General features: G+C 41.3%; 2 protein-coding genes across 3 annotated transcripts; one reads left to right on the top strand and one right to left on the bottom strand.

Moving 5' to 3' along the window:
- The first annotated feature begins 314 nt into the window (after positions 1–314).
- NUDT4 (nudix hydrolase 4) lies at positions 315–16621 on the top strand. Of its 2 annotated transcripts, none has more exons than XM_060112468.1 (5): positions 315–819; positions 10654–10764; positions 11554–11598; positions 13413–13497; positions 13790–16621. In XM_060112468.1, exons 1-5 carry the CDS (start codon positions 721–723, stop codon positions 13990–13992), a joined length of 543 nt encoding a protein of 180 aa, XP_059968451.1. In that variant the 5' UTR covers positions 315–720; the 3' UTR covers positions 13993–16621. The 2 variants fall into 2 exon arrangements, with proteins under 2 accessions (XP_059968451.1, XP_059968450.1); XM_060112467.1 differs by having other exon boundaries at positions 13410–13497.
- Positions 16622–23901: 7280 nt separating this feature from the next.
- On the bottom strand, positions 23902–59928 carry UBE2N (ubiquitin conjugating enzyme E2 N). Its single transcript, XM_060113359.1, has 4 exons — positions 59645–59928; positions 26055–26301; positions 25721–25861; positions 23902–24640 (listed from the first exon to the last, which is right to left on the bottom strand). Exons 1-4 carry the CDS (start codon positions 59672–59674, stop codon positions 24600–24602), a joined length of 459 nt encoding a protein of 152 aa, XP_059969342.1. The 5' UTR covers positions 59675–59928; the 3' UTR covers positions 23902–24599.
- Positions 59929–72089: the final 12161 nt, after the last annotated feature.

Here is a 72089-nt window from a genome sequence, read left to right as displayed (position 1 = left end):
GAGGCTATTTAAGACCCTCACGGGGCAAATAACGGGATTTATACATAGGGAGGTAAGGGTCTTTGCTTCTGTCTGTCCCTTCGCTGGCATTTTGGAGCCCGGTCCTCCCACGCCGAGCTGGAGCTCTAACCATCCGGCGCCGCCGAAATCCAGCAGCCTGAAGGCCGAAGCCCCGACCCCGCCGCCCCTCCCCCGCCGCAGCCGTCTCGGCACGCAGGCGCGGAGGCGCGCGCAGGGCGGTGCGCCTGGGGGCGGGGCGTGCGCGGTCCCCTTAAATACGGCGGAGGGGGCGGTGCGAAGCTGCCGCGGCGCTGCTGCCCAGTCGGCGCCAGTTCTTGCCGCTGTTTCCTCGTGGCGCGGTCCTCGAGCCTCGCTCTTTCTCCGGCGGCGGCGGCGGCGGCGGCGGCGGTGGCGGCGGCTGCAGCAGCAGGAGAGAGCGGAGGGGAGCGGGCGGCGGGCTCCATGGAGAGCGGCGGACGCCCGGGAAGAGGCGGCGCTTCCTCCCCGGCACCCGGGCTCCAGTGACCGGCGCTCGCGCCCTGCACCGCATCGGAACGGCCGCCGGCTCCGGGACTGACCCGGCCTCGCTGCCCTTCCCCGCGCCGCCGCCTCGCCTTCTTGCTCCCCGACTCGCCCTCGCCCCCACTCCCCGGCTGGGTGGCGGCGGCCAGGCCCCCGCGGCGGCGGCCGGAGCAGCAGCGGCAGCAAGAGCCCGCCTCTATGATGAAGTTCAAGCCCAACCAGACGCGGACCTATGACCGCGAGGGCTTCAAGAAGCGGGCTGCGTGCCTGTGCTTCCGGAGCGAGCAGGAGGACGAGGTGAGGGCGGTCGGCGCGCTCGGTGCCCTCCTCGGGGGCGCCGGGGCGGGGTTGGGGTGGGTGTTCGTGCTGGCCGGAGTAGGAGGGTCCTTGCCCTTGCCCTTCCCTTTCTGCATCCCCTTCCCAGCCGACCCTCCGTCTGGCCCCAGGACTGGAAGGGATTAGCCCACTCCTTCCTTCTCTCCCGCCCTCCCTCCCTCCTTCCTTCCTTTCTCTGGGTTGATTGTGGAAACAAAGGGGCTCGCCCAGCCCTATGCTCTCCCACTGGGTCGTGGTTAGGACCGGAGGCCGAGACACCTCCTGGCCCCCGGAAAGGTCCCGGGCCGTCTAGGTCCCGCCTAGGGGGAGTTACCACTTAAACCTGCGAACTGAGCGTGAAGCGAGATAAAACCTTGAGTTGTAACAGGGAGGGTAGCAATGGCGTGAGTGTTGCAGCCCAAGCCCTTCTGCCTCTGTTACATTTTCCTCCCGTTACAGCAGTTTGCGGTTTCAGATAAATGTAGGCATGATTATGGAATATCCAGTCCCCGTGCTTTAAAATAAAAACTCGTTCGATCTAGTTCTGTCATTTCCACTTTCAAGTGGATCCTTTAACTGACAAGCACTTGGCATATTTATACTTGATTTTTTTTTTAAACAAGGCCTACTCTTGGAAAGTTTTCTGGCTATAGAATGATGGGTAGTGAAAAATGTGGAGTCACAGCAGAAGGGAGAAGATGGACTAGAGTTGGGCAAAGTTGCCATTTTCAGACGGTAATCTCTAGCACTCTGCATATTTATCAGAGCTTCTTTGCTATGTTTGGCTTGACGTCTGGAGACAGGCAGTCTTGTTCTAAGAGGAAGCAGCAGTCAGTCTTCTGTAATTCACCCATCAGCATTGGGTTGATAGTGAGGCCGTTGAGGTTTTCCTGGAGAACAGTTTTTATTTATTTGTTACATTTATTTAATTTAAAAATGGTTCACTGCTTTAAATTTCCATAGAGCAATAATAGTCGATTGGTAGCCGATGAAAATCTTTTAGCATTGCCACTTCTAAAATGGTTAGACGGGGAAAGCATTAACATTCTGAGTTCTACTTCCATAACCAATTATGTCCAATAAAATTACAGGGTAAAGCTGGAGACTGGAATTTAATGGCTTCCTTATTGCCAGTCCCTGTAGTTAGGGTGAGTATGACATAGCGTACTCTCAGTGGCTTAGTTGTTCTTACTATGCTAACAAAGATCAAAGTGCCTCAGAATGGTGCTCTTCAAACTCTTGTCCTGCCTTTATTTTTTGAAAAGAAACCAGGCCCTTTAGTGCTGATCCGGTGCTCAGTTGGGGGTCTCTAAGTGGTTAAACTTAAATTCCAAAGGAGTTTTCAAGGGAAATTGGTGTCTTTGAACTGGGCCTATTTAGGAGAGCCAGAAAGTAGAGAGGGAAAGGTTTTTAGCATTTACAAAGTCAACAAGCTTTAAGTGCATTCTGTTGAAAAAGATTAGAAGGTCCTTGAGGGAAGGACCATGTTAGGACAAAGCAAACTTTGAATATAAAATAGTACAGTAGCCAGAAGTGATCAAGATAGGTCAAGAGTCTTACCTGATTGGCTCCGTATTGTGTAATTATTTTCTTAGTTGGGTGCTTACTAGGTGCTGGGCACTGCCTGAAGACCTTTAAGTTTGTTACATTTAATCCTCTTAGTGCAGGTTTCTAGGTGAGGAGATAGTTGCAGAGCATAAGCACTTTGCCCAAAATGACGTAATTAGGAAGTGGTCGAGTCGGAATTCAGCATCGGGTCCCACTCCTGATGCTGGGCTCTTAGCACAGGGCTCAGCCCCTAGCGACTGGGCACACGAGATTTGCTTGAATGAGTGAGATTTTGTGAGACTGAGCTTGGAAGACTGCGAAAGTAGTGACTTTGAAGTCTTGCCATAACGTGAACTTGGAATTCAGGCTTTGTAAAAACAAAAGTTCCCAGGGGAAGATATGGGAAATGGGAGGAAATTGAAATGATCTGTATTGTGTGAATGGTAAAGCACAGTCTGCGGAGAGCTTCAGAAGTTAACCTTAGCAAATAAATGAGTTGTTTTTGTGCTTTGAAATTGTTTCTACTGTAATAAATGCTAAATTCCTAGCCTCTGGTCAACTCGAGAGACCAGTGCCATTATAAAATGAAGTAAAGAGCAAGATTTGGAGAATTTAGTAGATAAGTTCATTGCATAAAACTTTGACAACCTGGAGGTTGTGAAACCAAGTGAATCGGTTTGTTAGAGAATATGCTCTGAGGGAAGACTCTGGAATTCTCTAAATAATGCACAGCCAACTTTAATGTCTGGTTTAGATCTTCAAGATCTTCATTTCTGTAGTTGTGTTTATAGAATGTAAGTTGAAATAAAATAGTAATTGCCGTTTGACCCTCAAAAGCTATGCAGTGTTCTAGTCTGGCTCTCAGTACTGAAGGGGTTCTCAGTAGACCTTACTTTTTTAAAATTTTTCTTTCTTTCTTTCTTTCTTTCTTTCTTTCTTTCTTTCTTTCTTTTCTTTCTTTCTTTCGCTCGCGGTACGCGGGCCTCTCACTGTTGTGGCCTCTCCCGTTGCGGAGCACAGGCTCCGGACGCGCAGGCTCAGCGGCCATGGCTCACGGGCCCAGCCCGCTCCGCAGCATGTGGGATCTTCCCGGACCGGGGCCCGAATCCGTGTCCCCTGCATCGGCAGGCGGACTCTCAACCACTGATAGACCTTACTTTAGAATAGGTTATTGTAGGAAGGAAAGATGTTCTAACAGCAGGGGTGTTTATTCTTTTGGGTGTGGTTTTATGTATTTTCCCATTGTATCTCTTTCTGCCCTGTGAGCTAAATAATAAGTATTAGCATTTGTATAGGAAGAAATTAGGCAGCAGAAGTAACTTGTCTCGAGGTCACAGAAGCTGGCAGATCATTTTGAGCCCCTTTTTTTCTAAATCTCATGTTCACTTGATCCTCTCTCCAGCTAGTTATTTCTCTAGGGAACCACCCTTACTTTTGACAGTTGGGCTTCCAGTCAAGGCAACAAGTAAGTGTTCCATAGAGTAGCTGGGATACTCTGCTTGTGCAGTGAAAGTGAACAATCCATTCACAAAAGGTAACCCGAAATGGATTCCATTGAACATATTTGATGCAAAGATGAAAAGTGTCCTCTCGTAAGGAACGTGCTCTACAGCAGGAGGTTAGACAAATAACTGATAAAAAGGAAATAAAATAAGGTTAAAAGTACCATCAGGTACTCCAGGGTTAAGATTCAACGTGAGTCATTTGGAGTTGGATTTCAGTGAGTGGGAAAGGAAGAACCAAGCGTCACAAACAGAGCAAGACTTGGGGCTGTGGTCTAGTTAAGCTGCAGCTTAGGATAGCATAGAACAAATAATGGCTGAAAAACAAAGAGCACCTTAAATGTAAGGTTAAGGAGTTGCTAGACAAGAAAGGAACTCTTACTTTTGGACAAGGAATATTTTGATTTTAGATGTATTCAAGTTTGAGGATGATCTGGCAGCAAAATAGGCTAGAATTCTAAAGAGAGAAATAGAAATGACTTGATCCTGGGTGGAATCCAGGCACAGTTGCAAGTGGGAAACATAGACAAAGAGTCTTAAGAACTTCCATTTGGACTTTTTGTTCCAATTAACTTTTTTTTTTTTTTTTTTTTTTTTTTGCAGTATGCGGGCCTCTCACTGTAGTGGCCTCTCCCGTTGCGGAGCACAGGCTCCGGAAGCGCAGGCTCAGCGGCCATGGCTCACGGGCCCAGCCGCTCCGCAGCATGTGGGATCTTCCTGGACCAGGGCACGAACCCGTGTCTCCTGCATCGGCAGGCAGACTTTCAACCACTGCTCCACCAGGGAAGCCCCCAGTTAACTTTTAAGCTCCCTGAGCCAGGGGCTGCATTCTACAAAATCATGCACTAAAACTAAGACTTGCTGGGAAGAGTAGAGTCTCAAGACCTACGGAACTCTAAAACCAGAGTTCTCAAAAACAAAAACTAATATTAATACTTCTCTCTACTAGCATTTTAACCCCTAGGATCAACAGTCCTTTTCAGACATATATTCTGGGACTCTTACTTCCTCAGAGATTTAAGTCCTTGAAGATACTTCAAATGGAAACCACTTTCATCAGAATTAACTATCCAAAGGTAGCCTTTTCTAAATCCAGGGAAATGTCACCAGCCCTCTTCATCTGTGCCTGCAACTCTCCCAGACCTAGAGAAGCGCTACTTCGCCTACTCAGCCAGCCACTTCCTTCAAGTGGAGGCACTTCTGTACGATTCGCATCTGGTTTTATTCTTGTGATTTTGGTTTATCGCCAAGGCTTTCTCTAATTTTGTAAAAGTTTACCTCATCACTTCAAAACATTAACATGCTAGGAGAAAAAGTCATGGTCAACCCAACTTACCATTATCTACCAATCCATAGAATCTAATTTGGGTTAAACACATTTTCAACACAATGTGCTGTTATTTCTGATCTTCTTATAGCACTCTGCCTCTATAGTCCAAAAAAGTAGTACTAGTTTGCTTAGTAATAGCAGTTGGTAGTGGTTAGTGGATATAATAACTATCGTTGTAACTTACTATCTTTTAAAACGTGTATGTGTGTAGTAGGTGTTCCTAATATGCTGTGGGCCTAATTTTGGCTAACTGCCTATGAAACAGTTAAGTACGGCAGAGCTAGTTTTAACCATTCATGCGATCCTTATTCATGCTAATGTGGGAAGAAAGAACAACAACCCCAAAACAGCTTCTAAATAGCTACAATTCACAAAATAAACTTCTTCATCCTTAGATTTGGGCATCACTTGAGGGGTTCTCTGGATAGCTCTGTTTTTTCCAGGAAAGCAGCAGTAGTTTGTAGTGACTAGTTGTTCGTGGCAACAGGCCACGACCCAGAGCGGTCCTGAGGGTAAAAGCTGAAACACGAAGGGCAATTTGGGGCCCCTTGATGTAGGGAGCTAACAACCCCATGTACCTCCAGCCTCTGAGGGCATGACTGCATTATATAGACGTTGAACAGCCTTTTCTAGTTTACACACTTTTACACATCCCCAGTGAGGAGGACTTGGGCAATATAGGGTATAGAATCTATATTATACGTTATTCCAATTCACAGACAAAGCTTTGTCCAGCAAGACTCAGGATTGGTTCCAAGTGGACCACTATCACTATACTGTTGCTACTAAAAGTGAGGAATACTTCTGTTCCAAATCTTAAAACATTAGGTATCTAAGAAAAAGACAAATGTGAGAAATGACTACTCAACAATGCCAGGGGAATAGTGTTTTATTCTGATAATTGCCCAGTACATGAAGAGGGATAAGGTCTGATAGTATAGTAGGAGGAATGCTGATATGAAGGTGGTCAGGTTGAATCAGGGGAAGAAGTGTCTTCACTTTTCACCACTCTAATGCCATTGGCTTTGGGGTTTGAGTGTGATTCAAGTCCAACACGGCAACTTGGTGGGCGGACTAGCCTCCTTTTTATAAATCTTTCCTTTGGTCTCAGCTCTGGCTTATCTGGAAGGTTAAAATGTCTACTTTCATCTTTGTCATCTTGTCACTAATGTGGTGACAGACTGTCAACTTGTTGGATGCATAAAATCTTATATGCCTAGAAAAGTAGTTGAAAGGGAATTTAAAACCTGTGAATGACCATGTGTGGATCTGTCAGCTGTTGATGTATCCTCTTACTGAATAAGCTTTTGTAACCTATCTTTTGTTACTTCAGTAATGCCGTTCTTTTTTTTCTTTTTAAGCATTGGTCATTTCCTTAATAAATAACGGTATATAAGTATAAATATATTCATATCCATATATATGTTTAGTGGCAAATATCAGTAGACTTACTTCATAGCAACTGCTCTGTACGCTCATTCCTTTTGTCTTTTACACTTTATCCCCACTCCCTTCACTCTTTCTCACTTCCTTACAGTGTAGATTGTTTTAACCTCCAGCAAATTTCACCACTTTCTCGCAGATTTTGCATCACAGACGTCTAAGAGTCAACCTAGGATTTCGGAGCCTGTAAAATTATGGATTCTTTTTGGTAGTCTGAGGGAAGAAAGGAGAAGTTTGTAAAGGTTAATGCAACCATAGAATTTAAAAATTTTGATAAGCATTATTTTGAGACAAAGTGTAGATGAAAGTGGGTAGTCTGAGAACCCTTTTCTCTAGAAGTTTTTGTTTGTTTTTAGTAACACCATTCTTAGAGCATTAGTTAGCATGCTAAAGCTACATTATAGATCTAGTACATTGGGGATGTTATAGAATGTTTAGATGGCTTTGCAGGGGGTGAGAGGGAGGTATTGAATAATAATGCTTTGTGATATGGTTCTATAGGTTTCGATTCTTCCAGTGTGTAGAAGGGGTTTTAATTGTCCTTGTTTCTGCTACCCTGGCAGACCTCTGCCATAATTCTGTTTATTCTTGTCTATGGAGTATATCCCTCAGTTCTTGCCTCTTTCTTAATCACCATCTTCCTTCCCCCCCCCACCCCCCATGTAGCCTTGACCTCATTTGAACTCCAAATAAAGTACTCAGGACCAGTAGGCAAGTACTTAATAACATACTGGTTTCCAAATCTGTACCATCACCAAAGGCTCGTTATCAGATCTCTTAAGTTAGTTGTTTAGATGCTGAGCATCTAAACATTTAGATGGTATACCTTAGGTATTACTCATTTTAAATTGACCATTTTTTGAAAAGATACATTTGAAGTTAATGGTTTAATCAAATTTCATCACTTTGGAATGTCAAGAGACTCTTGCAGCATCATAAGTTCTTGATTTCAGCTAAATCATTTGGAAGAGAAGCTTAGTCACATGATAGTGATATCCTGTAGGTAGATAAAGATTTGGTTTTAAATCGGAAGCTTAAGTGTTAGTTCAAAAACAGGCACAGACTGTACTAATTGTTTTTCAACATTATTAACCTTATGTAATTTAGTTCTTAAAGACTGTCTTGGTCAAATAGGAACATAATGGTCATTGACCTAGATATATGACACTGAATTTCATTTTTTCAGAACTCAAACATTATAAATATTGATGGTTTTGAAACTCCCTATTTACTAAATGAAGATGTACTTTTCTGGTGGCTAGCCACCTGCATTGTCCTGTTCCATTATGAAGGTAATCAAGGGGGTTGCTTAGAGAGCATAGCATTGTGTAGTAAGAATTTTGTTCGGATAATAGAAACCAGATTATCCCTAACTCACACCTAGTAACCAGGAAAAGAGGCTTCCAACTCTGTGGTCAGGACTGATGGTTACCATTTACTTTTCCCTTGATGTAAGATATAACACTTCGGTACCTTAAACATTTTTGTTTTAACTTAAAAACTTACATTCATTTGCCAGTCTTGATAATAGAGTCAAAGTCTTTGAATGCCATAGATTCTTGGCAAGTCTCGTTTTTGAATAAAATACAAAGGTGAAATCTGATTTGCAGTCCACTTTGTACAGAGTAGAATTTTAACTTTCTGGATTTTAAAATTTTCCTTCTTTTAGTCTTTTTTTAGTATCTCATCCATACTTAATTTGATAGCAATTTTAAAATTTTATTTATTTTTATTATTTATTTTTGGCTGTGTTGGGTCTTCGTTGCTGCATGCGGGCTTTCTCTAGTTTCAGCAAGCGAGGGCTACTCTGCGTGCTGTGTGCGGGCTTCTCGTTGCGGTAGCTTCTCTTGCGGAGCATGGGCTCTAGGTGTGCAGGCTTCAGTAGTTGTAGCACGCGGGCTCAGTGGTTGTGGCTTGTGGGCTCAATAGTTGTGGCTCGCAGGCTTCAGTAGTTGTGGCACGCGGGCTCAGTAGTTGTCGCTCACAGACTTACTTGCTCCACGGCATGTGGGATCTTCCCGGACCAGGGCTCGAACCCATGTCCCCTGCACTGGCAGGCAGATTCTTAACCACTGCATCACCAGGGAAGTCCTTGATAACAATTTTTAATAACACATTTTTAATGAATCTTTGCAGACCCTTTTTTGATAATTCCTTCTTGCTGTCATTTGTCATTAACTCTCAGTAATTATAAAAACAAGTACAACTGGCAAAATTTGGGGAGCAAGCTTATCTTTTTTTTTTAATTAATTTATTTTTTGCTGGGTTGGGTCTTTGTGGCGCTCAGGCTTTCTCTAGTTGTGGAGGGCAGGAGTTACTCTTTGTTGCTGTGTGCTGGCTTCTCATTGCGGTGGCTTCTCTTGTTGCAGAGCACGGGCTCTAGGCGCACGGGCTTCAGTAGCTGTGGTGTGCAGGCCCAGTAGTTATGGCTCGCGGCCTCTAGAGCGCAGGCTCAGTATCTGTGGCACACGGGCTTAGTTGCTCCGCGGTATGTGGGATCTTCCCGGACTGGGATCGAACCCGTGTCCCTTGCATTGGCAAGTGGATTCTTAACCACTGCGCCACCAGGGACGTCCCAACAAGCTTGTCTTGATAGGCTAATTCAACTCAGTTGGTGGGAAAGCAGAAGAGCTAGTAATGGCCAACAGTGCGTATTTAGTCTAGGATCTAAGGTATTTAATACTAACACTCAACAGTCTTGAAAGGATAGTTACTTCTTTTTACAGAGGACGACACTGGTACCCATCACCATGTGCATCAAGGAATGAAACACATCTGGTTTATGATTAGTAGAGTTATAAACATCTTCCAGTTGAAACCTGTGCTTTCTAGTTCTTGCTAGATTTGTTTACTCTGGCTCTTTAGTTTCTAATTTTGATACATAAGCCCTATTTGCTAATACTTAAGAAAGCTCAAATTTAAGGCTGTCTTACATTTTACTTTACCAAAATTGCTGTATTTGGACTTGGTGGTTCCCTCAGTGTCAGCCATTAGTACTTTAGCTAAGGCTATATCAACTGTTGTGTTAATTTACGGTGCTTTCTCTGGACTTGGCACTGTTCTGCCAGTTATATACTTGGAGGAGTGATGCTGGTAGGAGCAGTAGAGTCCTATCCAGATCAAGAATGAGAGAAATGGAGCTCAGATCACTGGAGCATTAGTTGATCCACTGCTCTGTGGTGATGGTGTGTCCGTAGGCAAAGGTGTGCTGCTTTTTTTTCAAGTTGAGGGGGGTTGTGCACCTGAACAGGTGTTCCCTCATCTTCCAACCCTGTTTTAGAGGTTTGGGGGAAAGGTGGGACTTGCTAAACTGCTGCTGTCAGCCGGGAACTTTCCATTTGGGGAAGGTTGAGTTCTGGCAACTTACTCAAGTAGGTGAATTCTGGGCTGGCTGTGAACTCCTGAGGGCTGTCCGTTCCTCTGGCGGTAGGGAGGAAGCCGGGCAGACAGCTGGCACAGTGTCAGAAAACCAGAACTCACATCGGGGATCAAGCTTTGCTCTCAGTTGATTAATTTCTGGTGAGAATTCTTTGCATTTACTTGAAGGCAATATACTAAGGTCATTTTGCAGACATTTTTGTTCAAGTTGGTCAAGATGTGACCTTCATGAACATTATTTGGTTATTTATCATAGCCTTTCCCCACCCCACCCCCAACTTCGGTGAACTCCAACCCAACCTAGCACACAAATTTTCACTTATAGGATGAATATATATTTCCTGTTTCAGATACCATTAAAAAGTGAACTAATAGGATACTACTCTGTGATAATAGAGTGTTTGTTTTTGTTTGTTTGTGCACGTTTCAATCTTAATGCTGTTCTTGACCCAGATTTGCCGAGTTTCTTGTAAAGGCCAAACAGTGTTTTAGGCTTTGTGGGTCATACAGTTTCTGTTGAAATTGCCCACCTCTGCTGTTGTCGCATGGGAAAATGAATGTGAATGTCCATAGTGCTTCTGGGGCTGGAGTTTACAATTATGGTCGATCTTGCAGGTGCTGTTGGTGAGCAGCAGTCGGTACCCAGATCAATGGATTGTCCCAGGAGGAGGAATGGAGCCCGAGGAGGAGCCTGGCGGTGCTGCCGTGAGGGAGGTTTATGAAGAGGTAAGATGAAGAGTAGCACGTTCTGGGTGAGATTCACAAACAAGGCACTTTGCTGTGTACACCGGGGAGAAGGCAAGAAGACAGGCAGATCCCACAGGTGCTGTTTGGTTGTCTAATTCAACATTTTAAAGCATGTAACTACAGCTAGTGCTTTGCTAAGCAGATTTTTTTTTCTACCTGGTAAAAATAGATAGTAAGTCTGATTGGTGATCAACATATAACATGATGGCCTTGCCCCAGGGCAAGATTTGTATTAACTGAGCAAAAATGCACAGAGACATTCCTCATATGCTACAATTCCTTTTCAAATAAATAAAAAAGCCAGTTGCTTTTATTTTACTGGCTTTTTCTTAAAGTTCAGTAAAATAAGGGGGCACACGTGCACAGAAGCACACTTGGCCTGCCTGTCTTCTCACACCTGATGAGAGATAGAACTTGCTTTACTCAGGGGCAAAACAGCATAGATCAAGTGCCATAAAAACTGGAACAGCATTTAGGGCATAAATGAGAAGTGAATGGTAAGGCTCTCATTGGGTGTTGATGCATAATTGGAAAGGTTTCCTAGAGACGGGTCTTAAGGGATGAGCGTCCTCTAGGAGACAGCATGTGCCAGTTTGTTACTTTGCAGTATGGGTTTGAATGGGGCACACAGTGAAGTTCCAGTGTCACAGTACTAGGTAAAAGGAACAGGACTGTGCAGTGGAAGTGTAACACATAGAAAGAAAATAACTTGCATATAAATTTTGTTATGTAGAGGTAAAAATTTTACATTTCATCTTTTTTTAATAGGCTGGAGTCAAAGGAAAATTGGGCAGACTCCTGGGCATATTTGAGGTGAGTTACAAAAGTAATCCTCATCTTGCTGATGATAGGATTAATGACTTCTTCCTTCCTAACAGGCCAGCAGCCTGAACTAGACATTCATCTAAAACTATCAGTAGGCAAGCAAATCATAAGGATTAGGAGGGAGGGAAGTAAAAGCTGCTTAACTTTCATATACCATTAATTTTATACAGCATTATTACAGTGGTAATTTGTCTTATGTGACAGTACAGTGGGGCTGATATGACAGACTTACCTCTTGGTTCACTGTATACAGTTTAGGTATAGACTTTTTAGGAGGTGATATCCTCAATATCACCTAAGGGCTTAGGTCTCTCATGGATACTGTCTTGAAATGTACCCTTTGCCTTCAGCATGTAACGTTGGGTGATATACATAATGACTTTATCCTGAAAGGACACCATGAGGATGCATAACTCAGATACACAAGACTAGATACTGGAAACGTAGAATTTTCTTGTATAATTTGTTATGACTGAAGTCAGAATGGAATTTGTGGAGAGGAAATTTGGAAGTGACAGGTACTCTATGGAAGGTGGGGAGAAATGAGACCCAAGCTGTTCTCAGATATATTTTCATCCAAAATTCAGACCTAGGTACATGGTATATCAGACACATTGTGACTTTTTTTTCCCCCAAGATACTATTTAAGTGTTAGCTTAGTCCTGCTGGTAGGACTATGTAAATACAGTCCCTACAGATTTTAATTTTAAGCCTTTTACAGGGATTGAGAAAAAATTCTGATTGTACAGCACTTGATAGAATTGATGACTTCCAGAATACAGTAATTGTTAAGAATAAAGTTCTTAAGGTACTATTCAAAATTTTGCAGAATTCAGCACTTGCTTTACCCAGTTAAATAGCACCATCTCCTGGTTAAACTGGAAAACATATTGCGGGTTTTCTTTCATTCTCAAAGACATAAGACACTGAATGAGTGGATTACTCAGGTGATTTGTGGTAGGAAAAAAATAAGTCAATTATCTAAAGTCTTAGACTATAGCAAACAAGGCTAACTTTAATCAAGATGAAGATGAGCCCCTTCATCTTAAGGCCAACTTGGGTTTAATTTTGAACCTAGAGACAAGGCTAGGCAGCAGTTTTAATATGGTTAAAAATTGAGTTTGGGCATATAGGATTAAAATATCAATATAACATTCCAGAAATGGACTATCCTATTATTCTATACTATCCTATTATTCTCAACCTTTGCTATGCATAGTTCACCTGGAAGCTTTTAAATACTTAGGCCTCCTCTCAGACTCACTGAATCAGTGTCTCTGAAAAAAAATTTTCATCCTGGGTGATGAAGTAGATGGTCAAGGTTGAGAGGCCCTGGTCTAGGTTAATAGGGCTGTGCTCTGTATGCATCTTGTGACCCTCTGAGAGGCATGTTCTAAAGGAGCTGGGGCTATTTGCTCTTCTACAGAGGTCCTAAAGGAAGCAGTTTCCATTGTCACAAAAGACTGTTGGGATTAGCCCACAGGAATAGGACCTAGGATAAAGATGACAGGAATGCAGTTCTTTTAATATAGATTCCATTCCAATCTTAAGATTTTCTTTATGAAAATTGTCTAATGGACAGAAACCAAAGTGCTAAAAGTTTAGTATTGGGAGCTAATTTCACCATTTTAAATGTTTTGTCTCATATAAACTCACTTTTATGCTGGGTTATATGACTGAGTATACTTGCCTATGTTGGCAAATAGACTATGCTAATGTATGCCACACTGAATTTTTCACTCGAAAATGTGTATATGGCTAGCTCTTGTAGATTAACATGCTTTTCTTTTATATTCAAGCAGAACCAGGACCGAAAGCACAGAACATATGTTTATGTTCTTACTGTCACTGAAATATTAGAAGACTGGGAAGATTCTGTTAATATAGGTAAATTCCCTTTCCTTTTGCTATCTGAATTCTCTTAATTCAAATACTACATATGTGTATTCAGTTTTCACCCTAAATTATTTGGGGTTACTTTTTAGAGAAGATCAATATACATCTCCAAATTTGAATTATCTTAAAATTGTTCCCCAATATGTTGTTGTCTAAGCCATTCCCCAAAACATAGTCATTATTTGTGGAGACAGTTGAGGGGGCATTGTTAATAGCGTATAGCTTTTTTAAATTGACCTCATTATTTTTTATTTTTAGTAACCAATTTCATACTGTTTTTTAGGAAGAAAGAGAGAGTGGTTCAAAGTAGAAGATGCCATCAAAGTTCTCCAGTGTCATAAGCCTGTACATGCCGAGTACCTGGAAAAACTAAAGCTGGGTTGTTCTCCAACCAATGGAAATTCCACAGTCCCTTCCCTTCCAGATAGTAACACCCTGTTTGTAACTGCTGCACAGACCTCTGGGCTGCCGTCTAGTGTAAGATAGAGAGAATTGGAAGGACCTCTTCCACCATGTGCAGTCTCGTGGGCAGAGGCTTTATTATCCTTGGCAAACATCTGAATGACGCTTTCAAACTGTCTGAATTTGCCATGCAGGATTTTCAAACAATCTGCATGTTTTTCAGATGCTTTCAAATCTTCTTTTAAAAAAAAATAGTGTAAAATATTTTAATAAGCCAAAGCCATGTGGAATTTTTTTTAGATGCCTTAACTGTGCCCCCACTCACCCACCTTATTATTTTGGTTGGCATTTTCACAGCATTTTTTTTTTCAGTTTTTTGTCCATTTGATGTCAGTCTGTGGTTTTTGTCATTTCAGCTTATTCGTGGGTATATTTTTCCCTTAAATTGTTTCTCATTCACAATATTAACATATTCAACAAATCCTTCTGTTGTGGGAATTTACGACAGTAATTCTTGATATTAAAGCAGTCCATCAACCCAAAAACTTGTTTCATAGGATCACAATTTTGATTCATAGATTCCAGATTTGGACTATTTCTATATGGCCCTGTTTTCAGGAATTTGTCAACTCGTTTGTCTCAGTTTTCACAACCGGTATTATGTCCCTAACTACCTGATATGGCCAATTCCCCTAAAACTCAATAGTCCTTTAATACAAAGTTTAACTCTGTAGAGCTGGTGATTGTTAGGCGGGTACAGTAAGCAAAATACATGTAGTACATAACATCACAAAAACTGTATTCATGGAATTTGAGTTAGCGTGCTCCATTGCCAATTCCTTTCATCCATAATCTCTCTTTACACAGAATACATGAGAACCATATTTCCCTCAATGTAAATTGCTTTTTAAAAACATATTTCCAGTTTTTTAATTTAGTGACATCTCTTCAGTTAAACTTGCTGGTTACCACCTTAAATGCCAGTCAGTGCTGACTGCATCACAATTGAGTAAATGGCCTTCTTGTTCAGCTGTTACAGACCTAGATTGTTAAGGCACCTTAGAACATCTCATCTTTTACAGCTGGTTAGTAGGTACTATTTATCATATAACTAAATATTGGGGCACTGGAACATACCTGAATTAAGAATTACTTTGTCTTACACTTGTCTTTATATTCACTTAAATCCAAGAATCCCATCTAAAACACATAAATACCTTGTCTGAAACACCTGTACTTCCCTGACCAAGTCAGAAATGAGGTGGGGCAAGTGAAAGATGATTCCATATGTAGACATTTGTTAGCTTCTTGTAAATAATTGTAACTGGTGGAACATAAAGTAGAAAATAAGCATAGTTATACATTTGTTCTATAAATTGTTAACCTTTAAAAATATAATTGCTGCTAAAAATAGAGTGCTGTTACACTTAAGGGAAATTGGTGCCACTGTTTTGAAAATGAGATCTTGTGCCATAAATGCAGCTGAACTATATAAATATTAGTTCACAAATTAATGCTGTCAAAGGAATGAGTGAAGTAGAAAAACTTTTAACCAATGATATTTCATTCTAAATTATGTAGTGTGATCAAACATGATCATCCAGAATTTTTATATTTTTCTTTGTACAGAGTTTATGTATTCTGGGTGTTTTTTTAAAAGGAAACATTTTAAATCCCACAGATTGACACTTTGTATCAATCTTCAATGGACTAAGAGTTTTTTCCTCAGTGATCTCTGAAGTTTCTTTAAATTATATACTTAACACAGCAGAGAAACTGGATTGTTTTTGTATATAAGACTGTGTCCACCTGAAATGTTGTCAGAAGTACTGGGGGTTGGGGGGAGGGCTGGGTATCTTGTATATGATATTATTAGAAGTAATAATGCATGAACTTATTTTATAAACCCTTGGACTATGTATTTGACATGTAAAATATGTACAGTATTAATGTCAGCCATTTCTTAAAAGTGAGCCTATAAATATTGTTGTATAATTTTCTTTGGTCAGAAACATTTGGACTAAGTAGTGCCACTGGGTTAGGTTTTCTTCAGTGCCATTTAGCAAACCACCTGTCTTTACTATGCAACTAGCAAAAATTTGTATAATGCATCAGAATATTTCAGTCGTCACACTTTAAATTTCACATGAAGGGTTCTTCGCTATTCTTTTGGAACCCAGCCTAGCAAAATTAGAGGAAAGGCCCTAAGGAGATTTATTTCTGTTAAGAGAAAAAAGCCTACATTTGCAGACTCAACAGTTGAATCTACTATAGATAACAAATAGTGTCTACTATCTCAACTCTTCAAAGTTTACAGTGTTGGGACTGTCGTTTGTGCTTTCTGTGGGGTAGTTGGATAAAATTGGGCAGCTAAAATTTTCAGTTCCGTGTGGCTCCTAAATTTTAAAAACTTTGTAAATTGATTCACAGACACAAAGTAGCAACTATCTTGCATGTTTGTTGTTGGGTTTTTGTTCGTTCATTTGTTTGTTTTTTTGTAAACCGGTGAAATTTTCCAACCAGGCACATGCCATTCAATTTTCTGTTGATCACACAGTTGTATAAAGCAGCAAAACTGAAGGGGGAATGATTGTTGTATACACTTTAAATTGCTTTGCATGGTCTCATTTGAGATAATTGGTGTAAGAATCTTGACTTTTTTTATATTTGGAAACATCAAATAAAAAATGGGAATGAATTTTTTTTTAACATATCTTAACACTGTCCAAGTGAAAACTTGTCTGGCATTCCACAGTAACAACTTTACTGTTTTCCCATGGGTGGCCATATAATTATCTCTTAGTAGTTCATTTATACACTTCCCTTTTATGATCCTTACTAGTGGAACTGAGTTAAAAGGAACAGCTCACCAGTAAGGTGTTGCCATTACTCTCCTAATGTATGTTTTCCATCTTATTGGACACCGGTCATGCCACTGTGGTTGTCTTATTTATTGCTAGTCCCCTTTCCTAATGGGGTTTGTGTTATAATTATTTTAACAATTTTAAAGGGCTCTTGGCTTATTCTGTATTTTGCTGTAATATGTTGCAGACACTTTCTACACTACCATCACATTATTTTTTTTTTAATATTTATCTTGGTTGCGCTGGGTCTTAGTTGCGGTACTCAGTATCTTTGTTGCCACCTACAGGATCTTCAGTTCCTGGACGCGGGCTCTAGTTCCCTGATCAGGCATCAAACCCGGGCCCCCTGCATTGGGAGCGTGGAGTCTTAACCACTGGACCACCTGGGAAGTCCCCATATTAATTATTACAGCTCTGTTTTAAAAGGGTGACTGGTGAGGCCATTATATTTACCCAAAATATTATTTACCTAAGATGAGCTTTAGAATCCTCACATAAAAGTTCTACTCAAATCTCATTTGGTTTTTTATTAGGATTGTTAAATTGGAGGAAAAGAGAAAACTTGGCATTTTCTAATGTCTTCACGTTGGAATACAAGAATTCTCTACATGTCTCTTACACAGACTAAACACTAGTTGAGTTCATTAAAGTATAATTTGTAATGGATTTGTGACAGCTGGAACGTTGCTGTGTAGCTGATTGTCTCGAAGTTTCCATCCAGTACCTTGTTTCATAAATTCTTAATGTAACTGTTTACCATTAGCTGCACAGTAGTCAGCATCTGCTTTATGCCTAGCATTAGAGCTACAGAACAGAACAAGTTTGTACCCTCAAGGATCTTATATTCTAGTGAAGTAGAGATGAGTGGTAATTATTTAAGTTATTTATACATCAGAAAATTCCTTTCAAGGTGTTAGATCTATTTTTTTAAGACAGGTACCATCTTCAAAAGCAAAATTTTATATAAAAATGTGATCCCCATCAAATACTTTTATACATACATTTTATATGGAATTGTAGAACAAAGGTTGAAAAGTGATCTCATCCCTGGTGCTACTTTCCTTATTTTTAATACCTTCCTGACTAGTGCCATTGGCTAAATCCTAGCAGTAAGATGAGAAGGTTCCCAAGGGCCATCTTGGCATTGCATTATGTCAAAAGACCCTAATTTACTCTGAAACTAGCTTTTTTTTTTTTAATAAATTTATTTATTTTTGGTTGCGTTGGGTCTTTGTTGCCGTGCACGGGCTTTCTCTAGTTGCGGCAGGCAGAAGCTACTCTTCATTGCAGTGCACGGGCTTCTCACTGCGGTGGCTTCTCTTGTGAGCCAGGCTCTAGGCGCGTGGGCTTAGTTGCTGCGCTGCATGTGGGATCTTCCTGGACCAGGGGTCGAACCTGTGTCCCCTGAGTTGGCAGGCGTATTCTTAACCACTGCGCCACCAGGGAAGTCCCCAGAAGCTAGTCTTAAATTCCTCTACTTTGATGCGATTTCAACTAATTATGATCCCCAAAGTTACTCTTCCCAATATGTGGAATACTACCCTCTGGACATCCCATTTCCTGGTTCTATTAAACACCAGTGCCAGACATTATAATAGCATCATTATTCTTAACAGCTGTTCTCAATTTTTAGTCAAATTCATTCCTTAGTCAAATAATTAGTGAAATAAAAAATACTTGGCCATTACTGTGTATCAAGAAATAAAATACATTTTAGTCAAGTTACTACACTAGGAATCTAATCTCCAGGAACGTGGACACAGATGTACCTACCAAGATTAGGCAACCAAAGTGGCGAGACATGGAAATAAAATGCCCAGGCCCAAAGGGGTAATGGTTAACTAATAATATATCCATATAATGGAATATTGTACAGACATAAAAATGGCATTCAGGTTAAGGATGCAGAGTAAACTGGTATGGCCTTTTTGAGAGCAACAGTAGTAGTAACTGTCAAAATTTTAAATGCATATAACGCTTTCACCAATTCCACTTCTGGGAATCTAGTCAACAAAAATACTTCAACAAGTTGCAAAATCAAAATATGGTCAAAGATGTGTATTGCATTATTTATAAAACTGACATCAATTTAAATGCACAAACTGGGGGGTTAAATTATGGTCATCTACTTGATAAACACTACACAGCTACCAAAGAAATGTGCTGCCACAGATGGAGGTCCTTTCAATAGTGCTAATTGAAAAACAATACAGCATTACCTGTTAAGGTCACATTTTTTAAAGAGCCTGTACAGATTTCATGTTTTCTTTAAAAATCCTGTATAGGGACTTCCCTAGCAGTCCAGTGGCTAAGATTCTGCACTTCCACTTCAGGGGGCACGGGTTCGATCCCTGGTTGGGGAACTAAGATCCTGCATGCCAAGAGGCGCAGCCAAAAAAACAAAATCCTGTATAGTTTTTAAGTGAACGTTCTGAGAAATTTTCAAGGTGAAAATGTTCAATAATCTCAAATGAAAAAACTGGGTTTTATAAGTGCCCAATCTGTATATAACTTATCAAAATATATTACTATCAAAGCAGAAAAAGGACATCTGCATCACAAATCTTTTCCGTTATTGGAGTAACAGTAACGTATCACTTTTTTTAAGGGCTTCAAATGCTTGGCTATTATTTTTTATTTATCTATCTATCTATCTCTTTATTTATGGCTGTGTTGGGTCTTCATTTCTGTGCGAGGGCTTTCTCTAGTTGTGGCAAGCGGGGGCGACTCATTATCGTGGCCTTTCTTGTTGCGGAGCACAGACTCCAGATGCGCAGCCTCAGCAGTTGTGGCTCACGGGCCCAGCTGCTCCACGGCATGTGGGATCTTCCCAGACCAGGGCTCGAACCCGTGTCCCCTGCATTAGCAGGTAGATTCTCAACCACTGCACCACCAAGGAAGCCCCGTATCACTTTTTAAAAGGGGGAGGAGAGACACATCTCCCTCGGTTCTAACACAAGAGCAGTGGAATAATCAATCACTGCCAAGGAGGTAGGGGTTAACTCAACCTACAGAACAAATGGAGTCCCCAGCCTGTTTTTTGTATAATTCACAAACTTGGAATGTTTTTTACACTTCTCATGGTTGGAAAAAAAAATACCTTGTGACATGTGAAAATTAAAGTTTTGTTAGAGAAGAGCACAGCATGCCCATTTGTTTAAAATTGTCTATGGATGCTTTCTCACCACACTGACAAAGTTCAGTAATCAAGACAGACTCATGGCCTGCAGAGCCCAAAATATTTACCGTTTCAAAATGAAAAAACACGGATTACAAGAATTTGGCCCTACTTCTTTGGTTACTCACAGTCCTAATGCTTCCTGCCAAAACATAAGGAAAACAGCACCAAGTTCAAATTTAGTGTAACCAACATATCGTGTCTGACCTGCTTTTGACAGGTCTGAGTAAGTCTTCTTGAGTAGTCTACTGTTGAACCTAAGCCAGAATACTCTGTAAACTTGCTAGGTTATAATGAAACAAGAGTTATTGGGATTTACTAATCTAGATCATGAACTATTTCAAAAGGAGTCACATGGTGGCTGAATATGGATCAGGAATATGTAAAATGGAAATGTGCTAGTTGTTCCACATGACAGGAACCTGAGTTATCAAATCTTTCATAATTTCTTAAACTTCTTTTGTCCCATAGGTAAAAATGCTTAGCAGAGCAATGTTAAAGCTCCTTAATGAGCACCATAAAATGTACTTCTACGAGATCATGGGATTTCAGTTGTTGCTCTGCTACGAGACAAGGAAGGTCTAAATATTCAGACAATTACCATATGCTTCTCCAACCAACCAGAAACAACTACATCAAGTCCACAGCGGCTCAGCTTGGTTAGCAAGTCTGCATACGCTTTCGAAATGCTATGCCAACTGGCACATATGAAATGAGATCAGCTAAAGGGTAGCAAAGGTGAAATTGCAGGGAGAAGGGAGGACCCAGACTCTTCATGTTGAGTTCCATACTTAACAGGAAAAACTTTAGTCCAATTCCCAGTTTTGCAGCCAATGGGAACTTGTCCAATTTGTAACATAAAGCTGTAGCAAAGCCAACTCTTGGAACAAATCCTCCCAATTTCCAACCTCAATGATAAAAATGGAAATTAACTCAGGGGGTGGGGGATTTGGTTAAGGAAACAAAGTATCACCAGTCTGGATGGTGGAGTACAGATTTTTATTCTTAATATTTCAAGTTATTACAGTCAACATATTTTGCTTTTGTGATCATTTAAAAATAAACCCCTGATATTTCTTAAACTAAGCAGCATGCTAAATAGCTAAATGAAATGTTGCCCCCAGCCCCAAAATACATTATTCCAATGAAATATTACATTTGTTTAAAACAGACTGTTGAATTAGCTGCCCTATAATCATGGCATTTTTTTTCCCCACGTTTTGTAGGTAAGGCTGTATTTTTAAACCTTTGCTACTGCAACTAACAAAAAGTTGATGTGGCTAGAGTAAATAGCCAAAACATTCCTGAACCATCAAATAGAAAAATAAAGCCGATTCCTATCATTCCCATGATACCATTTAGTTCCATTTAGCTAAAACTGTGTTTATGTCTTAAAGGATACCAGATTTCCCCGCCACACTCTCCTTTAATAGTGCTAAACCATAGCACCTATGGCTTTTGTGTATTGATCTATTTTTAAATGCTCTGAAACTGTATTAAAAGTGTGTTCTTGGTGTAGAACAGGGTTTAAGTTCTACATAATTTGAAATCTGAGATCTCATTAGACAGCCTCTGAGAGGACCAAGACTAACTAGTCTTGGAAGCAAATCACAGCAAAGGAGACAACAAAATTTAAAAATCACATGAAAAACAAAGCTCCTATTAATACCTCAGGATTTCAGAAAAGCTTCTGAATGGGCAGAGTTGACTTTCAAGAAGCACTTATCAATATATTCAGATTCTTTTCCTCTCCCAGGGCTTTGCACATGCTGTTCCCCAGCCTGGAGGTGTTGAATCCAGAAGAGCGGCCCCTCCCAAGTGCTTACTTCCCTTCTCCATCAGAGTGGAAACTGCTCTTTGTCCATGCCCCCTCCCCCATTAGATTAGAAGGTCCACAAAGGAACGTCCCATGCCAGTCTCATACACCTAATCATCCCCAACAAGTAGTAGTGTTGGGCACATATGAGGCACTTTTACTTGACGAATAACTGTGTCCATAAGCTTAGTAGTTACAAAGTCAAAGGCTTACAAGCGAAAAGAACTACATAAAGGAGCAGGTGGCCCGGGAGAGGACTCTCACCAGCTGGAGAGTCACTGAATTAAGAGAAGAATGACAAGCTCTTCTTAGGATGGCTGCTACTCAGCTCCTCCCAGAAGGTACCCTACATAAGGCAGGTCATGTCTGCTGCTGCCAGAACTTCAGATCATTCAAGTTACCAGAATTCTAGACTTTCATGTGAGTCTCCTGATTCTTTTAAATGTTGGCACTGAATTCAAAATGTTTTAACCAACCACACTGTGTGGGCCAAGGAAAATAGGCCCCAAAGCCAGATGTAGCTCTCAGTTTTCGAACTCTTATCTTGGACTCTTCCAGAGCCCCTTAAATCCTAAGAAAGCTCAACACACTGGTTCTTGTTTCATCTCACTGGTTGAGAAAGGAAGTATTACCAAAACAATGGGGACTCTTATCAAAATTACAAAGGAAAAAACCATGATGCCATGAAATTAGGAATTCATGTATTTGAAATGAAAACTGAATTATTTCATTTCTGTATTTCTATAACTCAAAAACTCAGTAGATATCAGAGGCCTATTTTAGATACATTTTTGTAGAGCAACAGATTTAAATCTGGAATTTTATAACTTATAAATCACTATGTAATACTAGCTATCATCATGAGCAGTGCCATCTGCAATAAATAAAGCTGATCTCTATTTAACTGCTTGAAGTGTTCACTCATTTTGGCCCCAGAATGAGATTCAGTTTCCTCAGTGGCAAGACAACTTCTAAACAGCTCAAGAATTGTTATAAATGACAACTGCTGTTAAGTCTTTAAATTTACAATATTAGGGTTATGAACAATTTTATTCTGAATTAAACTAGCATTTGTTTCCAAGCAATGCATTTATTTGGAAGGATACCAGTTACCAGTCATCAAAAACTTTTGTATGTTGAAAATGTAATTTTAATAGATAATTCTTCATCTTACATAGGAGCACAATAAAATACACCACATTCTGAAAAAACTCCAGAAGTTACGAGAATAAGAGGGGGGGAAAATTCAGATGGGCTACAATATCCATTACCTTAAACTGCAAGAGACAAAGGTTCCAACCCACAGGTTAACATTTACATACTTATGACTGACTACATTTATGTCTTAAAAATAACAAGAATCAGGAATTAGATATGGAAGGGTGGGAAAGAACAGTTTTGTCGGGGAGGAACTCTGTCAATGCAGAAAAAAGAGTTGATTATCAAATTAAAGAATAAAAGGAGCTCCCGTAGCAAGTATTAGAGGGATGACAGTAAGAATCATTAATTGAGGATATGATGCCCTCTAAAGGAGAAATCTTTCTGATGACACTTATGCAAGCTGGCTGCTTGAGATTTGCTCAGCAGGTCTGTAAGAAAGACTCATAAATGGCCTGAGCAAACCCCAAGTGATTATCAGATTGGTGTTTCCTAATAACACACACCAGTGGTCACACATGAAGTTCCGAGACAAGAACTAAGAGCAAGGTCATAATGCAAATGTCAGACACAAATGTGGCACATGTGAAAGTCCCACATAAAGCCAGTCACGAGTGTGGCTGTGCTGTGACTCTCCTCTACAGTAATTTTCAAACATTGTGGCAAGACACCAATGATCATCTAACTAATCAGACAACACAAACACATTTATTTCAAATTTCTAGGAGGTAAAAAATGTCACATACTGATGCTTTAGGCATGCTCAGGGCCAGCTTATAAATACTCCATTCAGTGATATATCTTAACACAAATTTTGCATTAGTGAAAAGAAACGGGCAAAATCTACCTCTCGCCATTCAATTTGTCAGACGTTGAAGACCAAAAGAGAATGTTCCGTCAGTTTTAATTTTTAAATACGATTGTCACATTGGGAAAAATGAAATAAACACAGTAAAATAAACTGTACAAAGGCAAAGTAGAATAACAAAAAATATTTTACTAAAACATAAGATTTACAGAAGTTTCCAGACAAGCCATACAAAATGGTCACAAGCTTTTTCTTGAAGGGAGGATTCTACACTTGACAGCAAAGTCACAATGTTATTAGTGAGGGCTGTGATGTTTGTTTAATGTTCCCATTTTGGTTCAAACAATCAAGCTTGTCCATCTACAGTGTCTAAATAAAGTTAGACTTGGCTAGAGAGCATATTCTAAAGAACTGGTTAGCTGCTTTTAACCAATGCAATTAGATCACCATAAAAAGGGGGAAGGAGCCCATAAAATTAAAATAAAACTACCTTCCCCCCCCACCAAAAAAAATAATAATAACAAAGAAAAACACCCACACCCCTGCAGCTAACCCTGACAACTAACTTCATTCACAGTGCTTTACACTCAAACCATGATGGGGAAATGAATAAAAGCAGAGAAGGGCCACTGCTTTTAAACATTTCGCAACAATCCAGATGACACTTCTAGCCTCTGCTCATGCTTTACAACAGTGAATCAGGACAAGACATAGATTTGCTAATGTGCATTTAATCACCAAAGGACTGAAGATGTCTGGGCTTTTATTCTGTAATGTTTCTAAGACTGTGTCCATTAAATGCAAACAAAAAAGGAAGAAGTCTTGGCAGAACAGGAGAAGTGATGCACACTCGATGATCGGATCGATTTAAATATTATTCATGGCATATAGCCTAGTCCATGCTCTAGCTGTAGACAAAAACAAGCACGCAATTATTACTTTACTTACTTCAATATGTTCCTTTCCAAACTCTATAAAAAGTAAACAAACAGTATTAAGTTAATTATGGAAACAGCATGCTGTAATCCCTTAAATTCATGCCATTTTCTATAATCTGGATCAGGGCAGAAAGATTGTCTATATGTCTAATTACCAAAACACTACAATAGAATTTTAAAGTTCTACAAAATTCAACAGGATGAAAAGAGCTGTCTTCTTTTGTCTCCTTCATTTCTAGATGTATAATGCTCCTCATTAATTATGTTAAAATCTGTAGCAAGAAGCTTACTGATTTCCAACTCCCTAACTAAAAACTGACACATAGTTTAGTTTAATCAAACAGATTGCAAGAACAGCTCAAAGAAGCTTAAAGGTCTTCCATTATCTTTAAGTATTGCTAGATGAATGGCAGGCACTCAGGTATTTGTTAAATCATGTGTAGTTATGCAAGAGTCCAAGATCTCCAATTACAGGTCCTCTTTGAATTTGGGAGTCATGTAGCAGGCTATAAGATGGCGTCTGAACATCTTTTGTTAAGAGGTTATTTACATACTATAAGAAAGATCTGATTTTTTCCTTTTAATGTATTTTTCTTTTTCTTGTTAAGACTCTAAACGATGTTTTTTTTTTTTTTTTTTTGCTGTACGCGGGCCTCTCACTGCTGTGGCCTCTCCCGTTGTGGAGCACAGGCTCCGGACACACAGGCTCCGCGGCCATGGCTCGCGGGCCCAGCCGCTCCGCGGCATGTGGGATCTTCCGGGATAGGGGCACGAACCCGTGTCCCCTGCATTGGCAGGCGGACTCTCAACCACTGCGCCACCAGGGAAGCCCTCTAAACGATGTTTTTAAAACGGTGGTACAGGGGAATTCCCTGGCGGTCTAGTGGTTAGGACTCGGTGCTCTCACTGCCCAGGAGATCTTAGGCCCAGGAACTAAGATCTGGCAAGCTGAGCACAGTGCAGCCCCCGCCCACCCCACCCCACCCCCAAAAAAGGTACAGGTTGTTTTTTAAAGTGGAAGTGGTGTGAAGGAGAATGAATATTAAATACCTGTTTCTATGGCTTGGGCTTCGTTGGTCTTCCACTGCTCCGCTACATCATTTGCTAATGGATCATCTGGATTGGGAGCACTTAACAAAGCCTGGATCGATAGCAGAACTGTGCGGATCTGCAGTGCTGGGGACCACTTATCTATGAAGGCAACAGGCCCAGAAAGACCAAGCATGAAAAAAACAGCCACAGAACTGCTGCATTTCCCTCCTACAGAGTTCTGTGGTCTTTATATTATATAAGGTAAGATTACAATATTCAGATTCTCAAAAGGGAATGCTTAAGAGAAAAAGGAGAAATCTTAATAGCATATAATGATAAAGATAACACTTACCTTTCAAAATATCTAAACATATTCTTCCCAACTTGTCTACATTAGGATGATAAATTTTGGTCATGAAACGTACTTTAGGGGCTGCCATTGGGTATTCTTCTGGAAGGAATAGTTCAAGTTTAAAAGTCCCTCCCTCAAAGGGGGAATCCTGAGGGCCAGCAATGACCACATGAAAATAACGGGCGTTGCTCTCATCTGGTTCTGCTTTAATGCCGGGAACTGGCTCTGCCAGCAAACGCTGGGTTTCCTACAACAGAAAAACATAACACATTTGTGAAACAAATACCATTTTGCTAAACACAAAAATAAAAGTTAGAAAATTGGGCCTCCCTGGTGGCGCAGTGGTTGAGAGTCCGCCTGCCGATGCAGGGGATACGGGTTCGTGCCCCGGTCTGGGAGGATCCCATATGCCGCGGAGCGGCTGGGCCCGTGAGCCATGGCCGCTGGGCCTGCGCATCTGGAGCCTGTGCTCCGCAACGGGAGAGGCCACAACAGTGAGAGGCCCACATAACGCAAAAAGGAAAAAAAAAAAAAAAAAAAAAAAAGTTAGAAAATTTATCTCTTGGAATTGGACATAAAAGAACCTCTCCAATCTCCCAAATGTTTTTTATTTAGCTTAATAAAATGCAAAGTTCAAAGGAAAAAACATAAATAATCACAATCAGCTGAAAGCAACTGCAAGCAAATACTGATGACATCATATACAATTCCAGCTACAAATGTCTACAAATATATTGAGAATAAAATTAGACTAATAAAACTGATCTTATACTCAAGGAAAAGAGGAAAAAAAAACCCACTAGAATTACTACATAGGTAAGGTTAACTTGCTCTGTTTAAACTTTACCAAAATCAAGCTGTTTAAAAAGTAAAATTAGTTTTTAAAGCCACTGAAAATCTCCCCTCTGCAAAATATAATGGAACAAAATAAGTACAAGTGCCTAGGCACTTAAACAGGGCTAGAGAAATATACACAACCACACCCGATTAGTCTCTAAAATTGACAACGACTCAAATGGACCCTTCCTGCTCCCTCAGCAATCATATCATTAGTTCTCTTTTCCATCTTTCTCCCTCTCTCCTAAATAACTGTAATATCCTTCCTCCTCTCTGTTCAAACCTCCAATATCTCCATCCACATCCTCACTTTTGGCTGATAACTCTGCTTTGTATTTCACAAGAAAATAGAAACCTCCTTAAGTTCCCACTGTAGCATTTGTATACCAACCCGCATGTGTGTGCCCGTGTGTTCTCCTGTACTAAGGATGAAATGGCTGTCACTCTGGCTAAGACCAACCTCTCCTCTAGATCTTATCTCCTTTTCACCTACTCAAGGACATTGCTCTAGCATCGCTTTCCTCTCTTGAATCATCAGTTTCCCCTCTTTATTGGATCTTTCCCCAAACTGTACAAACTTACTGTAATTTCTCCCCCCAAAAAGGAGAAAATGACCTTGACCTGACTCTCCCCCACCAGCTACTGCCCCATTGCTTTGCTCCTCTTTTAAAGTTATCTATACTTGCATGTCTTCAATTTCTCTCTTCCTCTCCTATCTTGAACACAACTCTCCAATCAGGCTCTAGCCACCAACCTGCTTGTTGAGGTCATCAATCATTCCCACATGGTAAAATCAAATGGCTAACGCTTAATCTTCATCTTAATTGACTTGAACACAACGTCTTACCCAGCTGGTCTGCCCTCTGCTTGGTCTGCAAGGCTTCATCCAGCTTCTTGCAGCCACACTCTCCTGACTCTCTTCCTACTTGTAAGGCAGCAGTTTCTTCCCACCTCCCCAATACTCCAATATTGAAGTGCGCCAGGGCTCTGTCCTAGGTCTTCTACTCTGCCTACACACTTCCAGAGTGATCGCATCCAGTCCAGTGAATTTAAATACTCAATCCACTCCATATATGAAGCCCCAAGAGCATATCCTGCACAGATATCTCCCTGAATCATGCCTCTTCTATCCATAACTGTCTGCTCGACAGCTGCTCTTAAATGTCTAATACGCATCCCAAATTTAGCATAACCTTTCCCCACGCTCAACCTGCTCCTCCTCAAAGCCTTCCTCATGTCAGTTAACCAGAAATCCATCCTTCCAACTGACCCACCTTTTCCTTCATACCCCACCCATCTAACCTGATAAGTAAACGTTGTTGGCTTGAACTTCGAAATCTACCCGGAATTGGACAGGAGCCTCCTCACTCCACTGCTACACTTCTGATCCAAGCCACCGCCAGCTCTCACCTGGCAGACTGCAACAGCCAACTAACTTGTTCTACCTGCTTCCGACCCTCAACCCCCATCTGTATTCCACAGAACATTTAAAAATCAAAGTCCTTATAATGCCCCCCAAAGAAGCTTTACATGATCCCCTCATTCCACCTATCTCTTAGCCATCTTCGGCTATGCTTCTGCCACCCTATCCCCCCTCCTCATCTGCTTTGTTCCAGCCAGACTAGCTTCTCTGTAGTTCTTCAACCTGCGAGGCATACTCCTCCCTCAGGTGCTTTGTGCGCACTTTTCTTCCCCCAACTTTCTATAGAGCTCACCCACCCAGTTCCCAAGATCTCCATTCAAATGTGTTTTCTCAGTGAAGCCTCCATAATTGAATCTGCAAACCCCACTCCACCCTATCCCACACCCTCCCCCTCTATCCCTGCTCCCTGCCCCCCACCAACTGTATCTCCAGGGCCTCCGAACATATTACATCTCACTTGTTTTGTTTGGAATGTAAGTAACACAGAAGGGGAGATTTGGGTTTATTTATTGCTATATCCTCAGCATTTGGATCAGTGCCTGGCACCATAGATGTTCAGTAAATATCTTACTGATTTATGAATCTAATGTTACAAAGAACGAAGAATAAACGATCAGAAATTTCATCTTTAACGTTAATGTTATTCAAAGCAGGATGAGCACATCACAAGAAGAAAAAGAATCCACTCAGGTGTGGGAAGGAATAATCTAATTTATATATATAAATTATTTAGCCAGAAAAATGTTAATATTCAATATACAAACTGACAATAATAGTACATGTAGTTTTATATATTAGTAATATATTTTCAACACTTTGAATACGTATGTGTAGTCAAAAACATTTAGAACACTGCAGTATTTAAGCTTTTAGGTATGAAAATCAATGAATGAGAATATTGTATTCACACTGCCTTCACTTAAAAAAAGTATACACCTTACACTACTTCACTCTACAGCCTGCAGTGCATATACTAAAAAAAGATTTCTCTGTTGGCATGGTTATATATGGAAATAGTCACAAGATGCAGATACAAAATCAAATCCTTTCCCAAAATGTGTTAAACTTATTTAAAGTAATGCTTTTAGTACTTCAATTCAAGACTAGTTTGTTTTGTTTTGTTTTAATCATGGCAATGCAAGGGCAAATCAAAAACTGAAATGCTATATACTACTTTCAGCAAAATATTCTTTAGATTCAAACAAAGTAAAGCATTTTTGGAGCATTAAAAATCTCGAGGCAATAAAGAAGCCTCCCATCTTGGGAAGTCCTCCAACATGTAACTAGAACAAAAGAGAAAAAGTAAAGATATAAGGATGAACAGCAGGCATGAAGGAATGAGAAAAGAAGTGGATGGTAAAATTCCTTGAATTTTGACTCCTCACCTCCATCCTCCTTTGGTTTTACCCCAGGTCTTCATATTTTTAGAAAGCCATAAAGAGAGAGACTGGGGGGGAAAAGAGCAAGCTGGGGTCCAAGAGCCCCAAAACATCATTCCCTGGTTACACGAAATAGTAGCTCTATTCAAAGCTATAAAAAGCTTCCAGAAGGGCCTCCAAGATCACATCCCAAAATAGCTTCAAAATCACTCTCTGTAGACATTGTCAGAGGCAGAGAGGGCATTCTCCTCATCTTCAGTTCACCCTCAAAATCAGTCTTATTTAAAGAACGTACATATTAAACATCATGTGGCCTGATCAAGTATCAGATTTAATCGGAACACATTCTAGAATAAGCTCTTGGGTATGGAAAACTTTTTGAAATAGTTTTTATATGCTCTCAAGTCCTAACGGATTTTGATATAATGAATAGATGCATAATTATTTGACGACACAGCACTGATTTCCCAAACCCACAGCATAAATTACAGGAGGAAATAAAGAATAAAATCCAAACCAAATGGAACAACTCTCTCCCACAGAAGTTGTCGATTTTTTTTCCCTAAAAAGGCAAAAAACTGGGTAGGAAATAAAATCCTTCCTGCTACTACTCTCACACATGGTTAACTGTGAAACACGTTCTAGTTTTATCCTATCCTCTGGTAGAAAGACAGTGAAGTATTCAAGTCTAGAAATAAGGGGTTCAAATTACTAGTGCATTGCTTAACTACAGTTTTGAGCAAGTATTTTACATTGCTCTGAGCCTCAGCTTCCTCATCTATATAGTTAACATTACCTCTCATGCAGAGGTGCTATGAAGAGCAAATGAGATAACATTGTAAAAGGACCTGGCAAATGAAGTCACATAAGAAGGCCACAGTCACATTATAGCCAACTCAAAAAGAATCTAGGGGCCTCCCTGGAGGCGCAATGGTTGAGAGTCCACCTGTCGATGCAGGGGACGCGGGTTCGTGCCCCGGTCCGGGAAGATCCCACATGCCGCGGAGCGGCTGGGCCCGTGAGCCATGGCCGCTGAGCCTGCGCTCCGCAACAGGAGAGGCCACAACAGTGAGAGGCCCACGTACTGCAAAAAAAAGAAAAAAAAAAGAATCTAGGGTAAGAACAAAGCACAGTAACAAGTCTCAAGATTTATTAAATAACAGTGTTTGTTTTTAAAGAAAACAATAACCTTCAGTTGCATTTTGTGATCCTATTTGTTTAGAAGCAATCCTGGGACTGAATCCCAGGTAGAACTTAGGTTAGGCCATGCAGAATAGAAAGTAATGTAGACTAGTTTAGAAAATTGGTTACAAAAAGTAGAAAAGGAAGTACATAAAAGGAGAATATGAATTTAAGTAGAACAAGATTAGGTCGCAAGGAAACTATGTCACCTTATAGAATGTATATAGCAGTTCATGCTACAAATACTTTAATGGATTTAAATAACATCAAATTGATCTGATTATCAATAGATCTATTGGGACTCAAAGAGCAAATCCCAGAATAACACCACAGTAATGACAACACTTGACATTCAATCAACTAAACTCCATTAACTAGGACTTTTCCCATTTTTAGATTCAGTAATAATTTGTGTGCACTATGAAACAATGTAAGGTCTTACAAATTTTAAGGCAATGAATTATGTACAGTAAAATTTTAGATAATAAACCACTCTTAGAAAAAGAGTGCTAATTTTCATGTAGGAAAAGCTGTCTCACTTATTAACTGTATATACCCCCTACACATTATATCTAAAGCAATTAGGTTTTTCCCCATTTAGAATATTCTCTGAAACACAGAACTGCAATTGTGGATCTTTTAGCTGATCTCGCCTAAGATCTGACTATACTCAATAACTCTATCAGGGACTCCCCTGGTGGCACAGTGGTTAAGAATCTGCGTGCCAATGCAGGGGACACGGGTTCGATCCCTGGTCCAGGAGGATCCTACATGCCGTGGAGCAACTAAGCCCATGCGCCACAACTACTGAACCTGCGCCCTAGAGCCCTCGAGCCACAATTACTGAGCCCACGTGCTGCAACCACTGAAGCTCACGCGCCTAGAGCCCGTGCTCCGCAACAAGAGAAGCCACGACAATGAGAAGCCCGCGCACGGCAACAAAGAGTAGCCCCCGCTCGCCGCAACTAGAGGAAGCCCACACACAGCAGCGAAGACCCAACGCAGTCAAAAATAAATTAATAATAAAAAAAAAAGAGTTCGCATGCTGCAACTAAAGATCCTGCACACAGCAGCGAAGATCCCGCGTGCTGCAACTGAGACCCAGTGCAGCCAAATAAATAATAAAATTAATTAATTTTTTAAAAAGTAGTGTGGTAAAAAGAAAAAGGTAAAATTAATTTTAATATTTTATTTAACCCAATATATTCATAATAGCATTTCAACACGTAACCAATGTAAAAATTACTGATGTATTTTATAATCTTTTTTCATAATGAGTATTCAAAATCCAGTGTGTAATTTATACTTAGGGCACATATCAATTTGAACTAGACACTTTTCAACTGCAATCTCTACATGGGACTGGTAGCTACCATATAGGACAGTGAAACACAGGACAATCCTGTTATGTGATGATTTGACTTACAGGTCATTAAGAATAATTTAACTTACTTCATATAGTGAGTAAAATTTGGTAGAGAAATTTTAAAGCATCACTATATTCCCCTCAAAAAATTCTTTATGAAAAGTAACGTCAGGGAATTCCTTGGCAGTTCAGTGGTTAGGACTCGGGGCTTTTCACTGCCAAGGGTGCAGGTTTGATCCCTGGTCGGCGAACTAAGATCCTGTAAGCCTCACAGCACGGCCAAAAACAAACAAACAAAAGTAATGTCAGAACATCTGAATCACCAATGATGGGAATGTGTGTTACTGTTTTTACAGTCACCAGATTGTGTTTGAAAATGATTTGTAGCAATTAAAAAAAAAACACTGCATGGAGAAAAATTAATTCAAACAAGGCAAGTTCACAATGAAATAAGGGTTAATCGGTGAGAAATAATTTTAATTTTTATGGTCCACACTACCCTCTAGTGGACATAAGACATCATCTACTTATATCAACCCCTTTTCCTTGGCAAATGAAAAATCTGACAATCATAAAAGTTAATTATTTTACCCTAATTCACTGTTTTTTAAAATGCTTATCCTAAAGTTAGATGAGAATAATAATTCTAAAGGCACACCCTCCTCCTCCTTTTTCTCCCTCTACTCCCATACCCTTAAATCTCATCATTTCTTAGGTGGTACACTCAGAGATGGAAAAATGGAGGTAACTGTTTCAAAGGCTCTGAATACCAAGATATCACTTGGTTGAAAAGCTTTATTTCCGGTCAGACCGATAAGTAACAGTTAAGAAAGTACTCCTGTGTTCCACTTGGAGTAACACCCAATAGATAGGGTGGGATGACTTGGGCAAGAAATCTCTCCATTCTAATTTTTCTCCCCAACCCAAGAGCAGATCAATACTTCTGTGAAGTTCAGTGAAAAGGAATGGAGACTTAGGAGCCAGAGAAGGACTGTTCAAAGGCTAAGTATATCCAACCAACTTATTTCTCAGGTCTGAATTTGTCTGGAAGCATCTCCCTATACTTCCAGTTTCCTGCGCATTAATACCTCCACTCCTCTTACTATAACTAGCACAATAACTTGGTTTACTTGTCAGACCCTACACTATTGGAAGATGGGAACTCCAGCTAGCAAATGGTGGTGGTAAGTGCTAAATAAAGGCTTCTTCCAGGAGTAAATGCATGCACACTCAGGTCCCACACAGAGCTGATGAAAAGGATTACTATACCCGCTGTCAGTTAGTAACTTCTACCCCAGGAACGGCATGTACGATTATTCCAATCAGTGACAATGGACAAAAATCTGAAAATCCTACTCACAAACTGTGCATCCAACAGGGAAAACTATTAGGCTGAACTCCTTGACTTCCTTGTCTACTACCCCCCCAATTCTTTTGCCCCCTAAACACATCAGGTTATGTTGCAGTCTGTTTCTTTTCCCCCCGCATCACTAGCCTGTAAATTCCATAAGGTCAGGGACTCTGTGCAATTATCAAGCAATGTTCCCAGATCAGCAGAGAATCTATAGAAGCTCAAGGAATTAAAAAAAAACTAGGTCAAATACCGATCTAAGTGCTTTAAATGTATTACTAACTCATTTAATCCTCAGACCCATTTTACAAATGAGGAACTAAGAGTGAACACTTAACAGTATAACCAAAGCTAGCAAGTGACAGAGCCAGGTTTGAAACCCAGGCTGTTGGGCTCTACTCACTGTAGCTTCAGAGCCTGTTTTCTTAATCTCAATGGTAAATAGAAAGACAAGTAATACAAACAGTGTAAATATCAAATGTTTGGCAGGACAATAAATAGCACAGAAGTTAAGGAAGGGCTTCATAATCCTGAGGAAGTGCTTCATGAAAAAGGTAAATTAAGCCATGTCACTTATTTTTTTCTTTTGGGATTGTCAACTGAAGAAGTATATAGTCTTACTAAGATAAATAGGGTAGGAAAAAAATCTGCTATATTTGATTTAAAAATTGGTATAGGGGCTTCCCTGGTGGCGCACTGGTTAAGAATCTGCCTGCCAATGCAGGGGACACGGGTTCGAGCCCTGGTCTGGGAAGATCCCACATGCCGCGGAGCAACTAAGCCCGTGAGCCACAACTACTGAGCCTGCGCATCTGGAGCCTGTGCTCCGCAACAAGAAAGGCCGCGACAGTGAGAGGCCCGCGCACCGCGATGAAGAGTGGGCCCCGCTCGCCGCAACTGGAGAAAGCCCTCGCACAGAAATGAAGACCCAACACAGTCAATAAATAAATAAATAAATAAATATAAATTTATTTAAAAAAAATTGGTATAGACCAATTCTTGCATTCTTTTTTAAATTTTAATAATGGTTTTTAAATTTTATTTATTTATTTTTGGTTGCGTTGGGTCTTCATTGCTGTGCGTGGGCTTTTGACCATTTTGACCCAAACTATCTGTTATATGGTAAGCTATTCTGTCTCTGATATTACAAAAACCATTATGCTCTGAAATGTTCTGTGACTTTGAAATATGAACTTACTAACAAATGTATTAATTCCTTATTTTGCTCGTGGTATCGTGGCATCAACTAACTCTAAGTAAAACAGAGTCCCTTGCCTCCTCCCACCCCAGGAATTTATTTCAATGTGAGTATAAATATACATAAAAGTCAGGGGTTTTTTTAAACATCTTTGTTGGAGTGTAATTGATTTACAATGTTGTGTTAGTTTCTGCTGTATAACAAAGTGAATCAGCTATATGTATACATATATGCCCATATCCCCTCCCTCTTGCATCTCCCTCCCACCCTCCCTATCCCACCCCTCTAGGTGGTCACAAAGCACCGAGCTGATCTCCCTGTGCTATGCAACTGCTTCCCACTGGCTATCTATTTTACATTTGGTAGTGTTTATAGGTCAAGGCTACTCTCTCACTTCGTCCCAGCTTACCCTTCCCCCTCCCAAAAGTCAGTTTTTGGAAGATGCGTTTTAGAATGGGTATCTCAAGGTCTTAGAGTAGGTACAGGTGTGAGTTAGGGACACTATATGAACAACAGGACTAGACTGGGGGTATATTTTTTCTTGGCTATTTCTAAAGACACTTTAAAAGTTTTCTGGAAAGACAGAAACTTTACATCTCCATCTTTTTTTCCCTTTGTTTTTTTTTTTTTTTTTGAAAGATTTCTAAATATTGGCATCACAGTTAAAGACAGTATCAACTACTCCTTTATATAGCACTCATGAAATTCTTGGTGGTAAAAATGTCCTTTGAATACCCAGCACTGTAATTAGTAGACTGATAGAAGTTATGTTTCCCCATTTCTCTTGGTTTCTTATTTGATGATGCCATAACACTTCATGGCTTGAAATGACTTTAGCACCAGCTCAAAAAATAAAAATAAGTCCTTAGTGATTTGAATACTTTAACTGTCCATCTTAATGAATTCTGTGTCTTAGGAATGATATCTTAGACCTCTGAATGAAGAGAGGACCTAATAACTTAGTAACACTTCATCAGTGGGATTGCTATTGTGCCAAGGTACTTAAGGCACTGTTAATAAACCCATTAAAAAAAAACTTGCATATTTAAGATTCAGGTAGGGAGTGTGTAACTTAGCAGGTGGGGAAGGGAAAGTCTTCTGAATTCATCCTGAATGGAAACAGGGAAAAATTTTAAATGCCGGTTCCTGTATGGTGAACACTAATTATGAGTGATACATTAGCAAAAACCAGTGAATACGTACTTTTTAAAAAATTCATCTTTAGTTAGAAATGATCTAGATTGTGGGTTTCTTTCTTTCTCAAAGTTTTAACTCATTGTTTGAAGTTGATAATTCATTTTAAGGCCCTTATGTGTGAGTTTAGACAGTTGTCTATAAATCTATCCACTATTAAGCAATGGTAAAAATTCCCCATTCGTTCATACCTTTCCCTCCTCTTCCTTAGAGCAATGTTCAGGTTGGGAGCTTAAGAAGAATGCGAGGGACTTCCCTGGTGGTGCAGTGGTTAAGAATCGTCTGCCAATGCAGGGGACACGGGTTCGAGCCCTGGTCTGGGAAGATCCACATGCCGCGGAGCAACTAAGCCTGTGCGCCACAACTACTGAGCCCGCACGCCAAGAGCCCATGCTCTGCAACAGGAGAAGCCACCACAATGAGAAGCCTGCACACTGCAATGAAGAGAAGTGCCCACTCACCACTACTAGAGAAAGCCAGCACGCAGCAATGGAGACCCAATGCAACCATAAATAAATAAATAAATATTTTAAAAAACATAACCATTATATAATTTAAAAAAAAAGAATGCGAAAATTTGAAGTAACTGTTGTAGAAAATAGAAAAACTTATCTATGGTCACACAGAAGGACTGTCTGGCAGCAGAAGGCAAAATGAGGTTCGTAGTAGACATTTGTCATTGCTTTTGGCTACCCAACAGCTAGAACACCCTTTTTTGGGAAGCACACTCCCCAGCCTTCATGGATCCTCACCTCCCTCAACAGAAGCTTTAGTATTATTTCCTAACTCTCTTGCAACCTAGCATGTGAGACCTAGGCTCAGTCAAAAACCTGTGCATCAGAAGTTAAGAAATAAGGATCCATTCTGGAGAGAACAGCAGTAGTTACCTCTAGACAGCCAAGTGCAGCCTCCTGTACTTGGCATCAGAAATCACACTGTAGTGTGTGTCGCATGCAATGCCCACAGTGAAGTCCGTGATGTGAGTCTGAGCCTTGTTCCTGACTGTCTCTCTCTTTGGCGCTCCTAAAGACTGTGTTAGATATCTCATAACTCAAAAAATACTACTGCAGATTAAAATAGCCAAAGTTGGCTTCCATTGTTTGCTGAAAACAAAGTCTAAATTAGACAGAAAAGAAAGTGAAGGAAAGGTTAACAGCTAATAGACTGGGGACTTCCCTGGTGGAGCAGTGGTTAAGAATCCACCTGCCAGGGCTTCCCTGGTGGCACAGTGGTTGAGAGTCCGCCTGCCGATGCATGGGACATGGGTTCGTGCCCCGGTCCGGGAAGATCCCACATGCTGCAGAGCGGCTGGGCCCGTGAGCCATGGCCGCTGAGCCTGCGCGTCCGGAGCCTGTGCTCCGCAACAGGAGAGCCCACAGCAGTGAGAAGCCCGTGTACCGCAAAAAAAAAAAAAAAAAAAAAAAATCCACCTGCCAATGCAGGGGACACAGGTTCAATCCCTGGTCCAGGAAGATCCCACATGCCGTGAAGCAACTAAGCCCGAGCGCCACAACTACTGAGCTTGTGCTCTAGAGCCTGCCAGCCACAACTATTGAGCCTGCGTACTGCAACTACTGAAGCCCACGTGCCTAGAGCCCATGCTCCACAAGACAAGCCACCACAATGAGAAGCCCGTGCACCACAATGAAGAGTAGCCCCCCAGGCTTCTCTGGTGGCGCAGTGGTTGAGAGTCCGCCTGCCGATGCAGGGGACATGGGTTTGTGCCCCGGTCTGGGAAGATCCCACATGCCGCGGAGTGGGCTGGGCCCGTGAGCCATGGCCGCTGAGCCTGCACTTCCGGAGCCTGTGCTCCACGACGGGAGAGGCCACAACAGGGAGAGGCCACAACAGTGAGAGGCCCGCCTAACGCAAAAAAAAAAAAAAAAGAGTAGCCCCCGCTCGCTGCAACTAGAGAAAGCCTGCGCACGCAACAAAGACCCAACACAGCCAAAAATAAAAATAAAATTAATTAATTTAAAAAAAAAAAGCTAATAGACTGTGGGTAAAATGAAGAGGCTAAGAAGGAGCTACCTCTTTGGAATTAAATGGGGCCAAAGGAGGAGAGCCCTGAAGCTGGCTAATTTCTTTATCAAAGAACTTCTACCTAGTTTAGGAGCCTTTAAAGACGGAGCTAATTTACGTTAGAGAGCTAACTTCAACCAGGCATCCTGGTGTACCTACTAGGGAAAAAACTTTAGAGCTAGGAATCTGAACTTAATCCCAGTTCTAATTGTACTAAATTGTTATACAACCATGCAAACTCTTTTACCTCCCGAATCTACTAAAATTTAGTCCCTTGAACATTTCAAAGGTTCTCTCTAGCACTAAACTTGGCTAAACATTTTATTATTGGAATGGGTTAAATCTTACTGCTATATGCTTCCTTCTACTGGACGGTCCCTTTTTGTAATACACTTTATCCTTGTAATTACTGTTCAGTACTCACTATTTCATCTTCCCTGTTGAGGGAAGGGATATAAATGAATATACTGTATCCCCAGTATCTATGACAATACTTAATACCTAAATAAGGAAGAAATTTGTTGCGAATGATACCTGCTTTTCCCCCCAAGTTTATTTCACCTGCTCATTAAAGAAAAATACATACGAAATCAACTTAAAATCGCTCTATTCCTAATAACCAAAATCCGGTTAATATTCCAGTACATTTGTATTTGTTCTGACAAAGACAAAAGTCCTTAAAAACAGTTTAACGTGTTTACACTTTTTCACTTATTATGTACCTGCACTTTATAGATAATCGATATTCTTTGCAAACCATATGACATAAACAGGCACTTATCCTGGCCTACCAGCTAGTGGCTACACTTCTACAACTACTATATATTATTTATTCAATCCTTTTCCTTGATTACTAGTTATTTCAGGTTTCAAATGTGGCAATCACACAAAATTTAAGTGCTAAATTCCTGATGACTCCACTAATAGGAAAGGCCTCTGTTGATATTAACACACAAGAAAACAGATGGAAGCTCAGCAGTCGAAATTTTCAGTGAGGCAAACAAAAACAAGTTACAGTTGGTCCAGATTTGAATTCTCAATCCATCTGTGTCACTGACATAATTTTGTCCAAAATCCAAACCACCAGAAAGGAAAAATTAAGTTTTTTTCACACTCTGCATGCAACTGTGTGATAAATTAGGAAGCAATCCGATATTAGGGTCTGTCTCCCCCAAATAAGCATCCTTTAACAAGTCTGCCACACTGCACAGCTCCAAGAGAGGACCATTCACATCACAGTCTGCATGAATAACACCCCTTGAAGTTTGTGCAGTGCAAAATCCTAAATACTCTGGATTAAAATAAAACTTCAGTTTAGCGCCTGTAAAAATAAAGTTTAGTATTGTCTAACACATGGAAAATTGACTCCATATATGGTAATTCTAATAAAATCAAAATATTTTATTTATCCCAAACATCCCATTTCCCTACCCATTGTTGACAAATGGGTGTTCACTATGCTTTAAAAATCTATGCCCCATGGAACTTCCTTGATGGCACAGCGGTTAAGAATCCGCCTGCCAATGCAGGGGACATGGGTTTGATCCCTGGTCCAGGAAGATCTCACATGCCGCAGAGCAACTAAGCCCATTCACCACAACTACTGAGGTCTGTGCTCTAGAGCCCGCGGACTACAACTACTGAGCCCATGCACCACAACTACTGAGCCCGTGCGCCGCAACTACTGAAGCCCGTGCGCTCTAGGGCCTGCGTGCCACAACGACTGAGCCCGCGTGCTGCAACTACTGAAGCCCGCACGCCTAGAGCCCATGCTCCGCAACATGAGAAGCCACCTCAATGAGAAGCCTGCACACCGCAACGAAGAGTAGCCCCAACTCGCCCCAACTAGAGAAAGCCTGTGCACAGCAACAAAGACCCAATGCAGCCCCAAAAAAAGAAAAAATCTATGCCCCATTTCAGAGTTATGTTTAATATTATCTACCTTGTTGAACAAATAGGAAATGACAATCACAGGTTTCCCACACAAAAGACGTTCATTCTTCTTAGACTTACAGTGAGGCAGTATCTTTGCAAAATCAGAACACAGTAGTGAGCAGTATTAAATAAGGGTCACAATTACATTAGGCTGTTCTATGCAGTCCAACTCTCCCAACCACCCTAGAGCAAGAGTAGTATATTAAGCAGATAAAGAAACAGAGAGGTCAAGTGAGGATGTCCACGCTAGTATTTGGCAGAGCTAGAAATCAAGCCCAGAGAGCCTGGCCCCAGATTCTGTACTCCTTCCACACATAACCACACATCTCCACATACACAAAATCCTTTTGCTCTTGAGAATTAGGAAGTAGACTTAAGCCATTTAAGCCATAAAACATTATTTTGCCCACAAAGCAGCATTTCTACAATTTTGAAAGTCAACTGTCAGTTAAGACGTAAGCAACTGACTAAATGCTACTGAATATTGTTGGAAAGCAGGGGTACCTTCTGTAGAAGGCCATCCCTTAGGCAATTCACCACCCTACTGTTGGTCTCCCAGCTATACCAGTTCCTATAGGTCAAGGCCCAGGTCTAATGTTTGCAGTCCCAATGCTGAGCACCACACCGTGTCTCACATTCTGTACCAGCTGAATGAACAGATCTAACTACTACTGACTGGGTAAAGGGGGATCCAAGAACTTCCAAAAATGGTAGGCCCAAGGCTTTAAGGAGTCAGATGGTGGCTGTATATGGCTGGAGCATGCGGAAAAAAAAAAAAAAAAAAAGGACTTTTTAAAAATTCCAAACCCAATCTTCACAAACTATTTCAAACTTTTTGCTCAAAAGCTTTGGCCTTGGTACCTTCCCTACAGGTTGTGCACTTAAAGGACCAAATACTAAGCACCAGAGATAGCAAGCTTAAGTTTCTCTAGCCCCTTTAGCAACTCTGAAGATCCAATAGTCATCTTCCTCAACTTTAATAATGATCATTTGCTCAGTACTAACTGGTTGACATATTAAAGATTCAGTTCTCTACCTCAAGGTTTTTGGAAGAATTTGGAATGAAATTGCTCAAGAAACCAAATTAACATGAGGTTAAGGATTTTAATATTTCAAAGACTATCAATTTGGTTGAAAGTTAAGTAATCTTAAGAGATCCAGCTGCAGTATAACTTAGTACATATAATATTTTTTATTCTTCTGTGATTTCATATGATTATTTTGTCCTATGCTACTGAGCCACAGGAGAAAATGACCACGACAACTCAGATTTTAATATAACTGAAATAAGCACAAATTTACATACTAAGGCAGAAGTATTATATGATACAGCACCTGTGTACAGTAATACTGGTCAAATTCATCCACTTCATGTGGATAGCCTGAGTCTCTGAAACAATGCAACCATACATCTTAAAGAATATGAATGCTAGACTTAGGGCTTGCTGGCAATGTGAGCTAATATATTATGTAAAAATACGTCTGGGGCCTCCCTGGTGGCGCAGTGGTTGGGAGTCCGCCTGCCGATGCGGGGGACGCGGGTTCGTGCCCCGATCCCGGAGGATCCCACGTGCCGCGGAGCGGCTGGGCCCGCGAGCCATGGCCGCGGGGCCTGTGTGTCCGGAGCCTGTGCTCCGCAACGGGAGAGGCCACAGCAGTGAGAGGCCCGCGTACAGCAAAAAAAAAAAAAATACGTCTGAACAACAACAACAAAAAAAACAAGCTACAGAATCATAAAATAACTGATTTAAATTGTCCAAATAAACAATGGCTTCTTTGAGGAAAGGAATCACCTGAAAGTGGAGACACTTTTCAGTGAGTACCCCGCTTTGCTGAATTCTGTAACATGTGCAAGACCAAAAAAAAAAAAAAAGTTTTTAAATAAAATCATCTAAAGAAATTGTGCATTTTGAGTAACCCTATTTTGAAAGTAACAATGTCTCATTATCAAGACAATCCTTAAAACTCAGAATAGTCAAAGATGAAAAAAACAATGCTATTTAGTGCTGTGGAGAAAACTGGATCTCATACACTTGGCTGGTGGGACTACACGCTGGCCCAACCTCTAAGAATTCCACCTCTTGGAACCTATCCTAAAGAAAAACTGTGGATGTGCTCAAAAGTACACCTCCAGGGCTTCCCTGGTGGCGCAGTGGTTGAGAGTCTGCCTGCCTATGCAGGGGACACGGGTTCGTGCCCCAGTCGGGGAAGATCCCACATGCCGCGGGGCGGCTGGGCCCGTGAGCCATGGCCACTGAGCCTGCGCGTCCGGAGCCTGTGCTCCGCAACGGGAGAGGCCACAACAGAAAAAAAAAAAAAAAAAGGAAAAAGTACACCTCCAGAAATAACGATCACAACAAAGAAAAAAGATACTGTAAATGTTTAACAGTGTAGAAAAATATTCCTTCTATATAAAGTGAAAACACACTTCAAAACAGTATGATCTTTTAATTTAAGTGCTGTGCTGGGGTGATGGAATGTTCTAAATCTTAACTGAGATGGGTTTCACAGCTGTATACCTTTGTCAAAACTCAAGTTGTACACTTAAAATGAGTGTGTAACGGTATGCAAATTGCACATTAATAAAGTTGATTTAAAAGAAAAAAAAGGACAGTATGCACCGTGCCTCAAGCTTACTGAGGGAAGGAACTGGGTCCTAATTTAGGGAAACAGGGTTCTTTATTCACCTGAGTAATTGCCAGGATTTGGGGGCAAAAGCTACGCAGTTTGACCAGGCCTTAGAGAATCTGAGCAGTGGAGCAATGCAAGTGGAGAGAAATGAGAAGAGAAGAAAAAACCGAGAGCCAACAAGGTGAGTTACACCATTTGCTGCTAAACTCCTAACTCAATAAAAATCACTAAACTTGCAAAACGCTTTGCAACTAATGGATTCTTGTCTCAGTTAATAGCATGTACAATCCCAGAACCACACAGACAAAAGGAAACTTCAAGACCTTAATCTAGGGCTTCCCTGGTGGCGCAGTGGTTGAGAGTCCGCCTGCCGATGCAGGGGACGCGGGTTCGTGCCCCGGTCTGGGAGAATCCCACATGCCGTGGAGCGGCTGGGCCCGTGAGCCATGGCTGCTGAGCCTGCGCGTCGGGAGCCTGTGCTCCGCAACGGGAGAGGCCACAACAGTGAGAGGCCCGCGTACTGCAAAAAAAAAAAAAAAAAAAAAAAGACCTTAAGCTACTAATAAATGGCCAAACTTTGGGCAGGACATTAGACTTTCAGAGCCTAAAGAACTGGAGAGCTAGATAAATTTAGTTAAAACTCCCATGTGCAGGGACTGACAACTGGATTAATCCCTAAAATTGAGTTGGATGTTCACATACATTGTTTCATTTAATTCTCAGAAATGCGCACAGAAGCCTATCCAGTAGAAGTCCACTCTAGAGTCAAGGGCTCTTTTCACACATCACAGTTAGAGCCTGGAATTCTCAGCATCCAGCAGTGCTCACACCTCTGCCTTCATGTTAGGTGAATAACAAAGAGTTTATAACTAAAAGGTGTAAAGAGAAAATATGTCTCTTAACTTGCTCTGGCAGTATATGAAGCACTGTCCTTAGGGCTAATGCAGAGTCAAAGGCAGGTGGAACTTGTCCCCCTTGGCATTTTCTCTCTTTAATCCCCATTTGAAGGCATGCAGTTCTGTCTTTCCTGAGATTTGATGGCTGGCCAAATAAAGTGGAGGATTCCAGTGATTTGGTACAAAGGCATTTCTCTGTAGTATATAATACTTACAAAAAAAAAAAACCCCAACAAATCAAAACAAATACACAAATTTTTAAAAACTGTATAAATTCCTAATTCTGTAGGACTAAAGTCAAGCCAAATGCTGCCACATCTCAAGAGCTTCTTGCCCTTCCCTATCATGGGCTGCACCAGACGGTCAGGCAGCTTTCTATGTTTAAAACGTCTATACTGGGGACTTCCCTGGTGGCAGAGTGGTTAGCAATCTGCCTGCCAATGCAGGGGACACAGGTTCAAAGCCCTGGTCCGGGAAGACTCCACATGCCGCGGAGAAACTAAGCCGTGCACCACAGCTACTGAGCCTATGTGCTGCAACTACTGAAGCCCACGCACCTAGAGCCTGTGCTCCACAACAAGAGAAGTCACCGCAATGAGAAGCCCACGCACCTCAACGAAAAGTAGTCCCCGCTCGCCCCAAGTACAGAAAGTCCACACGGAGCAATGAAGACCCAACACAGCCAATAAATAAATAAATAAATAAATAAATTTTTAAAAATTAAAAAAGAAACCAAAACCCTCTACACTGGGAAATTTATATCTGTGCCAGATGTAAAGTAAGTATCTCTCACTTATCCTTCTATACTTTGTGATTCTGGAGGTGGGACTCTGCAAACCACATTTCTGCTCTGCCAGGGGCTCCCTGTTAAACTCTGCAGATGAGGTGGGCAGTGCCAAAGCTGCTAGAGGGGACTTGCCTCTTCCAGGCTTCTTGTCCACCTGAAGTGCCTGTGAGCATCACCCAACATCCCTGCAGCAATTCATCCAATTCGCAGTTTATCCCACACTGAGAGAGCCAGTTTGTCAGAGCACCTCTCCCCGCACCGCCCCACCGGCTCCCCCACCAGAGGGCGAGACTCTCTTCAGAGTTCTGGATCCCAGCTAGGGCTCCTTCTCTCAAGTTTCTAAATTCTAATAACTTCAACTTTTTCTCTTCGTTTCTCCCCCCCACCAGACTTAGGAGACGTAGCTGCTTCCTACAGCTGCTACCTCCACAATACCTTAAAGTTCTCTTTTCATCTTTCGGTCACCTAAGTAACAACTTGACATATGTGACAGCTCCCAGGTGTTCACAGACCGCCAGAGTAAGGGTCAGCCCGGCCGCCTGCACTCCACCTAGTACCACCCCACCCCTCGGGCCCTCCACTCAGCAAAAGACACCAAAGACAGCTGGGAAGCAGGAGGGAGGCTGTGCCAGTTAAGGAAATGACACGTCTAGAGGGAGCCCACACAAGCATCTTGGCCCACAGATGTCTGGGAGCCTTTCCACTTGACACAGGCAAAAGCCACAGTGCCCAGATCCAACAACTAGAAAATAATCAAATTCGGGATTCAAAGGTGATTTATTGGTATCAAAGTGAGTTTCACAGAAGTCAGGACCAACCCTACACTAAATAAAAGCCACCTTGCCTCGCCTTTCAAAGCAGAGGATCTCAGCTAGATGCTCTTTAGAGAACAATCTGATAATGTGCTCTAAGTAAGCCACACCCAAGTGTGAATGACCCAACAGAATTTCACAATCATGGGAGAATTCTGAGACTCCCAACCACTATCCAACCAACTTCTCCCCAACCGTACTTCTCCAGTACCCTGATAAAAGATTTAAAGTCTCGGGCTTCCCTGGTGGTGCAGTGGTTGAGAATCTGCCTGCCAGTGTAGGGGACACGGGTTCGAGCCCTGGTCTGGGAAGATCCCACATGCCACACTACTGAGCCTGCGTGTCTGGAGTCTGTGCTCCGCAACAAGAGAGGCCCGTGCACTGCGATGAAGAGTGGCCCCTGCTCGCCGCAACTAGAGAAAGCCCTCGCACAGAAACGAAGACCCAACACAGCCAAAAATAAATAAATAAATTTATTTTTTTAAAAAAAGATTTAAAGTCCAGCAATTCTGCACACGGCTTGGTAATACTTTGAGGCAACAATTTCACATATGTGGGCATCAAATGAATCTAAAGTAAAAGGTAAGCTGCACAAATCAAGATTAAGGAAAGTGATCTTCCTGCCAGAGGATATAAATAACGTTTCTCAGTCTCTCTCACTTCCATTATAAAGCTTTTTCAGTGGATGTGAGAACAATAAGACTCTTGATACTGAGCAAAATGGGCAAGATTTCTGTAGTTCACAATCACATTTTTGTTTTCCAACAGAAGTTATATGATTAACTCTGTGATATAAATAAGAGAGACTAACTAGTATGATAATGTCAACACCTACAATTTTATAATTACAAGGTGAATCTTTGGACTTGGAAAGCATCATCTGGGGCTTTAAAAAATACTATCTTCATACAATCTTCTTTTTTTTTTAATGAATGTTAGTGTGTTTCTATACTACCCCTCTCCTCCTGCTCCAGCCATACACTGGCTTTCATTTTACTAAAATCAAATATGTGAATTAAATCATTCTACTACACATGCCAGCTAATGGCAAAATGAAGTAGCTGATATGTACCAAGCAGAAAAAATTATCTTGAGTATTTGTTTTAGTCTGCCATAAACAATAGAGGGACCTGTCAACAATCAGTACAAGGAACACAGTAGATATTCAGTGTACTCACTAATACTCGTAATGTTTAAAATATTAACATACATTGGTCGTAATTTACATAAATACATAACCCCAATTGGCTTAATGATTCAACCAAAGAAATAAAGTAGCGGGACTTCCCTGGTGGCGCAGTGGTCAAGAATCCGCCTGCCAATGCAGGGGACACGGGTTCGAGCCCTGGTCCACGAAGATCCCACATGCCGTGGAGCAACTAAGCCCGTGCACCACAACTACTGAGCCTGCACTCTAGAGCCCTCGAGCCACAACTACCGAGCCCATGTGCCGCAACCACTGAAGCCCACGCACCTAGAGCCCGTGCTCCTCAGCAAGAGAAGCCACTGCAATGAGAAGCCCGTGCGCTGCAACGAAGAGTAGCCCCTGCTAACCGCAACTAGAGAAAGCCCATGCGCAGCAACGAAGACCCAACGCAGCCAAAATAAATAAATTAATTAATTTAATTTATAAAAAAAGAAAAAAATTGGGCCTCCCTGGTGGCGCAAGTGGTTGAGAGTCCGCCTGCCGATGCAGGGGATACGGGTTCGTGCCCCGGTCTGGGAGGATCCCATATGCTGCGGAGCGGCTGGGCCCGTGAGCCATGGCCGCTGAGCCTGTGCGTCCGGAGCCTGCGCGTCCGGAGCCTGTGCTCCGCAACGGGGGAGGCCACAACAGTGAGAGGCCCGCATACCGCAAAAAAAAAAAAAAAAAAAAAGAAAAAAATAAAGTAGCACTTTGCAGTAAAGAAGTGTATGTGTGCACTCTTAAAATATTAAAATTGCTGTAACTTATGCACTCTTAAAATATTAAAGGGCTTCCCTGGTGGCGCAGTGGTTGAGAGTCCGCCTGCCGATGCAGGGGACACTGGTTCGTGCCCCGGTCCGGGAAGATCCCACATGCCACGAAGTGGCTGGGCCTGTGAGCCATGGCCGCTGAGCCTGTGAGCCATGGCCGCTGAACCTGGGCGTCCGGAGCCTGTGCTCCGCAACGGGAGAGGCCACAACAGTGAGAGGCCCGCTACCGCAAAAAAATATATATATATATATTAAAATTGCTATAACTTGATTACTCACAAGAGGGAACACATGCAAGTTCTACTTTCTTTTTTCATTATAGTGGACCTAAATATCTGCATTTTTACATCCACACCTGAGGGGCTTAGGGAGTGAAAGCCTGCTGAGTAGGACTGGGTTCTTGGCTATCAGAGTCCCACTGCATACTAATACAGTAAAATCTGCTAGTGAAATCCCTACAACAAACGGAGATGACATTGGACTTCTCCAACTCCTATGTTTATGGCCCTGTTACAACTAAACCACTATTATCAATTAAGCAGTAGAAAACAAAAGGCTAGTGTGTATGTATGGGAACCATGAGGGCAAGGGTATACAGGCTTTTTAAAAAAGTATACATGGCGCTTAAAACCCTGACCCAAGGAGTGTCAAATATTTTATTTTTCTGACGTCTACAAAGAGCAAATTAAAATATCTTTTCACCAGTTTTTAAAAAAGAATGAAATCTTGCCATTTGTAACAATGTGGATGAACCCAAAAGACATAATGCTAAGTGAGATAAGCTAGACACAAAGACAAATAGGCATGTCACTTATGTGCAGAACCTTATAAAAAAAAAAAAAAAGTCAAACTCAAAATAACAGAGATTAGAAAGGTGGTTACCAGAGTCTGGAAGGTGAAGGGAAAGGGAAGATATTGATCAAAGGATACAAGCTTTCAGTTAGAAGATGGAGACCTAATGTATAGCATGCTGACCATAGTTAATAGTAATGTATTATATACTTGAAATTTGCTAAGAGATCTGTAAACCACCAGAACAAAAGAGATCTCTCTGACCATCAGAACAAAAACAACAAAGGTAAGTAAGTATGGAAAGTGACAGATAATGTTAGTTTGTGGTAATCATTTCACAATGTATATATATATCAAAACATCACCTTGTACACCTTAAATACACACAATTTTTATTTGTCAAAAGTTAAAAAAGGGCTTCCCTGGTGGCGCAGTGGTTGAGAGTCCACCTGCCTATGCAGGGGACACGGGTTCGTGCCCTGGTACAGGAAGATCCCACATGCCGTGGAGAGGCTGGGCCCATGAGCCATGGCCGCTGAGCCTGCGCGTCCGGAGCCTGTGCTCCGCAACGGGAGAGGCCACAACAGTGAGAGGCCCACGTACCGCAAAAAAAAAAAAAAAAAGTTAAAAAAAGTTTTTTTCACTATGATGACTCAATTAACAATAGGACCAACATTTGTTTCCTAGAGTGCCTTTACAGGATTTCAGAAAATAGAGCAAATGAGTTAAATTTTATCCTTGATTTTCTTTTCATGCAGAATATAGTATTTCTAGTTTCTGTACCACAACATACTTCATACTAGGAACATAAGCAAGATGATTACAGTCAAGATTGTCTCAGAAGGAGAAAAAAAACCCAATCCCAACGAACACAGAGTGCTGGGCAGTCACATTTCATACAAAGGATGTTCCCTTGCCAACATGGCATAATTCAAAAGTTGGAAAATACATCATTTTAACTGGTGAACACCATCAGTATCAGAGGCTGTATAGGAGAGGGGAGACAGGGAAGGAGATGGCAATGAATTAAGATGAAAAGACCAGGTTGTGAAAAAGCCTTGCATATGCCAAGTTAAGGAATCTGAACTCTAGCCTGAACACAGTAGAGAGTAACATGATCACATTGGGTGTTTTTAGAATAATGTGGCAATGTGGAAAATGAAGAGAGAAAGAGAGGAAACAGCACGTGTGTGTGTGTATGTGTGAGAGTGAAGACAGATTTGTTCTCCGATTACTGCAAAAACGTGCAGAAGAGGGTAAGAGTCTGAGAGGATGGGAGACAGGAATGGGTTAGAAGGACAGGCATTTCTAAGGTTCGGTCGGCTTATGATTGAATGTCTAAGAGAGAAGAGCGGGGAGGAGAGAAGAGGAAACAGAAGTAAATTGTAGGCAACTGGGTAATGTTAATGAATAAAGAAAAGAAACACCAGAGGTACTAATGCATGGGAGGGGGAGACAGCAAAATGAATACAGTCCACTGTAAAATAAAGTTGATTTTAAAATGTCTGCAAGACATCTAAGTGGAGATAAAAAGTAGGCACCTGGAGAGACCTGAAACTCACCACTAGATTTTGGAATCATTGATCAATGCTGACTGCAGCCAAGAAAATGAATAAATGTGTTCAGGAGAATATACAATGAGAAAAGGTCCAAGGTCTGAACCCCAGGAGAACATGAACATTTAAAGGCTTTAAAACTATCATAGGGCTTCCCTGGTGGCGCAGTGGTTGAGAGTCCGCCTGCCGATGCAGGGGACACGGGTTCGTGCCCCGGTCTGGGAAGATCCCACATGCCACGGAGCGGCTGGGCCCATGAGCCATGGCCGCTGAGCCTGCGCAGCTGGAGCCTGTGCTCCGCAACGGGAGAGGCCACAACAGTGAGAGGCCTGCGTAACGCAAAAAAAAAAAAAAATAATTAATTAATTAAAAAAAACTATCATAGCAGATAGGATACAGGCCTTCATATTAGCTGTACTGGAAAGCTATTCAAAATTTCAGAATACTGCTACTACTCAGCATTTGTCCTGGGTTGTGTTTGTTGTTGTTGTTGTTGTTTTTTTTTTTTTGAGAATTGCTTAAAGTCCAATTTAAAAGCCAAAAAGGAAAGTCAGTTCCAGGATTAAATGATCATGGCTTTGTCTCAACGAGAAGTTTTTTAAAAGGAACTAGAAATAATGGAGGCCCAGGAAAAGTGAGTTGGCCAAGGTCACAAAGTTTCTTACTACTTAAGACAAAAATAAAAGTCAATGCTGTTCCTACCCATTATTCACCAGAATTGGCTCAAGTTTTTCATTCTCCAGCAATCAAAACCAATCTTTTTTTTTTTTTTTGGCCGTGCTGTGCAGCTTGTGAGATCTTAATTCCCTGACGAATGACTGAACCCAGGCCAGGTGGTGAAAGTACCCACTGGACTGCCAAAGAATTCCCCAAATCCAATCTTTAACGATAAAAATTTACTGGCTGCTGACAATTTAAAAAATAATAATAATGGTTCACAAGGCTAAAGGATACTTCTTAAACATTAGAAAGCAATGCAGCTTGCAAATGTGATTAGTTTTATGGGAACCAATACAGATTTACCTGCTAAAACTTCTGCTTTGCTTCATTCAGCATTGTAATTTCTTAAAAGTATAAGAGAAATTTCAGCTAAAAAAATTTTAAAAAGGAATGAAGTACTGATACATACTACAATATGGATGAACTTGAAAACATGCTAAGTGAAAGAAGTCAGACACCAAAAGCTGTATTGTATGATTCCATTTATATGAAATGTCCAGAATAGGTGAATCCATAGAGAAAGTAGCTGCACGGGTGCCAGGGGCTGAGGGAGTAGGGACAGAGAGGGACTGCTAAAGGGTAGAGGGTTTCTTCTTCGGACGATGAAGTTCTGGAATTAGAAAGCGGTGATAGGGCCTCCCTGGTGGCGCAGTGGTTGAGAGTCCGCCTGCCGATGCAGGGGATACGGGTTCGTGGCCCGATCTGGGAGGATCCCATATGCCGCGGAGCGGCTGGGCCCGTGAGCCATGGCCGCTGAGCCTGCGCGTCCAGAGCCTGTGCTCCGCAACGGGAGAGGCCACAACAGTGAGAGGCCCGCATACCGCAAAAAGGAAAAAAAAAAAAAAAAAAAAAAAAAAAAGAAAGCGGTGATAGTTTCACAACTTTGTGAATGTTAAAACCACTAAACTGTACATTTGAAAAGGTGAATTTTATACGTGATTTGTATCTCAAAAAAAATGAAGCATTTTGGTTTTCCTTTCATATTCAGTAAGATTTTAGCATTTTTTCTATGAAGTAGAGACTGGAATAACAAAAGAAAGTGAAGGGGAAATCATCTGTACTGCTTGATTATTTTTAGTTTGTAACAGTCTGTATATTGACTTTTTACTAATGACTATATATCCATGAATTACACTTCTAAAGGAAAAAAACTTTCAAATTAAAAGACTGCATTTGAAGTGTCTGTGGTCCAAGCGAAGAAGTGCTGACTCATGTTACAGTTTTAGCACTGCTCAAATATCCTCCTAGAGTTTGATATGTCTAACCTGGAATGATATTCTTCTCCCCCCACCCCGCTTTTATACTTATCTTTCAAAATTCAGCTCAAATGTCACCCCCCTAAAAACCTCTTTCCCTAAACCAAACTTGGAGGGTTTCCCCATCCGGAATGTCACATCTTCGGTGCTCCCACTGATGCTTTTGTTTTCTATATATGAGAAACTACTGGCTTTATGTATGATTTTAGTTCTACCACATTCTAGCCAACTTTGCATTGAAGCCAAACATATACTAGGCCATTGTTTCTGCAAGGTGCACACTAAAATCATCTGGAGCTCTTAAGACAAAACGTAACAAAAAAAACATTCTGGGGCTGGCAACTGTTAAATTTATAAACACCCAGATAATTCTGATGCACTACCATCAACTAACTGCTCAGATTATAGACCAGTATTCACAGAAAATATCTTCTACTTCCTACCACTCAAGACATCGGCAGCCCGCCCAATTAAACTAAGGGAAGATTCTGATAAGAAATAGGCAAGGTTTGGCCAAGTGTTCACTGACCTCTAATCACAGTCAGTGGCAGGAACCTGAACGGAGGTTGCAGCACTTTTAGTTTAAGTTAACCCTTATCTGAACCACAACAATAAAGACGGGGTAGACAGAGTACTTCATTCAGGGGGAAAAAAAATTTACTTAATGGGAATAGCTCTTTTACAGCTAAAGGTAAGAAACTTCAAGCTTTATAGCTGTAAATCACTGTGCCTCCAACTGTGAAAAGAAATGACTTTTTTAAAAAAGCCAAAGCAAGAACTGCAGTGCAAATGTATGGGGAATTTTACTGGAAAGCACTTTTCCTTATTCTCTCTAAATACAAGTGAGGAAATTAAGTAGGTACAAATACCCTCCGCTTAGTGGAAAACACAAAATTCAAATTAATATATAAACAAGTGTAAGATAATTCTATCTTTAGGCTTACTGAATGAAAAACATCTTGTTTAAAACTCACATTAGAGTGGTTATGGTCTGATGCAGTGATACCTCAAATGTATTTTCCACCTGCTCTTTAGTTCCTTCTCACTGGAATCCCAAACTTCCCCAAATCCAGGGACCCAGGAGAGCAGGAGAGGAATATGCCACCCCAGAAAGGCAGTCCATCTTAAGGTAAACTATATTACTAAACAGGATTCATGCAAAAGCCTGTAATTAAACTACAATAAGACACTACCCACCACACATCATGGATCTCTGGAATATATAATGCAGTCATGCTCTCTTTCTCTTCCTCTCTCCCTCTCTCCCTCTCTCTCTCCCTCTCCTTCCAGCTTTCATATCTACTATTCCCTGCGTCCACTCTCCCCCCTGCTCTTCAAGTTTAAAAACACTCAACAGATATTGATACCTTTCCTCAGACTATGGTAAATCCCAGATATTCCTTCTTTTATAACACACCTCACTGTAATTTCTTGTTTCACAGCTCTATTTTTCACCAGACAGGGATGCCTATCTTTTTTACTGGCTTAGTGAATACATACTATGCATTCAATAAATGTCCATTTAATTGAACTGAAACATGTTTTATGAATGGATAATAAAAAGGCAAACAAATCGCAATGTTATCGAAGATTGAAATTTGGCCTTGGGCTCTTACTAGCTTACTAAAGCCACTTTTGCCCCTGCTCCACAATAAGGGGGTAAAGGGGATGGTAATCCCAATGGTCCTTAAAGGTCACTAAAAACACAGTGACTTTACAGCAATAACACTTTTCCTTAGTATAAACTATAAAGAAATCTTAGAAAGCTCTAAAGAAATAAAAAGCACCCAGAGTCTCAAGACACAAAGATAACATTTGTTAGATTTCTTTCTAGTATTTTCTCCACTACAGTGCCTTCAGTCACTGGATTGTAAAGACTTTAAAAATAAAAACTGATTTGCCCACAACAGACCAAACCTCTGACAGTGACATATTGTGATGGCATTGAAAACTAAAGGAGTTTGAAAATATGAAGAGGAAAGAGCCAATTAAAAAAAAAAAAAGCAAAATATGTCAACATTAGATTCTGAAACCAATGCCTAGAAGTACTTCGAATTATAGCCTAATCCTAATTATTCCAAAACATCTGAGTTACAGGCCAACTCAGAACTATAAAAATTTCTATGCCTAAGTATCCCTAGGGGATTTTAGAATAGCTACATCCAGGATTTTAACAAACACACAATGCCCTGAATAGTGTGGTGTAGCTCTTGGAAAAATGGATAATAAAGAATGCTTTCTGTTGATTCTCTGAGGGCTCTTAACCAGTTACCTACCCATTTCTTCCAATCACACATTAATGGTCTCTGTCACCAGAGATGCCAGGGCCACAGATCTCACTCTCAGACTATGGTGATCCCACATCCTATTTAATCTACAAATTGAAGATGACTACTTAATATTTAAAATAAAAAAAACTTGGGAAACATTTTTAAAAGTTGCTAAGATTTTAGCTGAAGTTAACTGATTCCCTATTATTCATCTCCTAATTTGTATATCCATGCTGATGTCCTTCATACATTACATTTCTTCCATATAGGAAAAAAAAGAATTATTTCTTGAGGTAACATTGCTACATATATTATGCCTTTCAGATCTATTTCGTTTTTAGAAAGTAAAATTATATAATATAGTAATTAGACACCCACATCAGAACTGTGATGACTACAACCATAATGTCCAAAGCTCCTGCTGCATGCCATCCTCATTTCCTTGGTTCTGCTATTTATTTCCACAGTGCTTATGCATCAATGTTCATGATAGCACATTCAAATGTATGTTCAGAATCCATACTACTTGAATCCGAGGTGCGTAAGTTATTTTCTTCTTAAATCCATTTACACACAGGTAAACCAAAACACTAGATACAGCATAGGGAAAAAAGCAAAGATACTGACTTGCAGGCCAGGAATCTTAGTCATCCAATTTCTTTGGCCTACAGTCTCCTCATCAGAGAAGGAAAAGGAGAGTGTTCTCTACTGTATATGGCTGTAAGTCATCACAAGTGTGGGAAAAAACTCAATTTCTACAAAGCAAATGCATAATATTCCTGATATCATTATTTAGCATGCTGGATACTCAGGAAGTACTTAATAATTGGACAAATGTCAATTTCTATTGTGTGAGAGCTGATCAATCTGGACTGAAGAAAGTGCTTGACAAAGAAGTGCTTAAAAAACAACACTCGACTCGATTTTCAGTTATGCCTACATTCCATAATCAAAACATTAGGTAGTATATTAAACAATATCCATATAGCCTGAAAGTTTAATCACTACCAAAAGTAGTTCAGGGATTCTTAACCTGGAATCCGTGGAGACCAAGGGGATTCACAAATATGCTTGTCAAGAATCTGAATCCCCAGAAGTCATATGCAAATACGGTTTATTGTACTAGGAGGAAGGTCAGAAAATTATTAAATTGGGACAACAACCAAAAGAGCTAAAAACTACACTGTTTCTACTCAAGTTTTTACTATATGAGTTTATCTGCTTCCTAAGAATGTTTTAATTACGATTTATAACAAGTCCATCTTCATCATGGTAAGTTTTCATGCCTTTTTTTTTTTAATGGGAAAAAACATTATGAGCCAAAGATTCTCAGGGCTTAAAAACAGGGTCAGTTTTCTGAATTGCTTTTCTTACTTATGTACTAAAATACATATCAAATGAGTGGCTTTTAAATGGTGATAAAAGGGACTTCCCTGGTGGCACAGTGGTTAAGAATCCTCCTGCCAACGCAGGGAACACGGGTTCAAGCCCTGGTCCAGGAAGATCCCACATGCCGCGGAGCAATTAAGCCCATGCACCACAACTACTGAAGCCCGCACGCCTATAGCCCGTGCTCTGCAACAAGAGAAGCCACCACAATGAGAAGCCTGCGCACCGCAACAAAGAGTAGCCCCCGCTCACCACAACTAGAGGGAGCCTGAGTGCAGCAACAAAGACCCAACGCAGCCAAAGATAAATAAATAAAATAAATTTATTATAAACTATAATTTTAAAAATCTGTATTTTGTTAAATAAAAATTATTAAAGTAAAAAACAGAACTCAAGACTCGGTCAGCTCATAACAGGTTTTTAAGAGTTTGAAACTAAACCTCACCAAACAGAAAATAAATTGTAGGGAAGACTGGCGAAATTCTAATTTCAGAAGGTTGGTTTGCTAGGTTTTAATCAAATAAGTCAACTGCTTGAGTAAGTTAACTGTTTCCTAAGCCTATATTTTATTGACTTCATGATTAATTTTGAGAAGAAAATTAAAGGAATGTCATTTTGTCAGTGTAACATGTAAAGCTGAAATAAATCTGTTTTTGACCAAGCCACAACTACAGATTTCATTTATTTGTTCGCAAAATACTCCGGTTCTTTATGACAGACAGATTAAGGAGGATCTCTTATTTTAGGTGGCTTTCAACTTATGTGACTTTAAGCTTTAATTGCTCTGTCACTTTTAGAAACTAAAAGAGGTTTTGCCCAGGAAAAAAGAGAAAAAAAAATCCTATAATTCTAGCTAAACACGTAACTGTCAAGATTCAGTATAACTCATACATGTGCAAAATATCACTATATATAAAACCATTCATTACAGCACTGTTTGTATAGCAAAATATGGGGAACAATCTAATAGTTATCAATATGCAATTAGTTAAATTAAGGCCTAATCACAAGGTTCCACAAAACAGCTCTTTAGAAAATTAGTCACCTCGAAGACATAGGTGGGGGCAAGGGGAGGAATCAAGTACAGCATTTACTTGGGGAGGAGGGGAATAGGCCTGACATATATGCACTAAGTCTCTCTGGTCTTTGGGGAATAATATACAATAAAAGTTGTGGCTGTCTGGGGAGGGAAACTGGAATGCTGAAGGACAGATGAGTCTTAATTTTCCTCTATGTACCCTTTAGAACCTTTCAAAGGTGCTCTATGTATTTCCTAGTCAACAAAATAAAAGATTGATTTGTTTTGTTTGTAACGAATTTATGGGTAGAATTAGAAACTTTTAGCTCAGGCACAGATTCAGATAGAATCTACTGAGCAGTAACAATGTCAAATTATATAGAATAACTCTCCTGAAACTTTCTTTCAAAGAGACTGAAGCTCATTCATTCATTCAATCAGTATTTCAGGGCCGAGACATTAGATTTGCAGATTATGTGTTCTAGGCATTTGAGCAATGCCCAAGTCATCCAAGAATTCCTGCTTTCATGGAGCTTTAGTGGGAGTAGAGATAAACAGTAAATAATATAACTTTGAGTAATGATATGTGCTATACAGAAGAGACGAAATAGGGGCTAAAGAGCAACCATGGGGAGGAGGGAGGACTGTGTTTTAGGACAGTTAAGGTAAACCTCTCTGAGAATATGACATGTGAGCCAAGAACTGAACATTATGACAAAGCAAGCAACGCAATAAACAGGAGGAAAGCCCTGTGACTGGAACATGTGTAGCCTCTTATTGTTCAGGGTACAGCAGAGCAACAGTGTGGCTGCAATGGAGTGACCCAAGGGGAGAAGTGTGGGAGATGATCTCAGAGGTAGGCAGATCCCAGATGGATGGAGGGCCTTGTAGCTAGGAGGGAAAAAAGTCAAGATTTTCAGTGTGCTGCAGAACCTCTGTGGAGTTCTGAGCAGGGAAGTAACAAGATCTATGTTTTTAAAAGTAACACTAGCTGCTGTTTAAAAGGAGATCAATACAGTACGCCAGGTAACAAATGATGGAACTGAACAGTGGTTTCAGAGAGAGAGGGAAATGTGTCTGATTCAGGATATAATTTGAAAAATAGAGCCCAAAGAATTTGCTACTGGATTAGAAATGGGAATCTGAGTGGGATAGCAACTGGGTGAACAGTAATTCAAAAAATCATCTTTATATGTATGGTTACAGTTGTTAAGGTACTTTGACATATATTACGTCATTTCATAATAACAAGAGGCAGGGGAAGGTCACACTGGGTCAAGATCAAGTTCTGCCTCCTGCCAGTTTTAAGACCCTAGGAAAGTCCTTTGAATGGGTTTCTAGCCTATATAATGTATTGTCTACTTCACAAGACTTCTGCAGGTACCAAGTGGTTGAAGAATTTTGCAAATGTAAATAATGCTCATTTTGAGGTAGAAAGCATCACACTGTCCAATGAGAGATGGTACATTCCCATCATTCAGAACAGTAGTGCTACCCCATTATATTCCACTGCCACCACTATTATAGTCCACACAGAACCTTGTGTTGTAGTTGACAGAGAAGAGACAAGCTTCTTTTTTTTAATTCTGATAAAAAAATAAACATTTTCACAGATTATGGAAAAGCCTATATAATATAAGCATGGGCACTAGGAAAAAATGCTATAAATGGCATTAAAGTAAAACCACCGAACTCTTACAAGATAATACCCAAATCAAGGGACCTTTCATTAGAGAGATGTTATCAACAAGACTGTAAAATTAAGAGTTATCACTGTCTGGTTTTAAATAGCAAAATGCAAAAGCCTGATGTAAACTAAATTATTCTGTGCCAAATGAACTGAATTATGAGGACTTCAACTTATTGCTTCAAGTCATATCTGTAAGTTTATATACAAGGTCCCACAGAATTTATTTTTCCATCTAAGACTTTCATATTATTGCAGAATATCTCCAGCATTAAGCAAAAATGGAAAAATATATGTACAATCTTTAATTCATTATGTATTTTGGAGAATTATCTTGAATGTCAATGTGTACTAGGTACTTAGTCGATAACCTGAATAACAGTAAATAAAAATCCAAGGATATCTGATGTATAGCTCTATCTTCCACCCCTCATTTTCAAGTGGGGCCTCAATAAACATGACCACTGGGGCCATGTGATCGTATTACAACCACATTGTTAAGTACCCTCCAACACAGCCATTAAACTGCCTTGGACGCAGTAGAAGACAAATCTTTAACACAACAAATGAAGGTTTTGTTTTACACAACACTATGAAGGTTCACATCATTAGACTCCAGCGCACAATGACAATCTGTTCTACTTCTCTCCTTGCTAAAACTTGCTACTTTACAAAACACGTCTTATTTCTCTAAATTAAGCACCTTTAGGTCAGAGACACCCCTATCTCAGATATATTTCATTGCAATCGCACTACACAATACACCATCCTTCAATCACTTAGCATGCATCTCCCCCCAAACTTTAAGGGCAAACTAGGTTAAATACACGTTCAGAGTTACAGCAAACAAAATGATGCTGCAATTCACACACTTTAACTCGCATACTGAGCAACACAGAGGTTCAACTAATTTCCTTCACTAAAACTGACAAAAAAGCCCTAAAGGTTTTGTCTTCGTGGACTGCAAGAAACATTTCACGTCTGAGGACTTGATATTTATGTAAAGAGTTTACAAAACCAAGATGAATTTTTCATGGTTCCACTGGTACTTGTCCATATTCATGAAGAGCTGAAAAATGGTATTGATAATTTAAAGCGCACAAAATCGAGAGGCAAAAGGTTTCACAAGGTCTCCCGTACCTGTACTGCACCCCCTCCCCCAATCCCCGCTCGGTCTCCTGTTAGAACTATTTCCTCTAAACAGAAACAGTCCTAAAAGAGTTTGCCAACTAGAGTAAACTTACTTCGCGGAGATAACGAACGGAAACGCATTTTAAAAAGAGGAGGAGATCGCGGAAGCGAGGGCGGCGGGGCGCGGAGCCCCCACGTCCCCCGAACCCCTGCAGCAAGGGCTGAGCATGTGCCGGCGGCTGCAGGACGCGCGGCGCTCCCGGAGCCGCCTCCCGTGGCACAGGGCCCCGCCCGGCCTCACCCTCCCGGTTCATTCATTCTGAACCTGCAGCTGCCGCACCCCTGCGCTCCCGCCCGGGCCGAGACACGGATCCGAGGCCGAGGGGCCGTGTCGGGCCACAACCCCCGCCTAGAGTCCGGGCCCCGCCGCGATTCCCGCGCGCCCGCGGCCTCCGCTCGGGGGTGGTCTGAGAGGCCGCGGAGGCCCGCTCCCAAGACCAGAGCCCCGCAAGCCCACGGCCCCACCCTCCGCCAGGGCGCGGGCCAGGCCTTCCCCGCTCGCGGGCCGACCGCCTGGGAGCCCCCAATCCCCGCTGCCGGGCTGCCCCACTGCGGCCGGAAGTCTCCCCGGCGCCCCCTCCCCAGCGCCCGACTTCCCTCGCCGCCGCGGCCAGACCCTCTCCGCGATGCCTCGGGCCTCCCAGCGCGGGCCGCAGGCCGGAGGAAGCGAGGGGCCGCTCCGCCCGGTCCGCCGAGAGGGCAAGAGCAGAGCGGGTAGCCGGAGGCGAGCCCGGGCTGTTACCTTGATAATCCTGCGGGGCAGCCCGGCCATCTTGTCAGATCCCGAGTTCGGCCTCTGGTCTCGTCTCCGGCTCCGCTCGCCTCACGCACGAGTGGAAGTCCCGGGCTCCACTTCCGGGGAACGTTGCCGCGCCCGCCGCCGCCGCGCCGAGGCCCCCCGGGAAATGTAGTCCCTGCTAGGGCGCGGGCGGGCTTCCCTCGATCCTGGCCCCCTCCCCCGCGCTCCCCGCCCCAGCTGCGGCCTGGGGGTGGCGGAAGTGACGCGCCGCGGCGGGGCAGGGACTTGGGAGAGGCGGTGCGGAACGGTGCGGAGCAGCGCAGATCCCCGTCGCAAGTGGCCGGTTCTGCTGCGCGCTGGTGGGACTGAGTGGTCTGCGACCAGCAGGCCTCTTATCCGCGGCCACGCCCGCGCCAATGGGCGACGAAACAGAGGCCCGGCCGCAGACGTAGCCCATTCATTCATTCGTTCGTTCGTTCGTTCATTCAACGCTACTGCAGGGCGCGCGGTCGGGGCTGGCGCTGGCCGAACGACTGAGGTCAAGTTGATGCGCGAGCTCCTTCCTCACAAGTAGGGGAAGACCAAAAGTCAGTAGCAAAGCTCCCAACTGTGGGTCTCGAAAGTTATCTAGGAAAAGCCTAGCCAGAATTTTGAGGTTTCAATTTCGCATAAATCGGGTGTCTTTGACACACCCCTTAGACCCGGGAAAGCTTAAAGGGTTTGGAGAGAGTTGGGGGCGGGGAAGAAGAATGGCCTCTGAACGCCTGGCCCTCGTGGTTGACTCGCGGATTGGAGAGCTGGAGGAATGACCCAGGAGAGGATTAGAGATCCCAGTGTAATCCCTAAAAGAGGGATTACCTTTAGAGTGCGGGGCCCTAAAGGAGGATTAGAGTGAGGGTGCCCGGAAATGGGATTGTTGGGGAAGCATTTCCTAACATCCTGATGATTGATTGCTTGCTCTGTAATGGGCTTTTTGCGAGAATTATTTTACTTTATCGTCAGAACAATCTTAAAGTGCTTCCTCCACTTTACAAATGAGGCTCGGAGACATTCACTTTTTCCAAGGTTATGAGGGAAATGGAGCTGTTTGCTTCCCACGCAGGTCTGCCAAAACGTGGACCCCTTAACTCCTTAGCCACCGTGTTTCCTAGCACAGTAGCACAGACAGTAGTTGGTGAATAAAGATGTGCCAGATGCTGTGTTAGTGGATGAGAATACAAAGAGGCTGACCCTAGGGAATTCCCTGGCGGTCAAGTAGTTAGGTCTCGGGGCTTTGATTGCTGCGGCCGGGTCCAGTCGCTGGTCGGGGCATTAAGATCCCGCAGTCCGCGCCAGGTGGCCAAAACTCAAAACAAAAAAGAAGCTGACCCTGCCTTCCAGGAACTTAGAGTACAGCGGAGAAGAGAGACTAGTGAACAATAATTACAATCCAGTGTGTTAAGGGCCATAATAGAGAGTCCTCCAAGGTGCTATTTGAGCACGAGAGGCATTAATTGCTTGAGAAGTCAGAGAAGGCTTCTCAAATGAAAAGTGGCATCCTAAAGGATGAGTAAGAATCTAACTGACCTGGTGGGGGGAGCATGCCAGGCCTAGAAAAAAGACTGTGAAATGGCATTGAGCTATAAGAGAAAAAAAAAAAAAGTGCATTAAAGAAATGGAGAATATGAATGCAAGAAACCTAGTAAGAGTAATAAGAGAAAACATTATCATTAGCACGATGCTAAATGATTACATGGATTATCTCATTTAATGATAAAGTATATAAGGTAGGCTTTCTTATTACTGTTGCTTTTTAGATGAGAAACCAAGCCTCAGAGGCAATAATGAGAACTTCAAATAACCAAAAGTCTGAAACGAGTGGTTCTGTATTTAGAAGAATCTGGGAAAGTAAATGACATTGGAGAAAGATACTTCCAGAATATTTTAGAGAGGGTCCAGAACCCACCCTGATAGGAAGAAAGGCAGAGTGAATACGGGGTTAGAAGGGTACGAGTCCAGTTAGCTCTTGCATAACAATTCAGCTCCAATTTAGTGCTTAAAAGAACAATAATCATTTGTTTAGCTCTTGAATCTGCAGTTTAGGCAGGGCTTGGCAGGAAAGGCACATCGCTGCTCCATGCTGTGTCAGCCTGGGCAGCTTGACTGGGACCAGAACCACTTCTAGGATGGCTCATATAGCAGGCAAGTTGGTACAGACTGTTAGTTCCTCTCCAAGTGGGCCTCTCCCTGGAGCAACTTGGGCTTCCTCACTGCATGGTGGCTGGGTTCCAAGAACGAGTGTTCTAGCAGGCAAAAGTGGAAGCTGAGTCACCTTTTTCGACCCAACCTTGGAAGTCACGTAGCATCACTCCCACCATAATCTGTTGGTTGACTCTTCACAAAAGCCCACCCAGTTTGAAAAGTAGGGGACATGGACCCCCTCTCTTGAAAGAAGAGCCCAAGATTCTGGAAACTAGCTGGGTATGTGTGATACAAGATATGGTTGTGACCAACTTCGAAAAACACAAACTGCCACAGGTATATTTATCACAGTATGCTTACAAGCCACCATGCTTACAATCACCTGCAATGCTGGTTAAAATAAGCATTCCTGGAGCCCTTCCCAGAGATTCTAATTTTCTAGTTCATTGCTGAGGCCTGGGACTCTGCATGTAAACATCATGGGTAATTTTGATAGATCCTAAAATTTGAGAACAAAAGATTTTGAATAAACAACAAAAATTGTTGCTGTGTGCCTTCTTTTGGCTATTCTCTATTGGAATAGATAGTGAGTATCCTGCAGATTAAGAGTGAGGGCCCCGAAGCCCTGCCTAGATTTGAAAACTTAGAATTTGCTTAACTTGTCTGACCTTCGTTTTTTTCACCTATAAAGTGTACTTCATGTTCTTGTTGTGAAGTTTCAATATATATTAAGTACTTAGAAAGTATTATTTTCATAATCTTGATAAGAACCAGGTATAGTTTTCTTTAGGAAACCAGATTTTTAAAATTTGACAGGATAACCTTGTTTGGCAGAGATTCGTTTGATGGCATGAAATTCTCTTAGATAAATACATAATTTTTAATGTCTTTTCCCATTCTTTTCCTCCTTGAGAACAACTCACACTATACGCATCTGGAAAATAAAATCCAAACTTCTGATTCATGTAAGTCCTGTAGAACAGGCTATATTCTAGAAGGACATGTTGCCACATGGCTGAGATGTAGTGTTTATTCTCAGGTTAGAAAGCTGGTTAAGAATCCTACTTACTATACCCATAAAATATGGTTAAAATAAAGATAACCACAAAACTAATTCCTTCAAGGCAGGGGTGTTAGACAGCTGAAGAATAGAGGTAAAACAGACTTTTTACTTTATACTCTTGTACCTTTTGGATTTCAAACTGTATGAATGTGTTACCTATTCAAAACATAAAATAATCCAATTCACTAATTTCAAAAGTCTAATCTAAAAGGTGTTCAATGCTCTTTACATGCTGACCAAGAATGATATCATACAACTAAAGGGGAAAAAAAAGAAAAAATAATTTAAAAAAAGAAAAAGAAAAAAAAGAATTATACACTCAAAATTCAAAAGTTTCTGGTCCATGGTATGGAATAAATAAGAGTGACCAAATAGCTTCACTAAACTGAACAGTGCTAGGCAGAACTCTTAGCTAGTTAATCTTTTTTTGGCTCTTCATCAGGCCTCATTCTTGGCCATTAATTTTTTTCCAGGCTTTGCTCCTTTCAGGACTCAAACTCCAAGTGCCTTTGCATTATAATATAAGAAAGAGGGCCCAAGAACACTGTGTTGAAGAAATTAGAGGAATCCTGATCTATGCAAATCTTACTCCCCAGAATAATATTTAGTGCCTCCTGTTCCTTCCCCACCCCCTACCCACAAATTTTTCAGTTTCACTACTTTGGTCCTATAATAGCAGATGCATAAGTACTGTTTACCCTGCAGGTAGTATCTTAAGACATTTATACCTGAGCTCCTGAGAGCCATGGATCTCTTCCATCTTGGGCACCCCTCGATCCCTGGGGCCTAGCTCAAGGCCTACAACATGAGAGCTCTCAAAAAGTACTAGTCAAGGGCTTCCCTGGTGGCGCAGTGCTTAAGAGTCTGCCTGCCGATGCAGGGGACACGGGTTCGTGCCCTGGTCCGGGAAGATCCCACATGCCGCGGAGCAGCTGGGCCTGTGAGTCATGGCCGCTGAGCCTGAGCGTCCGGAGCCTGTGCTCTGCAGCGGGAGAGGCCGCGACAGTGAGAGGCCCGCGTACCGCAAAAAAAAAAAAAAAAAAAAAGTACTGGTCAAGGGAATGAATGCATGAGTTCAGGATGAAGATAAACACCTGTTTGAGAATGGTTGCCTTAAATTCATGATCCATAAGTGAAACACAGGATGTTTATGTTCATCCCTAAACTTTTCAACTTGACTTCCTGGAAGACAACAGAGCTTTTTTCACAAACTCTCTCATACTTTGCAGAGACAACATAGGATAGTTTGGAAAATGATAGATCAGTCACCTTTAATAGAAGTCCTGTTTCCATTATGAGCAGTAGTCTTCATGGAGATGTATTTGTTTGCAATACCCATATTGTTTCTTGCAGCATAGGACAGCTTCTGTGGGCTATCAAGCAGAAGTATCTGTGAGAAGAGGGTTCCTGAACACTGACTCGGAAGAAGTGGGTGGGGAGGGTGAAAAGGCTGCGCACTGATTTTTAAAAAGAAAAAAACCCGAAAAACACCTGCTACTTCACGTTCATGACTTCAACATACATAGCTGAGGACTTACAAACGGTTAACCAACACAATGCCAGCCCGTGAGAAGGATCTGAGCAGGGCCACCCAGGGTCATAGGAGCACTATCTCAAAGTGGGAGGACTCTGGAAAGAAGACACCCAAGAGAACTGGAGTAATAAGGCTGACCTTTGTTTAGCGCTTCATGCTTTACAAAGCATTTTTGAATGTTACCTCATCCACAGAGAGCTTTAAGTGCATGCACCACTGGAGGCATTCTGCAAAGCCCATCACTGATTCTGCGATGTTTCTATAAAGGTAGAGGAAAGGGGGTATTCCTCTCTTTGTGCCAGTTCCCAGTGGAAACAGGATTCCAGAGGATGGTGACTCAAGGCTTGGCCAGAAGCCTGGATGGAACAAGAACTCTGAAAGCAAGGCTCTTTCCCATGCCTCTGTGTGTCACCCATTCAGGTTCCCAAGAAAACTGTTTACATTCCATGTCCTTGGGCTCCAGTCGCTCTGTGACTCCAGCTGTGAAGTGCTTACTCAGCCTATCCAGCCTAAACTGTTCCCCCACTTCCTCCCAGCTGGTGTGCCCTGCCCAACCTTCTTGTCAGTATACTCCCATCACCTTTCTTCCTCCCCACCATCACCAATCTCTCTCCAGTCCTACTGATTTCTCATATGCTTCTCACTTGTGTCTCTTGCTTTCTGCAGAAAACTGCCCACCTGCTTCCAGTATGATTAGAAATGTTTTGAAAACTTCGTTTTGCTTCTGAGTACAATGATTTGGGATCTGATATACTCTGAAGCAGAGGTTTTCAAACTTTGGAGTGCTAACCACCTCCTAGGCTGGTTAAACATACAGCTGCAGGAGACCCACCCAAGAGCTTCCATATGCAAGTCCCAGGCCCTATGCATCTGTGATTTTAACAAGCTCCCCCGGCACCACTGAAGGGTCCAAAGCTTGAGAGTCACTGTCCCATATGTCCCATACTGCTCAAGAAAACAAAATGGTTCCAAGAGCAACCTTGACTTACACATTTCTTTTATATTTTTTTGAATTTTATTTTTTATACAGCAAGTTATTAGTTATCTATTTTATACATATTTGTGGAATTATATATTTCTTGTTTCTGTTTTTCTAATTCCTGTTGGCCCAATACCCATCTTTCCTCTTGTCTATTCTAATTCTCTTGATCCAAGTGTTAGATATTCCAGATAGTTGGAGTTTAAGTTGGCCCAGGTGTTCAGTATTCCAGATTGCTGGGTTTTGAGGAGGCCAATAAATAACACCCAATTTCCACTTCTGAAATTATAACCATTTGAAAGAGATGGAGACCAAAATGTTGCCTTCATTACCAATAAAGCTGATTGGAGAAAACAGTTCTTTTTATTTATTTATTTATTTATTTATTGCTTTATAACAAATTTAATCAGTTATACATATACATATGTTCCCATATCCCCTCCCTTTTGCGTCTCCCTCCCACCCTCCCTATCCCACCCCTCCAGTCGGTCACAAAGCACCGAGCTGATCTCCCTGTGCTATGCGGCTGCTTCCCACTAGCTATCTACCTTACGTTTGGTAGTGTATATATGTCCATGCCGCTCTTTCACTTTGTCACAGCTTACCCTTCCCCCTCCCCATATCCTCAAGTCCATTCTCTAGTAGGACTGTGTCTGTATTCCTGTCTTACCCCTATGTTCTTCATGACATTTTTTTCCCTTAAATTCCATATATATGTGTCAGCATAGAGTATTTGTCTTTCTCTTTCTGACTTACTTCACTCAGTATGACAGACTCTAGGTCCATCCACCTCATTACAAATAGCTCAATTTCGTTTCTTTTTATGGCTGAGTAATATTCCATTGTATATATGTGCCACATCTTCTTTACCCATTCATCCGATGATGGACACTTAGGTTGTTTCCATCTCCGGGCTATTGTAAATAGGGCTGCTATGAACATTTTGGTACATGTCTCTTTTTGAATTATGGTTTTCTCAGGGTATATGCCCAGTAGTGGGATTGCTGGGTCATATGGTAGTTCTATTTGTAGTTTTTTAAGGAACCTCCATACCGTTCTCCATAGTGGCTGTACCAATTCACATTCCCACCAGCAGTGCAAGAGTGTTCCTTTTTTTCCACACCCTCTCCAGAATTTATTGTTTGTAGATTTTTTGATGATGGCCATTCTGACTGGTGTGAGATGATATCTCATTGTAGTTTTGATTTGCATTTCTCTAATGAGCAAAGATGTTGAGCATCCTTTCATGTGTTTGTTGGCTGTCTGTATATCTTCTGTGGAGAAATGTCTATTTAGGTCTTCTGCCCATTTTTGGATTGGGTTGTTTGTTTTTTTGTTATTGAGCTGCATGAGCTGCTTGTAAATTTTGGAGATTAATCCTTTGTCAGTTGTTTCATTTACAAATATTTTCTCCCATTCTGAGGGTTGTCTTTTGGTCTTGTTTATGGTTTCCTTTGCTGTGCAAAAGCTTTGAAGTTTCATTAGGTCCCATGTGTTTATTTTTGTCTTTATTTCCATTTCTCTAGGAGGTGGGTCAAAAAGGATCTTGCTGTGATTTATGTCATAGAGTGTTCTGCCTATGTTTTCCTCTAAGAGTTTGATAGTGTCTGGCCTTACATTTAGGTCTTTAATCCATTTTGAGCTTATTTTTGTGTATGGTGTTAGGGAGTGATCTAATCTCATACTTTTACATGTCCCTATCCAGTTTTCCCAGCACCACTTATTGAAGAGACTGTCCTTTCTCCACTGTACATTCCTGCCTCCTTTATCAAAGATAAGGTGACCATATGTCCGTGGGTTTATCTCTGGGCTTTCTATCCTGTTCCATTGATCTATCTTTCTGTCTTTGTGCCAGTACCATACTGTCTTGATTACTGTAGCTTTGTAGTATAGTCTGAAGTCAGGGAGCCTGATTCCTCCAGCTCCATTTTTCGTTCTCAAGATTGCTTTGGCTATTCGGGGTCTTTTGTGTTTCCATACAAATTGCAAAATTTTTTGCTCTAGTTCTGTGAAAACTGCCAGTGGTAGTTTGATAGGGATTGCATTGAATCTGTAGATTGCTTTGGGTAGTAGAGTCATTTTCACAATGTTGATTCTTCCAATCCAAGAACATGGTACATCTCTCCATCTATTTGTATCATCTTTAATTTCTTTCATCAGTGTCTTATAATTTTCTGCATACAGGTCTTTTGTCTCCTTAGGTAGGTTTATTCCTAGATATTTTATTCTTTTTGTTGCAATGGTAAATGGGAGTGTTTCCTTGATTTCACTTTCAGATTTTTCATCATTAGTATATAGGAATGCCAGAGATTTCTGTGCATTAATTTTGTATCCTGCAACTTTACCAAATTCATTGATTAGCTCTAGTAGTTTTCTGGTAGCATCTTTAGGATTCTCTATGTATAGTATCATGTCATCTGCAAACAGTGACAGCTTTACTTCTTCTTTTCCAATTTGGATTCCTTTTATTTCCTTTTCTTCTCTGATTGCTGTGGCTAAAACTTCCAAAACTATGTTGAATAAGAGTGGTGAGAGTGGGCAACCTTGTCTTGTTCCTGATCTTAGTGGAAATGGTTTCAGTTTTTCACCATTGAGGACGATGCTGGCGAGAAAACAGTTCTAAGTGGGCAGTCATTTGGGCTTATTAATAGTCCTCCCACCAGCTCCCCAGTTGCAAGCACAGCCACCCAGTCGCTTAGCACAGCCAGACAACTGCAGGCCCCTTAAGCCAAGACAGAGCAGATGTGCATGCATGAGAGCAGAAGACAGACTACTTTAAAAAAAAAGGGGGGGGGGGAAGGAAGGAAGAAGGCGAGAAGGAAATAGAAGGGAGAAAGGAAAAGAGAGGGAACAGGGAGGGAGGGAGAAAAAGAAAGGAGGGAAGGAGACAAGGCTGAGAGGACCCAGCTCATTATTTTAAATTCACCAATTAGAAAACTTACTCCTCTCACCTTCTAATCACAAAACCACCTGACATTTTCTTAAACTACTGCTTACTTTCTATCTCAGTTCCCCAAAGGCAACCTCAGCGCACAGTCTGGACAATCTCATCGTTGCTTTGAATATCCTGTGAGCCATCATACATATGCTCTCTCTAACATCATCATTTTCACATCTTGTTGCCTTGTCACTGATGTCGTGTTGCCTTTTTACCCACCCTTATTCTTATTTGCTGTGTGTCCAGCAGTAACACAATGCTTAGCACATATCCCCTCCTTCCTGCCTTCCTTCATTCTCTACCTATTATGTACCACACCTTCCCTAGGAGATGTTTTTTTTTAAATGAGCAAGATAGGATCTTTGATCTTGAACTTATGTTCTTATAGGGGAGACAGACATTTAAACAAATTAATATATTTGATGTGATAAGTTCTGTAATTGAGATACCACATAAGATACAGTGAAGAGTATATGTAAGACACAGGGAAGGTGTTATTCACTCAGTTATTCAATAAACATTTAGTAAGAGCCTGCTAAGTGCTAGGCACAATATTAGTTTCTGCAGGGAAAATGATGAGCCAAACCAGACATGGAATTACCCTGGGGGAGAATGGATGCAAATATATATTAATGACATTAATACAAGGTAAGTGTGAAATGTTATTTTAGTCAGGGTTCCTGGGTGCAGGCATAGAAGCTGATTCAGACTAACAAACAGATACAGAGTTTATTGGGAGGATATCAGGTGTTTCATATAGTCACAGGGAAGGCTGCAGACCAGAGGATGCTGGCATTCTGGAGGTGGGCAAGGAAGGGAGCCCGGGGACTCACCTGGTCAGTTTCCTGTTGGATGCTTCTCCCTTGCCCTCCTCCAGGTATGTGTGCCCGAGTCTAGAGCTTCTCAGATTCAGATTCCCATTTCTGACCAGGATGGGCTGGCGTGTATGAGAGTCTTGGGTCTAACTGCACCTTATACTGACCTTCAAATATTCCATCAGTTTTCAGCCCCTTCCTCACTCCCTCTTCCTGAATATATGGTGCTACCAATTCCTTGAGCCTTGGTACAACCTGCATGCTTAACTTTCCTCTGCTCTGATAAGTCAGGAGCCATTCCTGCATCTCTCGACTTCCCCATCTTGTTCTCATTGTTGTTTGAGTATAATTTTTGAGAGAGGAGGGCAAAAACATCTTTATGCTGACAAGAGTATTTTTGGTGTCTTTGAGGCAGTTTTCCTGCACAAGGAGATATTTCACAGATTAGTTTTTAATTAACATTCAATTTACTGTAGTGACAGTAAAGTCTAGTTTTTCCTTAAGCTTTCAAATTCAGTTTACAAATCTTATTATTCTGTTTATAAGACTAGCAACTAAAATAAAACTCTTTTAAGGGAATTTTTCATAAAAGTAAATTACCTACATTTAAACATTTTAAATTGCACTTGTAAATTTAACATATTCAATTTTCTTTTCCAGCCCGTCAATTTTGACAGATAAACATTCCCAAGCACCTAAATAATTCTTATAAATGAAAAAAATTTTTTAATACAGTGAGTCTTCTATTAAGTATTGTAATACTGCTTCCAAACAATATAATTCTTTCACACCCTTCAACATAGAATCATAAACCTAAATCAGTCACCTAATGACAAGTTCAAATTGGAATCACAATTTACAGAAAACACAAGGGACTTAGGAACATGTTAAAGTTTGCTCCAGAATGTACTCAGCAAAGCCCAGACTGTGGGAATCTCTACAGGAAAAACACCTGGTTTCTTTAACAAATAAGTACAAGGAAAAAAGAGAAAGACAAATGGAGAAGGAACTTATAAGTTAAAGACACTTAAAAATTATATTAATCAATCGAAAGGTGAGGATCTAATTTGGATCTGATTCAAACAAACAAACTAAATAGAAAATATGACATTCTTGAGCCACTTGGAAAGTTGCATGTTGACTGGATATTTAATGATGTTAAATAATCATCGTCTTTTTTTTTCAGTTGTGTAATATTGTGGTTATGTTAGAAGAAAGGAGGCCTTATCTTTTAGCATTTTTTACTGAGATATTTATAGATGAAATAATAGGCTACTTGAAATTTGCTTCAAAATGATATAGGAGAAGGAACATTGTGGGAGTATACATTTACTTATTTATTTATTTATTTTTGGCTGTGTTGGGTATTTGTTGCTGCATGAAGGCTTTCTCTACTTGTGGCGAGTGGGGGCTACTCTTGGTTGCGGTGCGCGTGCTTCTCACTGCGGTGGCTTCTCTTGTTGTAGAGCACAGGCTATAGACGCGTGGGCTTCAGTAGTTGTGGCACATGGGCTCAGTAGTTGTGGCTCGCGGGCTCTAGAGCACAGGCTTCGTAGTTGTGGCACACGGGCTTAGTTGCTCCACGGCATGTGGGATCTTCCCGGACCAGGGCTCGAACCCATGTCCCCCGCATTGGCAGGCGGATTCTTAGCCACTGCACCACCAGGGAAGTCCCCAATGGTGGGAGTATAGATGAAACAAAATTGCCCATAAGCTGATCATTGTTGAAGCTGAATGAGGGGTACATGGTGGTTTATTATACTTTTCTTTCTAATTTTGTATGTGTTTGAAATTTTCTGTAATAAAAAGTTTTTAAAAATTAGAATCAAAAAGCTATCTAATAGCAAATTTAACAGTCCAAATTCTCTTATATATTCTAAATACTTAAATATAAACATAGAATACACATGTTTGTGTGTTATATTCTCAATGCTAACTGGAAAATAATACTACTCAGTGGGTTTGATTTACATCATCATTTCTACATTTAATTCAAAATCTTTATGGAGCTAAAAGTCACTTACACCCAAGGAAACAAGTAACCCCCAAGTAACCTGGGGTAACCTACACAAGCAGTTTGGGGTGCCTTCCAGGTTGGTTGTGAGGGTGAGGTCTGGAAGTGCAGTCTTCCAGGACCTTCTTCTATATGACCTGAAAGGAGAAGCAGAGCCCTCTTTTATGGTTGCTGTGCCAATAGGAATTCCAGTCCATACTCTCCAAATGGAGTGGTCTCACCACCCATGTCACCTAAATTCACGTTATACATTTTACCAAATTTTCAGTGTGATTTGAGTGTCTAACCTCCTACCCAAGTTGTTTCACTTATTTATCAACATATTCAATAAAGGTATTTACTGCTGGAAGCTATTCAGAATTCTTTTCACTTTCTATCAGTATGGGAGGGTCACCCTGTTTATATTTAAATAACATCCAATTGGATTACTACACCAATCTCTGGCTTTACAGTCAGAATACCAAAGGCGTCCTAAGGACACTTATTCTGACATAGTGCCAGGAACCTCCCTTTTGTTCCTCCAAATCCACTCTTCATCTTGTCCACTCTGCTCTCTGCCCAGGAAGCTGACTTGAAAAGACTACACTATATGGAAGGGGTTCCTTCACCTCTGGTTTCTGTTTGGTTTGGGCCAATGAGAAGCCCTTGCAGGAGATTAGAGAGGGAAAGGATGGGGAAGTCAGAGTAATTATTATCCTGGGTTGCTCCTGGCAAGGTCACCTCAGGCTGGCTATGCCCTTCAACAGATGACTGCTCTCCTCAGGGTAGCCAACTACAGGATTCTCTCCTTCTGGGGTCCAGTTACTGCTCCCTCTCTTTGTCCCTTCTGGCTGGAAGGAACAGCCAGTGGTACTAAGCCCAGGTTATACCACTACTGCTCCTGGAGTGATACCAGTTTGAATATGTCATTTGCTTTCCTCTGAG

Source organism: Mesoplodon densirostris, chromosome 11 (genome assembly GCF_025265405.1).
Source record: "Mesoplodon densirostris isolate mMesDen1 chromosome 11, mMesDen1 primary haplotype, whole genome shotgun sequence".
NCBI lineage: Eukaryota > Metazoa > Chordata > Mammalia > Artiodactyla > Ziphiidae > Mesoplodon > Mesoplodon densirostris.
The sequence above is the reverse complement of the archived record's forward strand: the minus strand, read 5'-3'. Positions and strand labels throughout refer to the sequence as shown.

Bases quoted from the DNA above. Each gene is read 5' to 3' on its own strand.
- UBE2N (XM_060113359.1), bottom strand. From the start codon at position 59,674: ATGGCCGGGCTGCCCCGCAGGATTATCAAG. The intron at 26,302-59,644 runs GTAACAGCCCGG...TTTCTGTTGTAG, and splicing joins TGCCCCGCAGGATTATCAAG to GAAACCCAGCGTTTGCTGGC. The intron at 25,862-26,054 runs GTAAGTGTTATC...TTGCCTTCATAG, and splicing joins ATGTTTAGATATTTTGAAAG to ATAAGTGGTCCCCAGCACTG.
- NUDT4 (XM_060112467.1), top strand. From the start codon at position 721: ATGATGAAGTTCAAGCCCAACCAGACGCGGACCTATGACCGCGAGGGC. The intron at 10,765-11,553 runs GTAAGATGAAGA...TTTTTTTAATAG, and splicing joins TGAGGGAGGTTTATGAAGAG to GCTGGAGTCAAAGGAAAATT. The intron at 11,599-13,409 runs GTGAGTTACAAA...TTTATATTCAAG, and splicing joins GACTCCTGGGCATATTTGAG to CAGAACCAGGACCGAAAGCA.